General features: G+C 37.3%; 4 protein-coding genes and 2 pseudogenes across 5 annotated transcripts in view; 4 read left to right on the top strand and 2 right to left on the bottom strand.

The window, feature by feature from the left end:
* Nucleotides 1-3,713, top strand: part of LOC143565284 (coatomer subunit beta'-2-like) — a 10,686-nt pseudogene extending 6,973 nt beyond the window's left edge. The window contains exons 10-24 of the transcript XR_013141034.1: nucleotides 1-14; nucleotides 133-198; nucleotides 322-510; nucleotides 715-855; nucleotides 948-1,022; nucleotides 1,113-1,289; nucleotides 1,378-1,469; nucleotides 1,551-1,667; nucleotides 1,809-1,923; nucleotides 2,388-2,459; nucleotides 2,585-2,781; nucleotides 2,851-2,944; nucleotides 3,032-3,138; nucleotides 3,242-3,374; nucleotides 3,449-3,713. The exon at nucleotides 1-14 is cut by the window's left edge and continues 137 nt beyond it. The product of XR_013141034.1 is annotated as a coatomer subunit beta'-2-like (transcript). The remainder of the gene's footprint in view (nucleotides 15-132; nucleotides 199-321; nucleotides 511-714; nucleotides 856-947; nucleotides 1,023-1,112; nucleotides 1,290-1,377; nucleotides 1,470-1,550; nucleotides 1,668-1,808; nucleotides 1,924-2,387; nucleotides 2,460-2,584; nucleotides 2,782-2,850; nucleotides 2,945-3,031; nucleotides 3,139-3,241; nucleotides 3,375-3,448) is intronic.
* A 4,546-nt stretch (nucleotides 3,714-8,259) lies between these two features.
* LOC143565282 (uncharacterized) lies at nucleotides 8,260-12,252 on the top strand. Its single transcript, XM_077052296.1, has 5 exons — nucleotides 8,260-8,449; nucleotides 9,408-10,528; nucleotides 10,634-11,322; nucleotides 11,754-11,810; nucleotides 11,909-12,252. The coding sequence occupies exons 2-5, from the start codon at nucleotides 9,574-9,576 to the stop codon at nucleotides 12,152-12,154; spliced, it is 1,947 nt and encodes a 648-aa protein (XP_076908411.1). The 5' UTR covers nucleotides 8,260-8,449; nucleotides 9,408-9,573; the 3' UTR covers nucleotides 12,155-12,252.
* Nucleotides 12,253-12,273: 21 nt separating this feature from the next.
* Nucleotides 12,274-13,443, bottom strand: LOC143565283 (F-box/kelch-repeat protein At1g80440 pseudogene; annotated as a pseudogene).
* Nucleotides 13,444-47,546: 34,103 nt separating this feature from the next.
* On the top strand, nucleotides 47,547-50,479 carry LOC143565269 (auxin-induced protein 22C-like). Its single transcript, XM_077052285.1, has 3 exons — nucleotides 47,547-47,845; nucleotides 48,797-48,893; nucleotides 50,319-50,479. Exons 1-3 carry the CDS (start codon nucleotides 47,563-47,565, stop codon nucleotides 50,401-50,403), a joined length of 465 nt encoding a protein of 154 aa, XP_076908400.1. The 5' UTR covers nucleotides 47,547-47,562; the 3' UTR covers nucleotides 50,404-50,479.
* Nucleotides 50,480-55,450: 4,971 nt separating this feature from the next.
* Nucleotides 55,451-57,261, top strand: LOC143565267 (auxin-responsive protein IAA1-like). Its single transcript, XM_077052284.1, has 5 exons — nucleotides 55,451-55,674; nucleotides 56,276-56,460; nucleotides 56,600-56,711; nucleotides 56,810-56,874; nucleotides 56,966-57,261. The coding sequence occupies exons 1-5, from the start codon at nucleotides 55,451-55,453 to the stop codon at nucleotides 56,983-56,985; spliced, it is 606 nt and encodes a 201-aa protein (XP_076908399.1). The 3' UTR covers nucleotides 56,986-57,261.
* Nucleotides 57,262-58,258: 997 nt separating this feature from the next.
* LOC143565266 (cyclin-A2-1-like) lies at nucleotides 58,259-60,557 on the bottom strand. The gene is made up of 9 exons (XM_077052283.1): nucleotides 60,009-60,557; nucleotides 59,826-59,918; nucleotides 59,610-59,743; nucleotides 59,464-59,539; nucleotides 59,307-59,383; nucleotides 59,185-59,218; nucleotides 58,950-59,099; nucleotides 58,577-58,711; nucleotides 58,259-58,465 (listed from the first exon to the last, which is right to left on the bottom strand). Exons 1-9 carry the CDS (start codon nucleotides 60,555-60,557, stop codon nucleotides 58,412-58,414), a joined length of 1,302 nt encoding a protein of 433 aa, XP_076908398.1. The 3' UTR covers nucleotides 58,259-58,411.
* Nucleotides 60,558-72,089: the final 11,532 nt, after the last annotated feature.

Raw genomic sequence — 72,089 nt, 5'->3', positions numbered from 1 at the left:
GAGCTGATTATGAGGTTTGGGCCCACACGCACCTTGCCTTGTTGAAGATAAATAAAATAAAATCGTCGTTTCTTCCTTTCCCCTGTTTCTGCCAGGTGGACATTACATATCTTTTATCCCTTTGTTTTTCAGGTTTCTGATGGAGAGAGGCTGCCTTTAGCAGTTAAAGAGCTGGGAACATGTGATCTCTACCCCCAAGTGAGTAGTGCTAGATTTTGGAAACTTTGAAAGCCCAAACACTTGACACTTAGTTTTGAACATTTTCAGTTGAATTGCACTAGTTTACACAAATTGTTTTCTTGCTTGTGATCTTTTGTGCAGAGCTTAAAGCACAATCCAAATGGGAGGTTTGTGGTTGTATGTGGTGATGGTGAATACATTATATATACTGCTTTAGCATGGAGAAATAGATCATTTGGCTCTGGTTTAGAGATTGTTTGGTCATCTGATGGTGAATATGCTGTTAGGGAAAGTACATCTAAGATTAAAATTTTCAACAAATCTTTTCAGGTACATATAACATCTCATTACTAGACCAACAATTTAATGTTTTTCTTACATTTTTGCATATGTTTTTCAGAATATACCAAATAAATTAGTACAACCTTCACTCCAAAATTATTGCTTACATTTCTGATGCATGATGTGGCTGGACAGTGTAACTGTTAGTTACTAATCTTGATCACAATTTATGTTTTTGATGTATTTAATCAGGAAAAGAAAAGTATCCGGCCAACATTCTCAGCTGAACGAATATTTGGAGGTTCTTTGCTAGCTATGTGCTCAAATGATTTTATATGCTTCTATGACTGGGCTGAGTGTAGATTGATTCAACGGATTGATGTCAATGTTAAAGTAAACAATACTTATCTTCATCTTCGTCAATCATAACATACCATACTAGCTTCAGTTAATAATCCACTTCATGATTTTCATCCCCTTTTCAGAATCTTTACTGGGCTGATAGTGGTGACCTGGTAACAATTGCCAGTGATTCATCATTCTACATACTAAAGTACAATGTAAGATAAAAGCAGCTTATTTTGTGTACTTTTTACTCAGGTATTTTTGAAAAGTTGTGACTAATGTAATATATTAAAATTGTTTTGCAGCGTGATGTAGTGGCTGCTCATCTAGATAGCGGAAAAGGTGTTGATGAGCAAGGTATCGAGGATTCGTTTGAACCTCTCTATGATGTTAGCGAAAGAGTTAGAACTGGATTATGGGTTGGTGACTGTTTTATTTACAATAATTCTTCATGGAGGCTTAATTATTGTGTGGGTGGCGAGGTAATGGTCCATTATTACTTGTCACAGTAATCTTATTTACTCATGTTTGTTTAATTTATTAAATCATCAAATGGATTGATTTTTTCAGGTAACTACAATGTTTCATCTGGATAGACCAATGTATCTTCTAGGATATTTAGCTAATCAGAGCAGAGTTTATCTCATTGACAAAGAGTTTAAGTGAGTGTTATCTTAGCAGATACAATAACTTAAGCACCGTTAGCTCATTATTGACCCTGTTTATCTTTATTCACATTTTAGTGTCATTGGATACACCTTGCTTCTCACCTTGATCGAGTACAAGACACTTGTGATGCGCGGAGAACTTGAACGAGCAAGTGCACTTTTGCCATCAATTCCAAAGGAACATCATAATAGGTAGAGTTCAAATATTTTGTTCTTTTAATATTCTTTTTTTTCGTTTGTACATTTGTCTATTTGCAAACTCTGAACATAGAATCATCAATGTTCTTTTATAGTATAGTTGGAACTTGATAAAATGTATGGCTTCTATTACAGTGTTGCTCGTTTTCTGGAATCACGAGGGATGACTGAAGAGGCATTGGAAGTTTCTACAGATCCTGACTATAGATTTGAGCTGGCCATTCAGCTTGGTAAACTAGAGATCGCAAAGGTGATTTAGCTCACTTTCTGCTAACTAGAAATGCTATATTTAGTAGGGGTGTCAGTTGGGCCGTGGGTTAACACGCTGAAACATTTAAACCGAACATGGTCCTTATATATATTCGTGTAAAAGCATCAACCCTAACCCTACACACTTAAAATCGTGTAACCCGAACACGACCCGTTTAACCCATGGTTAGCATGCCAAATGGGTTGGCGGGTAGTAATCAAGTTGTAAATGGGTTATAAACAGGCTAGTGGGCGGGACCTGCTTAATTTGTTTAGCTATACAGGTTAAACATATCAACCTGAACACGACCAGTTTTTAAACACATTATATACACCAACCCAAACCCGGATTCTTTTCATGTAGTTTTGTGGTTGTGTCTCACACCTAAAATTTAGACTGGTTAGAGAAAAAGAATCTTGGTTAATTTGTGATCTTGAGATGAACTTTTGTTCTATTTTATACAGGATATCGCGCTGGTAGCTCAAAGCGAGTCAAAATGGAAGCAGTTGGGTGAACTGGCTATGTCTAGTGGAATGGTATACTTTTTTTTTTGTTTTAATGGAATATTAATTATTCTCATCATGAAGAGGCCATATAAATTGGTTCACAACTTAATGTTTATCCTATCTGACTATTGATGACAATAACTATCATATTGCAGTTGGACATGGCTGAGGAGTGTTTGAAACACGCAAATGATTTGAGTGGTTTGCTACTCCTTTATTCTTCATTAGGAGACGCTGAAGAACTTTCAAAACTTGCATCTCTTGCAAAAGAGAACGGAAAGAATAATGTTGCATTCGCTTGTTTATTCATGTTGGGTAAATTAGAAGACTGCCTACAGTTATTGGTTGACAGGTTAGTCCGTCCTTATATTTCTTACACATATAATAAAAATACCATCTCTGAAGTTACTCTCGACTACAGCAATAGGATTCCCGAAGCTGCTTTGATGGCTCGTTCTTATCTTCCAAGCAAAGTTTCAGAAATAGTCGCCCTTTGGAGAAAAGACCTTAACAAGGTTAGTTTCAATTTTTAATTTTTCTTTATTATTCCCACTATTTATTTGCCAGTTCTGCATATATAAAGTTACATGATTTAACTACAGGTTAACCAGAAGGCTGCAGAATCTCTAGCAGATCCTGACGAGTACCCGAACATGTTTGAGGATTGGCAACTTGCAGTTGAAGTTGAAGCACATGCTGCAGAAACAAGGTTGCATTTGATTATTGAATATTTCTTTTAGGTTTCTCATGTAATATTTAATTAATAATTAATTAATGAAATGGCTTTTGACATTAATAATTTTTTTGTGTAGGGGCCATTATCCTCCAGCATCAGAATATGTGAACCATGTTAATAGACCACATATCACCTTAGTCGAAACTTTCAAAAACATGCAGCTGGATCTCGAGGAAGAACCACATGAAAACGGAGAATTGGATCACGAGGTGCGGTTTCTCATTTATTGACGACTTCTCACTTTTGTGTTTTCTAACCGCAACAATTTCATCTAATGACACAGGATGTAGAACAGAGTGATAAGGAAGGCGAATTCGTTGACGGTGAAGAAGAGGCGGGTCAAACAGCAGTCAAAGAGGTAGACGATGCTGCTAAAGATAATGATTCTTCAGATGGTGCTGTACTTGTTAATGGTCACGAGGCCGATGAAGAGTGGGCCCCGGATAACACCGAAAAACCTTCCGCCTAAACGCATTTGTTTGGTAAATCATTGAATCTTCTTAATTGGTTTTTTTCATTAATATTGTTTTTTAAAATATCATGAACATACAAAAAATAAAAAAAGTGAACAAATTGGTTTTGGGCCGACCCGAGTCACCCGACTCGAGTTGCGGCTCATTTTTGGGGTAAAAATGTATAAATAAAGAGTTTTTATTTTTTATTTTTTTTAATTGTAGATAGGTGTGGATGGAAAACGTAGAAGGGGGTGAACATCTAATTTGAAGGTGGTGTAATTGAGGGACATAAAAATATAAAGTTGAGCTTGAGTTTATTAGTGTTGAGTTTTTAGTAGTTACCTTGTAGCGATGTTTTTACCGATATTCGTTTTGTTTTCGTCTTTTAAGTTTAATTGTTACTGTGATTGTAGAAATATCTTATATTGGTTATAGGCTCTTGTTTGGCATGTTTTCAAAGTTTCAGTTTTATCATACATGAATCCTAACACTCTGGTACCATGAGGTCCTTTGATTGCAATTGCAAATATTAATCTAATAATAATCTAATGCTATGAATGAGCTGAAATCACAATATTAAGTAAAGCATAGAATCAACATCAAGTGAAATGAATCCACATACATTCGTATTTAGGCGTAACTGAGAGCAGATGCATACCTGCAAGGATTTACTCTCAAACACGAACCCTGGTTTTGACGGTGATTTGGAGCCCAAATTTACCGTATGAGCTTGAAAAACCGATCGATTGATAGAATAGTCATATCTAATCTCTAGATTAATGAATGTTGAAATAGTGATCGATAGGTGGTGTTGGAATCGGAATGGAATAGGCTACTTAAAAAAGGAACTGGGTAGGCAGCTATATTCATTGAATAATAGAAGACATGTGATAAAATACTTGAATAGAATACTTAGTCAAACGGGTTATTCGGGTTTACCCGAAACCTATTAAAAAGTAATCGATACTCGACTTGTATTAGTTGGGGTTGTATTCGGGCTCGGGTTTCATGAGTAGGGGTACTTTCGAGTTCAGGTCAATACTTATTATTCAGGTCGGGTTTCGGATTCGGTTAAAAATGACATACCCCCACCCCCAGGCCCAAGCCCATCCCCACCCCCACCCCCAGGCCCAGCCTGCCCTTTGACCATCCCCATGACCATCATCATGATCATTGCCTATCATCGCCATCATCTTCTTGAAAGTTTTGTGTTTGTTTAAACTCTCTTTCTATGTATTATATAGAGAAGAAGTATAATTTCTTGATAATAAGAATAGTTATGTGGTTTGGGCTGGGTCCCACTTATTAATAAAAGAGTCAAATGTAGCATATTACACATTAAATTGATTGAGTACAAAATATGATGTTATCATGTTATGGATGGTGGATGTACATATACGCAATCAGATGATTTTCATTGACAGCTAGATTTTATTGGAAAACTTGATATGGGTAAAAACTGGCATATTATCGGCATAATCGGCACTTTGTGAACACTAATGGATATTACTAAAGATCAATGGGAGGTATCAACGGAAAAATTCCCACAGACATTAAAAAAAAGTATATAGTAGTTGTTGCAATAAATTTGAAAAAAAAATTCTTAAAAATAAGTTATTGAAAAAGTAGGAGGAAATTTATAAAATACTTATTAATGGTAACTCTTGTATTATTCCTTTTATTAATAAATATTTTGTTGATCTTCAAAGAAAAAAATATGAGAAAAATATTATTATTCTAATTAACTTGGTTTTATTGTTTTTGATACAATTCAATGTATTTAGCACCACATTAAATGTAGGTACAAATATATAAAGAAATTCAATAGAAATTTTTACAATTATAGATATAATTAAACTAATAGGTTGGATTGTTGACTTGTTGGCTAACATCAACCATTAATGTTCTTGATTTTTGTAATAAGAGAAATGTAAAATGGAATTGTTATGAGATCGCATATAGCATTTGGAAGTAGCTCATACCCACAAAACTTGTATTCTTATAATTATATTATGTAATTAATAAATGTTTTTTAACATTGAAAGACTTGTGATGTTAGACAATACATACATGAAAATTACTACTAGATGAGGGACGATGTCTACTAGTTTCGTTTGGGGAACTACGAGTATAAACATTGGGTTTACTCCAACTCCAGTGTATCGAGCCTAAACACCGCTAATTATGGTATCATGTGTGTATTTAAACGAAGAATGGTATGGGGTGACCTTTCCCTACTAAGTGATTATTCCGAAATGGGCTTCACTTGAATTTCCTACTTACATAGTTGGGTTAATATGCACTTAATACATTGTTGTGTCAATTGTTTTACTTTACGGGCTTAACAGCTTATCGCAGATGATTTACTTTACCTTTCAAGATGTTCCATGGAGTGATAAGCCTAGTAAATGATGACTAAATATCCAGTAGCGGAGTTAGGAATGATTGTCACAAGCATAGACACGTGTAACCGTGAAGGAAGATGCCTTGGTGCACTTTTATGAATTGAAAACAATGTTATTTAATTAATAATGGTTTAGACAATATGTATTTTGATTAAATTAGACAAGTAACTCGATCAACACGGTGCCACATTGCCACGCTTCACGCCCCCATGCTCCTTTCGCGTCCTATTTGTCAATGTGTTCCACATAGTGCGTGCCCTTGGATGCGTATGTAGCAGGGTGTCGTGCCTATTTCACACTGACCACAAGGATGACCATATTTTGACGTTCATAGAATTATTATTTTTTGAACAAACTCAGCAACCATAGATTTTTTTGGAACGGCATTAGCATCCATAATATACATTATATTTCGTAATGATAAATACTTATGATAAAATGTTGGGTGGAAGACAGAAATGGGTAAAATTCAAACTTCGGATGCCTTACAAAGACGTGGGGTATTAAAAACAACAAATTTATGCCCGTTATGTGAAGACAGATTAGAGTCGGCGGAACATATTCTAATATCTTGTTACACGGCTTCGGTCGTTTGGCAATTTATTAGTAGTTGGTGTCATATTCCACCGATATATGCTTTCGAGGTACGTGACCTTCTCAAAGAACACGAGAGAGTTGACAAAGGAAAAAAGAAGGTACTACAAACAATAATATTCACAACGTGTTGGTGTTTGTGGAAAGCGAGAAATGAATCATTCTTCAAGAAGACGAGAGTATCGGCAAATAGTATAATAGAAGACATTAAACGTCTCTCTTTCCTGTGGGTCAAGAATAGAGGTAAAATGGATAGTTTGGATTGGAAGACTTGGTATGCATTCTTGTTTTAAGGTTACATAATTATGTGTTTATGTAGTTTGGTGTGCTTTTTTCCTTTCGTTTTGGTGTATGTAATTCGGGGATAGCTACTTGCTACTCTCTTTATGTTAATGAAATTTAGCCGTTAAAAAAAAACTATCAACAAAATATTAATCACAGAAGTAGTGGTAAATAAAATAAACACAGCATTAATAACATATTTGACTTCCTTTACTATATTCACATTATAAATTTACAACACAGAGATACTTAGTTAAAACTAAGGTACCACTTTCGAGATTGTTATGTTGGCATCATACGTGTCTCTCAACTTTCACTTTTGGTCCCTAAATTCTTTATTTTGATTTAAACATCTTTAATATGAAAACAAACTATCAATAGTTTTACATAATAGATTGTTGGGTTGTTAACGGTTAACTTTTCTTAAAATGAAATCTCGACTAGCAAGAAACTAGACAGAAAACTACAAAGGAAATGCATGGCGCCCAAAACAAATGAGATGACCCTGAACCACGAGCCTAAGAAGAGAATTTGACCCCACATAACAACAAATGTAAAACCGACTAACCTCACATAAAGACACTTTTGAAACACACGAAAGAAATACAACATGTAGGGGGTGCAAACGATTCAAGCTGCTCGAGCTTGAATCGATAAAAAGCTCAAAACGAGTCGAGATTTTATCGAGCACGAGCCTCAAATAAAGGTCGTTCAGTTATTGAACTCGAGCCTTAACGAGCCTTGTAGAATTTTTAAGTTTAACCTATATTGGACTTCTATGTATTAATTATTAATTTTTACATTGCATAGCAAGCTCGAGCCAAACGTTGTCTCGCTTAAGGTACACAAGACCGTTTAAAACTTTCTCAGATTATATAAAAAGAGCTCGAAACAAGCCGAGACCACCGACTCTCATATGTCAAAACGAACCATGCTCGAGCCTCTTTGAGCTCAGGCTCTGGTCGTTTACACCTCTAACCACATGAGATAAGTGAGGAAAACTAAGCAACTATTTCCCATAAAACGACGAGAAAACTTAGTACACTATACCGAAAACACAAAATGATCTAATCATCATACAGAACCTAACCATGATTTCCCAAATACCAAATTGTTATACTAGGACGCTCTGTCATGATACTGTTAAACCTATAACCAAACCAAAACTAACCGCATTCACCCTTAACCAAACATACAAGGACTATACATACTAATCTGATAAACTTATGGTATTTGAATGAAAACAAATTATTGCTTCAATTTCTTTCATCATCATCTTCTTCTTCTTCTTTCCGTCAGTCAACACGCGTGCCTGGCACGTGCGAGACTTCTTCTCTGATCTGACTGCTCATTCTCACACGAGTGCCATAACAGACTCACACACACACTTATTATAATAGCTTATAGCTGTTTTCACTTTCTTATACTTCTCAAATTCAGCAGCCAGGCGATTGTATTATTATTCATCGATTGATCCGCTGCAACAGTAAAATAATTCAAATTACACAGAATCATCCGTCGGATCTACTTGCTCAACTTCATTCATCGGTCCATTTAATCTAATTTAACTTTCTCTTTACTCTATTGAAAAATATTATTAAGTTTGTTACAACTTATAACTGAATATGATTTAGTTAGGTATCAGTTAGTTTGAATGTGTTCAATTTGCTTGCTACTTGTTTCACTGTTATTTATTTTCAAACTATTTCAAATTTGAGATGAGATGAGATGAGATGCTGCAGCTATTGATTTATAAGCAGTGTTGTGAAAATCGGATTAGGCAGCCGAGTATTAGTACTCGATAGGGTGCCAGAGGCAATTTTCTTCGACTCGGACAATTCGGTTAAGTTGGATTTTCCTTGTTTTTCACCTTGGAAGACGAGATATGTCTATAATAATTATTAAAGAATGAATATCAATTTTTGAAATACTTTTGTATTTGTAAGTGTTGTAAAAATCGCGATTAGTCACTGATTAATTGTCGATCAAGCGCTAATTGGTGTGCTATCGGTTCGATTGCACCTAATCGGACTAACTAATTGGTAGTCGGTCAAAGACGGTCCAAATTGGCCTAAATCATTCAAAGTCGGTCAAAATTAGTCAAAAACTTTGAAGTATTAGAAATTTTATACTTATTAACTCAATCCGATTAATAAGTTTGACAAGTTATTTTTGAAATTTTGAAAAATTACTTATAAAATTCCAATTTGATTAATATTAATCGCTAGTCGGCACTCCACCGTCTTGCTAGCACCTAGTGAGTTTTACGACACTTGTATTTGAACCTGTATCCTTTTGATTTTTATTGATGTGTTTTGTTATAAATTTTGTAAAGTTGTGATATTTGGCACATGTATATAATTTTCCGAAAATTAATTTCTCTGTAATTTAGTCAGAGTACTCCCCGCCTAGGCTGAGTACTCGCAGCTTCTGCGACATTGTGTATAAGTTGTATTTTCAAAACATCTGAATCTGCAAGCTAATTAATGTGTATTCCACTGTGCAGGATGCAACTTTAGGATCTGTGTAAGAGTGTTTTCTAGAAGCTTTTGAATTATGCTCAATCTCTAATATTAAATTATCATTGGTGTTGGATGTGCATTCTCATAATCTAAGGATTGGTGTGCTATGATCTCTTGTTGCTTGAAATCAATTGAAAGAGAATACCTAATATGGATGAATACAGTAGAAGAAACACAGGGAGACAATCATCGCGTCCGGTTTTGAAATCCATATTATCTGGTAAATCAACAACACCTAGAGGCTCCCCTTCATTTAGAAGATTAAACTCGAGTCGAACCCCTAGAAGAGATGGCAGAATCAATGGATTCAATACTAATTGTTTCAGAAGCAACAGGATAGTACTTTGGTTGCTTTTGATTACTCTTTGGGCGTATGCTGGATTCTATATCCAGTCAAGGTGGGCCCATGGTGATAACAAGGAAGGTATATTTGGAGGAAGTGATGAAATAGAATCAACAGATAATAATAATAATAATGAAAGTGATGAGTTGAGTGTGAGTAATGATGAGTTGGCAGATGAGGTTAAGATCAGTGTCAATCAGTCTGATGTGAAGAAGATGGATATTGTCATGAAAGGTAATGACACTCGTGGCGTGTCACATAGAATATTATCAGTGAAAAAAACGAGCAAAAGCTCAAGACGAAGGTCAAAACGTAAGAAGAAGGTTATGGTAACTGAAAAAAGTAATGAAGTTGAAGTTCAAGAAGAAGAAATCCCGCAAACGAATTCCACTTACGGGATGTTAGTGGGCCCGTTTGGGTCAATTGAAGACCGCGTTTTGGAATGGAGTCCTATGAAGAGATCAGGAACGTGTGATCGGAAAAGTCAATTTGCTCGGCTTGTTTGGTCAAGAAAATTTGTGTTGATATTTCATGAGCTTTCGATGACCGGAGCTCCACTTTCGATGATGGAGTTAGCTTCTGAGCTTTTGAGTTGTGGTGCCACGGTGTCGGTAGTTGCTCTTAGCAGAAGGGGTGGATTGCTTCCCGAACTTTCTAGAAAGAAGATTAAAGTTCTTGAAGATAAAGATAAACTCAGTTTCAAAGCTGCCATGAAAGCTGATGTTGTTATAGCCGGTTCAGCTGTTTGTGCATCATGGATCGGTGATATCTTGTTTTCATGTTGCATTCGTATATTAAGCTTTCAAATTTATTCTAAATGAAAATAAAGTTTGATGATGATTTGTTAAATTGTTAAAATGATTACAGAACAATATCTTGATCATTCAGTGGCGGGAACACGACAACTCGTTTGGTGGATCATGGAAAACAGGCGGGAATATTTTGATCGATCGAAGCTCGTTCTGAATCGTGTAAAAACGTTAGTATTCCTATCCGAATCACAATCTAAACAATGGTTAGATTGGTGTGCAGAGGAAAATATTAAATTTAAATCAGCACCCTCGATAGTACCTCTTTCCGTGAACGATGAACTAGCTTTCGTAGCTGGAATTTCATGTTCCCTAAATACCCCTGCATTCACAACCGAAAAAATGATGGAAAAAAGGCTTTTATTAAGAAAATCAGTCAGAGAAGAAATGGGATTAAAAGATAGTGATATGCTTGTTATATCATTAAGCAGTATAAACCCTGGAAAGGGCCATCTATTGCTTCTTGAATCGGTACATGCGGCGACTAATAAAATGCCAGGTGGCATGGTTGAGGGTCGTAAAAGTTTAAAGAAAATGTTGAGGGGGAGTGCGAAAAAGAAGGTGAAAGATATGAAGCTTATAATCGGGTCAGTTGGGTCCAAGAGTAATAAGGTTATTTATGTCAAATCACTTCTTGGTTTCGTTTCAAATCATTCGGGCTTGAATAATTCAGTGATGTGGACTCCTGCTACAACGCGTGTTGCTTCACTTTATTCTGCAGCAGATGTTTATGTTATAAATTCCCAGGTATTATATATATTTCTTTTAACTCTTCCTTAGTACAACTTATGCTCGCTTAAATATTATTATTTGTGTTTATCGCATCATTAGTTTATTAATGAAATACGATCAAATTTTACAAATCTTAATCAAGAAATATAGCTAAAAAGAGACTGTGCCAAATGTGTTTATAGTTTACATATAATATATTTATTACTAATCATAATAACACATTAATATGTATACAAAAGTTTTAAGAATTGACATAAAAATGTTTCGGGTCAACCAGCCCGCCCTGTTTTGACCAGGTTCTTATGACCAATAATCAGTTTATTATTAACAACTTATTTCACTCCAAGGGTAAACTTGTAATTTTGAATTTAACACACGCATCTGCTTCGCATGAAACGGACACATTGTTTAGAAACAGAAAATTTTGACCGACTAGATATGTACAGGGGATTGGAGAAACATTTGGAAGAGTAACAATTGAAGCAATGGCATTTGGTATCCCGGTACGATAAATTCCTTAACTTTCCAATCAACTATAAAATTAAATCTGATTCGACGTTTTCTAAATTCCCATTATACCCTTCTGTATGTCGTTGGTCAGGTGCTTGGAACAGACGCGGGAGGTACGAAAGAGATCGTTGAACACAATGTGAGTGGTCTTGTGCATCCCGTTGGACACCCCGGAACAACTGTTCTTTCCAAACACCTTCAGTATTTACTTAAATACCCTTCGGAACGACAATGTTTGGGACTCGAAGGCAGAGAAAGAGTTAAGAAAATGTACTTGAAAAAACACATGTACATGATGTTATGGCAGGTTCTTTATAACACCATGAAAGTTGGTTAATTAAATTTGTTACTGTTTTTCATGATTTTTGTAAACTTTTTGTTATATTTGTAATTTATAAACCAATTATAATTCATAAGTCTTTTATTTATATTCTATGTTTAGAACATAATTATTGTAATTAATAATTAAATCAACTAATCATAAGTTATATTGCAACAAAAAACTATTTCATTGTTATATACAAATACATTCATATTCATACTTCTAAACAGCAACCAGACTGAACATGACCCGAATACTCCTCCGGCACGTCCGCCTTAGCCCACGTGGTGCTCTTCACATCTAACACGTACACCCCATGGGTCCCACCAAATCCGACAGATCCCACAGCTAACAATTTTCCTCCCGATTCAATCATACAAGGCACGCTATCAATATCGCTTGGTATCTTCGTTCTAGACGAATGATCAAGTGCGACAACCGCACCATCTTGATACATATACATCACATCGTTACCACCGTCTACACACGTCCGTGGACACATGTCACCTCCTAAGAAGTCATCTTTAGCTGTATCCCACTGCCACGTAGACAGATCAAACGCCTCAGCGCTTTTACCAAACTGCCCTTGCATTAAAGTATTGTACCCACCAATTACATAAAACTTGCCAAGGTGGAACGCGCCTTTATACTCGTCTCTCTCATCCGCCATGTCAGGAAGTATCATCCAGTTATTATCCGTCACGTCATACATCATTACAGAACGAAGCGCATTCTTCTCATTATCATGCCCACCTGCAATAACCACCCACCTATCATTATCTGACGCGCACCCAAAAAAAGATCTTGTACACCCTGGCATATCGGGCCCACGCCGCCACGTGGCGGACACAAAATTATACACAAATACAAAATTAGACGCCTCCCAATTCTCCGGGTTTAACCCGCCCATAACCACGAGGTTAAACCCGATGGGGCTATCTGACAAAAAAACGGCAACCCCCGTCGGGTATCCCGGGTATGGGTGGTAAGCGGCTCCAGTTTCCAGTATCGGGCTCGTAAGCCGTGAGCTGGTAAACTGGAGATGCGGAATATTTCCGCAAGCCGTGCTTGCGGGAATGATCAACTTGGGACTGCACCATTACGATGATGCGTCGGGTGAGTCCCGAGGACTTTCGGTGTTTTCGGAACATCGGGTTTTCGATTTCGGACTTCCAACTCTGGCAAACGGAGGTGGCTGAGGAGAAGTGGTGGTGTGGGACCCGGATTAAACATTCTAGTCCGACATCATGTGGAAGACCAGGTATAAGTTCCATAGACAAAGATTTGTAACAATTTGTAGAAGTGAATATTATTATAAGTTGAGAAATATTGATGAGAGGTGACAATGAGGTATTGAGGTTATATATAGGGAAGCAAAAGATATAAAATTAATGGATAATACAAAATTTTGAAAAGATAATATTTTTTTTATGTTTTGTATTTTTGTGTGAGAAGAATTCTTTTGTTGTTTAGTCCTATACATACATATCCAAACAAATAAATTAATAAACAACTTATATAAATAATTATGTAACATGTATTTATAACTATGTAATGTGTAATTAATTACGTACGTTATAACCACAACACATCTTAATTTTTCAAAAAGATTATTGTTTTAAATATTTGTATATATTTATTTATATAAATTAATTTATACTGAATTTAATGCTCAAACTTATGATTTTGGGCGATATCCAAGAAGACCCCCCCCCCCCCGGTGGGATAAGAGGGGCGACAGGGGGGTTTTGTTTTTGTGGCCAACGATGTTTAGAGATTATTATTATTATATTCTTTTGTGTGTCGCATATATAATTATATATACACCACTACACCATTAAAACAAAAAATTTTATTTGTTGACTGGACGCAATATGTCAAAAAGTCAATAACTGTGGCATTTTCCTTTTACCTGCTCAATTTGTACAAATTATACTAATTAAACGGCTTTAACGGACAAAATGGATAAAATCCATAATGACATTAATATTTTTATTATTTTTTTACAAAATTTATATCACAAAATCGAGAATTTATTTGCTTTTAATTTAAAAAACAGTTTTGGAAAAACATCAATGTACTATACAATAATATGGGTAATTACACTGTGTTTAATTAAATTTATATGTTGTATAATTATTATATACGTTATACGATTCTTTATATACTTGCATAATATAGTGTGTAACCATTTTTATATATGTTTTAACATAACTATGTGCATAATTAGTTGTGTATAAAGTTTAAACGTTAGAATCATATATTTTATAAGCTAAAAAGTAGTACAACAACACATCCATATAAAAGGAGGTTATAAATCCAAAAATTATGTGAAAGAAGTCTATGGCTGGGTGTTGATGGAATCTTTAAACGGTAGACACCATTAGGCTGAGGGGTGTGGGGCTTCAACGGGGGCGCTAGAGCCCCTCCGCTCGCGCCCCAGGCGCTAACACCACACCACCGGGGCGCTAGCGGGGGCGTTAACGGGGCGCTAGCGCGAAAAAACATGCAGGCGTGAGCCTGTTAGCGGGAGAAGAGAGAGTAAAGTGGTCTTGGTTTTATACAAAGAGCCGTTGGGCTCTTATTAAATTAAAAAAAAAATTACCTGCTGGAGCCCCTCCACACCAGGGCCAGGGGCTCCAACGGGGGCTCCAACACCCCCCTTATCCAGTTTCTCTCTCTGCCACACGTCATAATATTATTGGTTGGAGCCCCATTAAAGCCCCCCACACCCCTCAGCCTTAGTGGAATAAAAAATATTAAAGAGCATTAATGTAAATTATTATTATTTTAACATGTGTTTTTAGTACAAACAATTTATATATACACATTAATATAAAAAGTGTTAAATCTAAAAAGCTGCACAAGAATTAAAGAATTGTATTGCAGGATCTTGATGGGATCTTTAACAGGTAGACATCACTAGATCATGTCATGCTAAGTACGGATGGTTAGATTAGTGCTATATCGAAATCGAAACAACACGAGTGAAAATATAAACAGAGTATCGTATCGATTTTGTCAGTTCATTACAAGTCGATACCATATACCCTTGAAAACATCAAATAATATCAAAACTGAAAACATGAAAAACTAACACTGTTGTCTAGTCGGTGTAGTTTGATATATATGATGACAACACCCGGCACAAAATTGTCTCTCTCTAATGTTAAGTGATAGTAAAATTAAAACTTATGTTGCGTAGCGCCACCTAGATGGAGGAGCAGTGACGGATCCAGGAATTTTTTTTAGGTGGTTCCCTCTTAATTTATAAGGTGGTTCCTACGCGTCTTCTATATATCCGTACACTATTATTTCGAAACTCGGGTGGTTCCGGGGAACCACCCGTTTGTATGCTGGATCCGCCAATGTGGAGGAGCTTTCATTATCGCTATCACAAAGATATGTTATGGTTATAGCAATAGTGTGATCATTTAACTAATTTAAATGATATTTATTTATAATGCTTATATATTTAGAAAAAACATGATAAAATATTCATTAAAGATTTGTGTTTTTAAACACTAAATGATTATAAAAATTAATGATAACTTCAAAATGAAAAAAAATATCAGTAAAATTAGTTATCGTATTGTAAATTAATATTTCAAATATGCTATGAACTAATATTATAAAATCACAAAAGCATACATAAAGTTCTAATTTATTTTTTTCTCAAGTCCTGTCGGATAACGTATAATATACCATCGTTGCTCCAAGACACTAAATGATTGTTTGTTAGTCTTTCTCGATAAGTCTTAACATTATCTGATTTATTTTTATCGTTTCTATGCACGAGAATGATTTAACAAATGTGCATATTCAATTATCATCGATAAGATAACGCTCTTGCTTCTACTCGCTCCATTAACGGGAAGCGAAAACAAAATGAACTCCATCTATGACGTCTTCAAAGATCGTGACTAACATGGAACATTTATATCTCATTGTATGAACCAACACTACCAAAGAATGTTTGTCGATCCAAAGATCATATGACATCACGACTTCAATCATCCTGGGCAGTGTGACTGGTTACTTAATTTGTGTTGACTTCTCCATGTAGTAGGACAAATTGCACATTGGGTGACGAAGACAATGACGATGGTGTGATGAACTCATTTAAAAAAAACACGAGAATTTATAAGGTGATCAATATGAGAATAACCTGGAAAGTGAGAGGCGTGTTAAAGAGTAAACGGGTTTATGTATTTATAACATTTTAAATTAATTCCGTTTGTATAAACTAGTTGATGAACGACATTATTTATCAAAACCATGCCAAAAACCTTTTCACACTCTGAGTAAATCCAAATCGGTCCAACCCACAACTATACCACACACCTCCTGCGTGACTATCGTGGTCATGAAGTCTAGCGCTTCTCACGGTCACGGTCGCACACAACATATGGTCTTAATGAAATTAAATATTAAAGATCACTAATGTAAACTAGTTTTTTAACATGTTAGGACAAATCTAAATATATAAAAATGTTATAAAATGTTTCAAATCCAAAAAAGTGTGAAAGAATTATATATTGATGGAATCTTTAAACATGGACACTATTAGTGGAATAAAAATATCAAAGATCACTAATGTAAATTCAAGTTTTTTTTAAGATATGTTGTTAAGAGAAACCTTATATTATATTATACTTTGTTAATATATAAAGTTATAAATCCAAAACAATATTTTTTTATTGAAATAAAAAAATATCAAAGATCACTAATGTTAATTAATGTTTTTTTAACATGTCTTGTTTTGGACAAACCTTTTAATACATTTATTATTAATTTGTTTTGTAACTAATAAAGTTAAATTGTTTCTAGAAGGCTTGAAATGAGTCATGATTCATGAGTGTGAGGGAGAGTAATATTAGGGGGGGGGGGGGGGGGGGGTGATAAGACGAAAAGAACGTTTTAAGAGAAAGTGGTTAGACCGGTGGGGCCCACTGGAATCATGTATTATACATGGGCTGTATTTTGTTTGGTTTCTTCCTGTTAATGGTTTTATATTTTCTATATTATTATTATTATTATTATTATTATTATATGTAACTATCTTGTTGTGAGGATAATCATAAAGTATGGTATAAACTATAAATATAGGGAAAATTCCTATAATAGCCCATTTAAAGAATGTGTTTTCAAGATTATCTCTACTAATTCAAGTTTCCAACTTTATCCATTTGGTATCTCGTCGCCAACGACATGATAGTGAACACCGACGATGCGTTACTAAAACAAATAGGATAACAACACGTGGCCGAAATCTGTGTTGCGATGCGTTATGTTGCTAACGTAGGGTAGCGGCGATGCGTTATGTTGCTAACGTAGGGTAGCGGCGATGCGTTAGTTGATAACGCATCGCTGCTACCCTATGTTAGCAACATAAACACATCGTCAACCCTATGTTATGTTAACACATCGTCGGTGTTCGCTAACATGTCGCCAGCGACGAGATACGTTTATGTTGCTAACATAGGGTAGCAGCGATGCGTTATCAGCTAACGCATCGTGTAACCCTTGCTTTAAACATTAACGCATCGCTGCTACCCTATGTTAGCAACATAACGCATTGTCAACCATATGTTATGTTAACACATCGTCGGTTTTCGCTAACATGTCGCCGGCGACGAGATGCCAAAGGAACAAAGTTGGAAACTTGAATTTAAGGGGACAAACTTAAAACCACATTCTATAAATGAGCTATTTTGAGAATTTTTCTCATAAATATAGCATTTGGTTTAGCTCACCAATGGTTTTAGAATGTGCATATAAAGTTCAACCATTATAGTTTTATTCTTTTAATAATTAATTTATATTATATGTATCAACTATCAAGCATATTATTGGTTTTCTCCTTTTTATATTGTATTCTTATTTTTAATTTTATATATATGTAACTATGTTGTTGTGATAATAACTATTAAAGTATAGATATAACATTTGGTTTCACATACCAATGGTTTTACTGTTTTAGAATGTGTACATACAAAGTTCAACCATTATACTTTAATTCTTGTAATAATTAATTTACATTATATGGTATCAAACATAATCAATTTAAAACAAGTCACTTTAAAACGCATTAGGGAGGAAAAGCGGCTATAACTCGGTCGGTATGTTAAATAACAAACAATATGTGTAACTTATCTAGGTTAACATTTAAATAATACTATAACTAAAACTTCGAATTTTTTAAAATAATATAGTTAATTAATAAAATGTGTCAGAAGAAACAAAAATGCCTTGAATTTAATTTATTACTTAATAAACCGGCATAGCCTAATAGACAATTTAAAAGAAGAGTAAAACAAACTCCAAACATAATCGTCTTCAATCAAGCACGATTTGTTTGTTCGATTACGGTTGCTATTAATCATAAACGGAACATATAAATTAACAATAAACAATCAATCAATCTATAATGGGTGGAATAACAATAGTCGATCAGGGTCAGAATCTAATAACTTTAATGGCTAAAACTTTACCTATTATATCTAGATATATATTTGGTTTTAAAACTAAAAGTTATCAGATTTTTCAGGTTGATCCGAAATTATAAATCAGACCCAAGAACCAACCCGAATAACTTCAGTTTAGGTTCAGGTTTTCGGGTAAAAGTGTATAGCCCTAACAAATATACAATTAGTGGATATATATAGATAACAAACGTCCTAATCATATAATTAAGAAAGGTTGAACAGACCACACTCCAACTGATGTTGTTTTGTCATCTATGTACGTCTTTTTTATATTTTAGGTAACATGTTCTTAACAACTTAAAAATGTCTTTTGACGTGACAAGAAATAAAAATACATTTAAGTTGCACTTGCTCTTGCTTTCTAACGTATAGTGTCATGATTGTGTCGTATTGATATTTACAGCAACAAGTGCCATTTAAATCATATATAGTGGGTTTGCCCACCTTCTAGAACATCTACATAATAATACAACAATATTATTAATTAAAAAAACTATCAAATATAGCTTTTATGTTTAAAAGAAAATCGAATGTAGCTTTTAAGGTTAGCTTTAGCGACTAAAAACTAAATTTTGAATAAAAAACTAATATTTGTCACTCAAGCTATTGTTACCATTCAATTTGCAATTGTCAACTGTATTTTATAAAGTTAAATTCATTGGCTATTAAATATTAGCTATAAGTATAAAATTATAATTTGGTTGTTAATAACAACTCATATTTTGCTTTTAAAAATTACTTTGCAAATTAGTTGGCATACATTTATACATTGTTATACATAGAAAATCATGACACGTAAGCGATAAGATGGTAAAAAGACTTTTCATATTAAAAAAGCGTATGTTATGATAGAATTAAATGTGATTGTTTGTTTAGATGAAATGAAATAATTGATATAATAATTATATGATAATAAAAATGGGCAACGCCCGTGACTAGTTTGGCGGGCACGTGGACAGCGGCCTTTCACGATGGATCGTTTGTAAGTGAGCTAGATTTGTGTGTTTTAAAACATCTACAATTATACTCGAAATAGTTTCACATACGTGACATGTCATTATTATGCATGTGTAAACTCGTTTCATATGTTAACGGATGTAAAAGTTTGCCAAAACCTATGTTCATGATTTTCTTTAAATTAAAATCAATTAGAAAAAAAACAATCATAGCTAGTAAAATCTTATTCATATAAAATATTAACAGGATATAGGAAGAGTCAGCCAATCAGATACGGCTAAATGATACCTTTGATCCATAATATATATAGAAGATGTTAAAAATGATCCAAAATATGTTTTGTTATCCAAGGACTCTTGACGTAGTGATACCAAGATATTGAATAAGGTTTTATGTTTTGTTACCCAAGGACTCTTGAGGTAGTGATACCAAGGTATTGGATAAGGTTTTGGCTTTACAAGAGGTGAAGTTCTGACTTCCGAGTCCCGTACGTGATCAAAAATAGGTGTAACTTTGGAGTAGATTTTTAGAGCGTGTAAGTTACCGTTTAAAAAAAAACTTATATTTTTAGTTATCTGTGACCCCTAAATTACTTTACTTATAGAGTAAAGTACCATTTTTGTCCTTGTGGTTTGGCAAATAATGCGCATTTAGTTCAAAAAGTTTATTTTTTGCATATGGACCCTCCACGTTTCCCAGTTCTTGCCAATTACATCCAAATCACTAACACCGTTAAATTTAATCGTTAAGTTAGGGGTAGACATGTCTTTTCACTATTTCTTTATTATAATACTTATTTTAGTGAAATGCGATTTTCGTCCTTGTGGTTTGTCCAAATATGCGGTTTTAGTCAAATAGTTTCAAGTTTACAATTTCCGTACTTGTAGTTTCATTTCACTTGCAATCAAAACCGAATTTATTAACCTCGTTAATTTTGGTCGTAATCCATTTGTGTGCCCCTCACGTGACGACCAGTTTTATCGTTTCTCTCCCTAAATAAACTTCAGTCATAATTTGCAAGCCACCTCACGTGAGGGGCTGGTTGTATTTGGGAAAAAAAGGAACAAAACGGCCCTCACGTGAAGGGTACTGATGTGTTTAACGACCAAACTTAACGATATTAGGGAATTCGGGTTTAATTTCAAGTGAAATGAAACCATAGGGAAGAAAATTGCAAATTTAAAACTACTGGACTAAAACTGAAAATTTGGACAAATTAGAGGGACGAAAATCGTAGGTCACTAAAATAAGTATTATAATAAAGAAATGGTGAAAAGACATGTCTACCCCTGACTTAACAATTAAATTTAACGGGGTTAGTAATTTGGATGTAATTCGCAAGAACTGAGAAACGTGGAGGGTCCATATGCAAAAAGTAAACTTTTTGAACTAAATTCACATTATTTGACAAACCACAAGGACTAAAATGACACTTTACTCTTACTTATATGTTATTTAATATATTAATAATAATGCATAAAGAAGCCACAAACATTGATTATGTCGGTTTACAAACAGATATACTTTTAATGTTTTTGGGGCAATTTTGGGGTAAAAAAATAAAGGCATACGATGATGATGATCTGAAGTCATTAAGAAGCCCGACCGAACCATGCATTGCCGTGCCCCTAAAGCCCAACTTAACTCCATGCCATCCAACCCATCATCATTGCATCTATCAACCATGTTTATCCATCAAAACATGTTTCAAACAATTAGATTGTTTTTCTTCTTTTAAGTTTATTATTATTATTATTTTTATTTTGTAAAAGGCTATACACACTCATATACCCTACTTCTAAACCTAAACTACTTTAGAAATAATCTGCTCTCATGCTGAGCTTTGAACCTTGGTTTTCGTTCACAAATGCAAGAGCCTTTACCACCCAACTAAGGTTTTAACGGTTACACGCACTCATCTATCTATACTTCTACTCTTGAACCATTCCACGAGTTAATTTAATCCCATGATAGGTTTGGAATCATCGTCTTCACTCCTAGATATAAGAGCTTTTACCACCAAGCCCTTGTAGATTGTTGTACACATCTAAATTATTAATCAACCATACTTTTTAGTTTTATTTATTTTGGCAAACTAGAAATAAATAATCACACCTTTTGTGTATCAGTTGATGGTACAATCTTTCGACGGTACAACATTTCGATTATTTTTCTCTCAATGAATCTCCGTTAAAAACACTTAACGTCGTTAAGTGTTTTTTCCGAATTTCAAACCGATGTTTAAGGATTTTGATCGGAAGAATTATATGACTCGACTAATGTAAAACTTATCTTGAAACAGTGATTCAAATGACTTGATTTTTGTTAATTGAAAATTCAAACACCCGAATTAAAACATTGTTTAGTCGTTTTGATTAATGTTTCGATATAAGTTACATCAATTGACTCGTATCATTATTCCGATCAAAAACCCTAAAACATCGGTTTAGAATTCGGAAAAACTTAACGGCGTTAAATGTTTTTAACGGAGTTCCATTGAGATAAAAATAATCGAAATGTTGGGCCGTTGACATGGATTTTTAAAGGTGAAATTATTATCGGCAAATACATAAAATGTGAGATTGTTTATTTGCAATTTACCGTTTTTTTATAAATCAATATCAGCTCTATACGTGGATCATATTCGGTAAAAAAAACTTATAGCTATTTGCTGTGAAAGTTAAAATAGTTGCTCATACAAAGGCTGTTTAGATATTAGTGTTTGATGTACGGTTTATTGTCGGTGCCCCGCTACTCTATATAAAGTTTTAAAGTCGTTCAAAACGTTTTTTGTCAACTTAAAATAAAAGGCACGTTTTTTTAAACATTATTAATAATCATGCTTTATTAATAGAATTCTAGCAATAAGCTACAAGACCATAAGTAGTGACAAAAATTTAGGAGGCGTTTTTGTTGAAAACGCCGGGGAACACCGCCCGCCCCAGGCCGTTTTGGAGGCTAGCATTTTGTACAAAACGCTGGTGAAGGGGATTATTATCCAATCAAGTTTTTTTCTCCTTTTAATATACATATTTATTTATATTAAAAAAATAAAAACGTAATAATTTTATAGTGATTGAAAGAGGATTATGGGACATTTTACTGCTACACCACTTTTTGTAAAACTCTCGATTGCTTACTCGGATATAACATGTAGCAACATGCCTATAAAGAGTTTCGACTGCACATGGTCTAACAAAGATTACTTTCATACAACTTAAGAAAACAAATTGCTAACCTTAAAAGTACATCATTTTTCTCATTTTAAAACTGTGAACTTTAGCTTCTTTTCCATCCACATGTACGAAGACACCTTAATATCCTCAATAATCATGTAGATTAGTGATCTTTTGTTCTTAAACATCATGTCCAAAGAAAAGAATTGTTGGAAGTTTTAACTGTGTGAATGAAGGAAGTGGTAAATGTTTGTCCCACATCGGAATGGGAACAAATTAATGAATAGTTTATAAGGTAGAGCCCTTAAACCCATTTGAATTCCTTGGGACATTTTTTACCACAAGTCCCACGCGTGCGCAGGGGGGGGGGGTGCAAATTTGGGTTTATGGACTAGAAATTCATTGAACTCATGCGTGCCCGCACGTCCAGCGGACACGAATGCAACTCCAAAAACGTGAGACGAGTCGTTTTCGTTATCGAGTCCGGCAGAGCACCGATTCTGTTTCGAACCGGAGTACCCTGGTAACAGACGCGAATCTGTTTAAGGGATCGATTTGGTATGGTTTTATCATCGTGTCAGCAGTTTAGTTAAGCACCAAATGACCATTAAGGAGCAAAATAAAATTTGTCCCACTTACTAGGGACAAGCGCATCTAACCATCTCATGCGACGAACCACTCCCACAAAATAGCTGAGAAGCCATTGGTGAAGAAAGTGTGATTTACATCCTTGTCATACCGATCACATAAATGACATCATATGTGGAACTTCCACACCTATTATTTGAAGATTAACATAGACGAAATCTTGTTTGTATCATATGCCACGCAAAGCGGTTAATCTTTGTTGAAATCCAATTGACCCACTTAAATAAGGTAGGGTGAACTCTATGATTTCTATCTAATATATTCGTTCTTAACAAGTGAACAAAGAATGACATTTTTAACAAGTTCCAAGAGTCCGGCGAACGAGAGAAGATTACACTTCAATGTCTTCGCACAAACTAAGAAACTCCTTCGTTTTGAAGCCCCTTCGCTACTCCCGCTTTGAATCCCAGAAAAGAAGCATTCTCAATTCCTCATGAAAAGTCCCGTAATCAAGTGAATTAAGTTAAACTTCAATACAAATTTGTTACACACATTTGTGGCAACAACATGTACATTGGAACTAACCGATTTAGTTTACGTTGAATGTCTTAAACCGTTTTCAACAGTGTATGACACATATATATACTACATGTTAAGCGATGTGAAGATGAGACAGACAGACTAGAAACTTTTAATGAACTTTTTATGTATGATATATAAGTAAGGGATCAAACCTAAATTGTTTAAACGCTTAAGAAAAATACATAAATTTTAGATTATTTCATGTTGCTTAAAATGTTTCATTTCTCACCAATGGTATTATTATTATTATTATTATTATTATTATTATTATTATACAATCCTGTTCAGTAGATTCCAAGTTAGAATTATTTTGGGGGTGGGCACCTTTCAGTATATATTATTATGTCGGTTCTTTTAAAAAAAGGTATAATTGACAAGAAATTGCTAATAGTGGAATCTTGTGGAATATGGTTAAGACATTTCGAAATAACGTTCCGTATCAAATGATTGGCTTGGTTTACTAAACTAGTATTCGAAACTCCAATATATGCAATTTGCTTTATGTTAGAAATGTTAAAAGTAATGGTAAATGTAACACATAATTTTGAATGCTTATTTTAACAGCTATTGATATTTATCTAGTCATGACTCAACTGGTATTTGTGTCACGTCGTTGTCATATAGGCATGTGGACTTTATGTCTAATGTGTGTAATGGTTTTATATAGAAAAAAAAAGTAAAGAAAAAAATGAACAAAAAATAACGTAAGTGAGATCGATGAAAGGATTTCATTGGCCAATATAAATAAATAATCGGTGCCTTAAGTCCGTATTTTGCCTAACTAGGGCGTTCTTTTCACGCCTTTAAAACTCTCACATGTAATGGTGTGTGGGGTGCGGTTCGTTGATCGGGCGACATACATCAACTATGGGTGCTCAAATGAAATTAACCTAAAAACTAGAAACTACTTAAGATGTCATTCGTACAATCTTCATCGTGTATGGTTCTAATCATATTGAATAGTATTAGTTCTGTTTCGTTGGGTTATTCCTAATCCGAAATCCCAAATCTAACATATTTTTTTCCATTGCTTCTAATTTAAATATTTAAGTTCGGTCACTTTAACGTCAAAATATAATAAAATAAATCTTTTATTATTGGGTCACCCCTACGGAGTACTTAAGCAATTATGTTTGTTGGTCTTTCAAAAACAAAGTTCGGTCACTTTAACGTTAAAATAAAATAAATTAAAATAAATTTCTCAACTACACAAGGTGGAATGACATTATTCTGTAATCCACAGTATACATTCTTCCAAATGAACGACACAACAAATAATATTATTAATAATAATCTTAAATCCTTGGCTGCCTCGGATTCATCTGAGAGGCGGCTGCCCTCGAAGTGTGTTCCAAAACCTCGTCACAAAACCAACGATCTTCTTAACCGCTGATGTTTCTTTTTAACTCCGAAGTGGACTAAACTATAAGCCCAAAGCAAGTCCAAACTCAACTTGGGCCCATTTCAACATTCAAACAAATGTTTCTAAATCCAACACTTTTGAGTCTTTTCTTCAGTTCCTCAAGGCTAAAACTTATGGCTTTTGAAAGTTAATACATGTCATTTAACCCTTGACAAATTTTATAATTACTTTTAAAACCCGGTTTCATACCCAAACCTATACCCGGTTTTTGATCTCCGTGACCATACCCGAAATTGGTTTAGAAAAATACTGGTTTTGTGCGCCTATATATTGCACAATAATGGACAAAACCAAAATTTTATAATGTACATCATTTAATAAATATACGATATGCATAATGTATATAAAATCACGGTAGTGTTTAACATATATAACAAGTTTAGTGAGAGTTTGTGTGACCAAATCCACAAACTTCCTAAGTTCTTTTTAAATTGCGTTAAACTTAAGGTATTACGATGAATCGTAATTTATACTTTATAGTGATCAAATTGAGCTATTTGCTATAGATTTCCCAACACATTCTTGTATCTATAAGGTCAGGTTCACGGTATCTTCCTCGTAGCTCAAACGTTATTTCCTAACTTTGTAATTTAGAAAATTATATGGCCGTATAACGACTTGGTTTACTTATGAGGTTTAGTCGGGTAAATATAGTTAAGAAATGTACACGTCACTCAAAGACAGTTAGCTTAGTGGTATCAAAGTGTTAGAAAAATGTGTCTGCTAATTGGTGACTGTTTAAATCTCATAGAAGATAAAAATATATAGATTTTAGAAGTAAGAATAGAAAATATGTAAGTTAGTCGTTACTATATATATATATATATAATCAGAATCATGAGAGAACTTTTTTGAAATTGAAAACTATGAGAACCATTTTAAAACACAAAAAAAATATTAAAAAAATCATAAAATAAAAAAAACACAAAAATAAAAAAAGTAAAAAAAAACCAAAATTCTTATTTTATCATCCCGGTTTCATATATAAAAAAAATCGGTTTAGCTAAATTATATACACATACGTATAATATATACACATATGTACATTTACATGTTTTTTTGTACGCATATGTATAATTTAAGATAAATGATACCGTACATATGTGTATATTACGTAACTAAAGTTTAAATAAAATACGACGTTTTTATTTATTTATTTTATTTTATTTTTTTAATGAAACAGGAATGAAATATAAGAATTTTGGTTTTTTTACTTTTTTAAATTTTTTATTATTTTTTGTTTTATGATTTTTTTAAATATTTTTTTAAAAGTGTTTTTAGATGTACAAAATGATTCTCAACATTCTCAATTTGCAAAGAGTTCTCTTAGGATCCTTACCGGCTTACCCTATATCTATATATACTTAATTATTTAGATAAAATATTTTTGATACAAAATACGTTTCAAGCCTAGAGCAGCAGTAACGGGCCGGTCCACCTCTAGGCCCAGCCCAAAGTCCTCGGTTGTAAAATGTAAACGGTTAAATTATCAATCACCCATTCACCCCTTTAGCTCAGTCGTTCTAGCCAGTTAATGTACAAAAATAACTTGTAAGAATTTTATTTTTTATTATTTTCTTTTAAACGATCGATCAGCTAAAACTTTTATATATATACTTCAAAAAAAATAAAAAAATCCAGCGTTTTTTATAACATGTAGTTAATGATGCTTTGAAGAAGCTAGTATATATATAAGTGTATGATATATTTTTTTCAAGGTTCGAATTTTTGTTTAAATTGTTTGGATTTGATTTTAGTTTCAATTTTGATTCAGTTTCTTGTATTTCCGTAGATGGAAATATCAGTGTTTGTATGTGTATGCATGAGAATTTCGTGTTTTGTGTTTCATTTCAACTTTATCTTTGAGATGCTAGCCTCGTGGAGAAAACGTCTATTACATTATTTACTTAAGTTGATGTTTTGTTTTTGAATCAATAACTGATATGTTAAAGAATTGATGGAGGCTCAAGTATTGAAGAACGTGTTATGTTTTACTTCCAAAGGTGACCTATGAAAATGGGCATAACTTGGCCCACGAAGCTCCGTTTCAAGCCCATTATCAGTCAAATCGAAGCTTGAGACGAGGAGCACATTGCGGCAAACAGCCCAAGGCAGTTTGGCCCCTGTCCGACGCCCAAAACCGCCTCCTAAATAAAGTTATGGGTCTTTTTATGTTTTTTGTCGGTTTTTATCTTTTTATTTTTGGGTATGTGTTTGGCCCATGGCCTTTTTTGGGCCCATTTCGGATTAGAAGGTCAGTTTATATGTTTCTTATGTAATTGAAAAAGGCAGACTTGAATTTCAGTAATAAATTATTTTCTCTTCGTTTTCTTTGACCTTTGGGTGAGATTTTGGGAGTTTTGGAAGTTCATCACAGGTATTCATAGAATCAACGTGATTCGATCTTCGTTATCGTCATACACTGCATCAAGAATGGAAGCTCAAAGACTGAAGAACTCCACTACTTGACTCGCGCTTCAAACAAAAATTTTACAGAAACGTGCCTCGAAAATGGTTCAGATGAACTCATTTCATCAAATGGAAAATAGAAAAGGTATAATTTAAATGTTAAAGTTTGTACAAATGGACATTTCAACATTATTTGTGTAAAAATATGTTGGGACTTCACATGTATCGATATTGTGCGTTTTTGTACTAAATCAACATTTTTGTACTAAATCAACAGTGATGTTTAGCTATCTTTAAATCAATTACACATTAAAATTTAACTTGAAATATAACAGTTATTGCTTTAGTATTAACTTTCACTTTCACCACCGAGAGTTCTAACTTTCACTTTCATTGCTAATGGCAATTACAGTATCATAATAATAAGAAATTTACACCCGATCAATATTTGGTTTATTAAATAATAATAACAATAACCTTAGTTGTAGTATTTCTTAAAATACTTTCAAAAAGAATACAAACAAAAAGAATAATAGTAGTTGTATTTATTTAAATACTTCAAAACAAAAACAAGAATAAACACAAACGGTCGGTCACATATATGATACGTGTAACAAAATATACATATTTGTTACATTTTGGTATTCATCAAAACTTCTACTTATAGATTTATTTACATTAAAACAAAAATAAAAATACTAAGATTTATGTGAATTATTGTAGAGTAAAGGCCCAAATCTACATGGCATCTATTTTATCCATGTATTTAATATCTGTATCCATGGACTCATGTATGCACACGTTCTTGAGACACTGTCCATACACTAACCATGGGCCCACTTAATTAATCACAAACATAGTTTTGAGGCCCATGTCATTGTAGACGCAGCATTGACTTGGTTTTACTGCATACGTATCTTCGTAGGCCCACTATGGGTCCATGGACCACCACTGTCTCCAGTATACACATGTTCAAATAGAGTTGCACGCGGATTTAGATAAAACCGGACCGGGCCCGAACTAATTCGGTTTCAATGTACTGTATTACTTTTCTCAAACTGGGATGAACATACACTTGAACCGATTTCAAACAGCTGGATCAGATCATATCCGGACGACTTTCACCTAGGGCCGGTGGGGGGCCAGCCATGCCTTAGTGGGCCCCCAATTTTTTTAAAATTAAATATATTTTAAATAATATATTTACTACATACATTCATTTATTATACATAAAAAGGTTTGTTAAGTTCACACCTCAGCACCCGACAATGGTGTTTTTTAGTTGTTACGTTTTCATTTTTTCACTTCCTTTCTTTTTTCTCCTGTATAAAGGTTGTTGCGCATTGCCGGTGTAAGTAAATATAAACTTTCACATCAAGCCAAGATGACATTGGCTCAGTTTGTAAATTAGCTGAGCTCGAGCTCGAGCTCTAACTTTTAGCTAGGTTAGAGTTCAATATGGCTAGGGGCAATTTAGGGGCTCATTTTTCACTCGCGCCAGAACTCTTAGGAATTCTTGGGTGGCCTTGGTTTCACCCAAACATTCTGGATCGGTTACGGATTGTGATGTTGTTTGGATCGGTTAGAAGATGTGTCACTAAGATTAACTTCACGGGTTATGTGTAGAGTTGATAACAAAATAGATACAATATACAACTTTGTATATAATATTTATATTTATTTATATTTAAAGTTTAAATAACACGTGAACGAAGAGGAATAGAAATTTCATGAACAGAATAGAACAATTTCAAATAGTATTAAAATGATAGCTTAGACTATGACATGAATGTATAGACTATAGAAAAGTTAAATTTTGTGTGAAGAAAAATAACACCTTATAAAGTATACAAGAAACCAACTGTGCATAAATAGTGTTTATGCTAATTTTCATGTCTTTATTCACCTTTTTATTTTGATTTTTTTTAGTTTTTTGTTTTTACATCCCTTAATAATCCAAATTTGAGTTCTCCTTCAAATAAGTTTGTTTGTTTTGGGTCTAGTTCGTGGTTGATAGGGTTGTTCAAAAAGTTAAAAACTTGCGGCTCGGAGCTCACTTGAAGCTCGGAAAAAGTTCGCTCCATATGACTAGGTTTGAAACTCGGGTAGAAAGCGAGCTACTATCTTATTTCACAAACATCTAAACCCTCAAACCCTCATTCCAGAATCCCGATTGACTTTCTGTCTCCCTCTTTTAGCATTGTGACACCACCGACCCAACACCACCGCCGCAGTTTAAACCGACATGGTCTCCCTCTTTTAGCATTATGACGCTGAAGAAACACTAACCAGACCCCGGACAGGTTACTGGTAACCTGGGGGTTAGATAGGTGTTTCCCACGAGGGGTTAGACCCTGAGAAGATAGTTCTTCTGATAACCTGCAAAACAGACACCGTGAGCTTGTCACTGAGAAGGGGGGGTTCCTCCTTGTGACCACCCTCCGGCGTGAGAATCAGACTAGATTGCTCTTTAAATATAAATATATATTAAGAGATTGCTAGAGCAGATATCAGGTATATTATGATGATATGAGATAAGATATGATGAGATAAGATGGTCATACCATTTGTGGTATTTATAGCCGAATGTAGGTTTCCAAGGAGGTATGGCCGGCTGCAACAGTGTTCCTGTTCCACCAACAGTAGCCTACGCACGTGCCCTGCTGGTAGTTGGTGGGTAGGTAGCGGCTGATAGCGACCAGGCAGAGGTTTTTAAGGAACTTTGCTCTAATCAAATGAAATTCAATTAAATTAAGGAAATAAAAACTAAGGATAGGATAGTGATTTCTATATCATTTTGGATATCTTTTCTATACTATGTTTTTTTATTTCCTTATTTTTTTTTTCTTGCTCTACTTATTTTCTTGCTATCTTCGTATCTATTTATCATTGCTTTTATAGAATCTTTTTCTAAGTAAACCTTATTTGGTGGATCCTTACAAATATAGAAAATTCTGACATTACCTGCAGTTTTCATTCGAACTCTAATACCAATTGGTACTTCGAACTTGGAACGAGCATGAAGAAATTAACGATAATTCTTTATCTTTTGAGTTGTTCTGCCGGATCGGTCACTCAAGATCTTTGGTCTCTACCCGGACCCGATGAAAAAAATGGGATCACTCCTTATGGACTCGTTGAGAATGATTCTGGTCTAGTTCGTGGCCTATTAGAAGTGGAAGGCGCTCTGGTGGGATCCTCACGGACATGCAGTCAGTTTGATAAGGATCGAGTGACATTGCTTCTTCGACCCGAACCAAAGAATTGGGAGGCTCATTACTTCAATTAGTCCCCGTGTTCCTCGAATGGATCTCTTAGTTGTTGAGAAGGTTGCCCAAAAGCGGTATATAAGGCGTACCCAGTAAAACTTACAAGTAAACCAGATATAAAGATGGCGACTAGGGTTGCTGTTTCCATTATTATATAATTTCAAGACCACAATGGATCTATGATAAGATCGTTTATTTACAATGGGATGGTATACAAAGTCAACATATTTCAATGAATAAAATAGGATTTATGGCTACACAAACTGTTGAGAACGATTCTAAATCTGGTCCAAGACGAAGCTGTATACTATTCCTTTTCCACCAACTGCCGGCTACGCACGTGGTATGACAAGAGTTGGTGAGTAGGCAGCGGCTAATAGTGACATACAGTGTAGGAGCATGCTGCTCGCCATACTATTGTCCATAAGCTGTCGTATCTTTAGTCAGATCTTTTTCCCATACCTCGTCAGGTACAGTACAGAAGATCTTCCCGTATCGTACGGACTGGCCTATTTGGGCGGGAGTATTCCCCCTCCCGCCCTTGTGCGGGATTGTTCCCGGCTTCGCTCATTCCTTCAGGTGACACTGAATGATTGAGAGCTAAGTGCCTTGTGCGTGTAGCCTTGCTGCGCGGGTGGCCTTCCCTAATGGCTTGTATCCGAGGCTACGGGGACAGGCGGAGTCCTTCACCATTGGGAGGCATTTCCTGCGGGACCAGCTTGCGTACTGCGCGTAAGGACGTCACGTCTCTGAGCATGGTTGGTCCTGCGGATCCAGTTGGTTTCTGCGCAGACGTCCCTGTTTAAGGTGAGTCTTGCGGGTCCAACTGGGCTCTGCTGGGACCTACCTCTTCAAGTCCCCCCAGTCCAATGTTCTTCTCATGCGTGTTTAATAAAGTGAGGTGAACTTTTGGACTTAAGCACAGGGTTTTGAAAAGGGTTTTTTAAGGTTTTCCATGGGGATTCTTCCCGCGGAAGTCCTTGTCACTTGCAGAAATTCCCGAGTTTCCTGCTTGGTCTTTGGGTATGATGCGGGTAGGTCTGTAACCTCCTCGCAAGTCAGGAGCGTTGAATCCCACTTGTGTGGATTCTCCATGAGGTTTTGGTAGTTTTGAACATAGTGATCAATTATGTTAAAACCACCAATTCCATCCTGGAGCTTCAAACAACGTAGTTCCCGACGTTCCCGCTATGCGTGGATGTTATTTCCGTTTCCGCAAGCATTGCCCAGAAGATCCTTCTTGGTTTCAATTCCCAGCGGAGCGCTAGGTATGTGAAGGGTTTTGCCTTAACACTGTACCAGCGCTCGTCTTACGGTTACTTTACTTCCAAGGTATTCCTGGCGTCAATTCCCTGCGGGTGCTAGGTATGTTAAGGGTTTTGCCTTTACACTGTACCCGCATCCGTCTTACGGTTACTTGTTCGCCAAGGTTTACTTGGCTTCAATTCCCTGCGGGTGCTAGGTATGTGAAGGGTTTTGCCTTTACACTGTACCCGCATACGTCTTACGGTTACTTGTTCGCCAAGGTTTTACTTGGCTTCAATTCCCTGCGGGTGCTAGGTATGTGAAGGATTTTGCCTTTACACTGTACCCGCATCCGTCTTACGGTTACTTGTTTGCCAAGGTAAGGGGTATTTTCCCGCTTACTTTTTAATATTTTTAAATTTTGAATTTTGAAATTCGAAAGGTTGGTGGAAAGATAGGAACAGTCCAAACCTCTGAAACGTCGTGCGACGGTTTCTTCTGACTGTGTCAGGACGTGCAGGAAGTTATGGTGACGTGACATTATATGGTCATTCCAGACGCTTTTTACGGCGCGTGGGCGCGATTTTTCGGGCGCGTGGCCGCGAAATTAATGGCACTCGTCCTGTCAACAGCTGTTGCCAGCTTGCCCGGTGCCACATGTCACGGTTTCATTGCACCTTCAATTTCTCTCTCCTTCGCATTAAATTCACCGCATTAATTGCGATCACTATATAAAGGGGAAGAGGGTCCTTTGTAATTCACACCTTTACTTCTTCTCTTCATCTCTAAAGCGATTTCTGGTGAATACTCCCTTATTCAGTTGAGCATTCCTCCGAAATCGTTTCTTCTTCCTCTGCAATATGTCTTCCCATGATGCTGAAGCTGTAGCCGACGATAGGAGTACTGCTGGCGAGTGCCAGTGTGCTCTACCTGTCGATCAGTACCAGTACGTCGTCAGGAAATTCATGCTTGAGTCTCTTGAGCCTGAGTTTCCTGAACCCCACCAGACTGTGTACGATGCCCCCAGCGGCAAGATCGGGGTATATGCTGCATTCTTTGTTTATGGGAACCTTAGGTTCCCATTGACAAAGTTTGTGTACCGTGTCTTGGAGAGGCACGGTGTGCACCTGACCGAGGTGCATCCGATGGCGATTGCCAAGATCCGGCACTTCGAGTGGGTGTGCCGGATTCTGGGTATTGAGCCCTATGTGGACCGCCTGATGACCTTCTATACTTGGAGGTGCATCCAGGGGTGGTACACCCTGACAACCCGTATTAAGGGTTTGAAGATTTGCGTGACCGAGCGCAGTCTCCGATCGTGGAAGCGGGAGTTCTTCTACATTTCTGCCCGCGCCATCCCCATTGCCATGAAGTTTAAGAAGGGGCAAGCGCTTCCGAGCCTTCACGCTTCCAACTACCAGGAGGCGGAATGGTTCGCGAAGATATCCCGGGTCCAATCTCCGGTTTACCGGTTTGCGGAGTCCGGGATGGTGATGCTGGGGATGAGCCGGGTATGGAAAGAGGCGTCTCGGTTTCCCATCCTTCTCGAATACGGTTTGAACTCTATTCCTTATGGTATGTCTTGTCTTTATTGCTGATATGAGTTTGTCTTCTAACTGTTTCTTTTCTTTCAGAGGGGAACGATTTGGAGTCGCTCCTGTACCCGCGGGAAGCTGACGGTCCCGTGCGGGTGGGCACTCGTGCTCTAGACGAGAACGAGTTGCCCATCCTGGAACAAACGGCGGATCGGTTTGTGGAGGTCTATCCGCTGGGCCACGAGATCCTGAGCCACCGGCGGCCAGGTAAGGCGATACTCTATCCTCAACCCCTCAATGCTGTACCCGCTGCTGGAATTCCTGTCATCCTGTCTTCTTCTGAGGAATCCGCAGATGGTCCTCCGCTGGTGCGGAAGAAGAAGGCTGCCGGCGGGAAAGGGAAGGAGAAGGTGGCCTCCACAGCTGATCCGGTGCTTCTATCTGACACCGAGTCAGATAGTGAAGAGGTGGCGGGGAACCCCGGTGGTGAGAAGACCACTGCTCCGGAGGCTACGACTGTTACCTACGGAGAACCAACGACGACGACGGTGACCGGCATCAAGAGACCGGCTCCATCGGGCTCGTCCCCGCCCGTCCGTACGTTCAGGCTCAAGAAAACCCGTAAGTACAAACATCCTTATTTTTGTAGATTTGTCACTTTATAAATTTATTGAAACACTTATCTTCTTGTGCAGGCGTGGATGTTGACGCATTCCAGGGTGGAGCGCAGAGGAGTACCCCTCCGCCGATGACGGTAGGCTCGGTCAGCCTACCTGAGGCGACGACCCAGGCGCCTGCGCCTGCTTCCGCTGGATCAGTTGCTCACTCCCTTGAGCCGACTGTTCCAGCCGAGATGATGTCACCGCCGGTGGTAAGTGCGATTTTTACAGCATCTTTCACCGAGCCGGCGGTTACGATTGCTGCGGCGGCGACCACGGCGGCCGCTACTATGCCTACGCCACCGGCAACGACGGCCGGCCCATCAGGTACGCGCGGGGCTTCTCGCCAATCTTTGTCACTTTCCCATCTGCCTGACCTTTTGGATGGATTTCCCTTAGGTTCAGGTGATGGGTTCGGTGGCTATCAGCCTGTGATCGACCCTACAGGTGCGTAGGGTTCTTTTGGCCTTTATATTTTTCTTCATCTTTTCCTGACTGCTTTGTTTCTTTTGCAGTGTCGGATTCCAATGAAGTGTATGTTCCGCGATGGAACATCCGCCGAGGAACAACCCTTCGTACCCCTGTGGAGTGCGTGGAATGGGCTCGCCACGCTGCTCCCCACGGTGCGTTGGGGGAAGCCATGGCTAGCTACCAGGAGGGTAGGCTAACCAATGAGCTTCGGGTTCTCCAGGCCCGGATGCAGCCGCGCGTCGAGCTGCTTTGTCGTGAAAACGACAAGTTGAAAGCAGCTCGCGCCAAGGAAGTATCTCAAGCGCGGGCTCTTCGGGAGGAGAACCAACAGTTGGCCGCAGCTGCCGCGGAGAAGGAGAAAGCCTTCAAGGCCCTTGAGGTTGAGGTTCAAGCGCGACTCGAGGCCCGCTCCAAGGCTGCCCAAGCTGTTAACGAACAGCTTCGGCTGGCTAAGGAGACTGCGAGGAACGCAACCGAGAGGGCCACCAAGGCTGAAGCCGTTGCTGAGCCTTTACGCGTGGAGAACGAGGAGCTCAAGGCCAAATTAGAGGCTCTCCAACGTGCTCATGATGCCTTGGCGATGGAAGATGCCAAGAAGCTCCAAGAGATCCTGGACCAGAGGGGCGTGCTTGACCACACCAAGCGGAAGCTTAAGGGCGTTGAAGAGGCTGCTGCAAAGGAAGTGCTACTTGCCAACCTTAACAAAAGCGAAGCCGAACGCGCCCGCACCCAAGCTCAAGCCGCCCTCCAAGAAGCTCTGGTTGCCAAGGAATGGCTTCTTCGAGAAGCGTTGTCTCAGGTATGTTTAGCTTTACGTCTTCACGCTTTCCTTTTGTACATAGAAAAGGTGTTTGACACTTGTATTTTCTTTGTAGGTTGTGCATCGGGTCTTCTCAGAGACTACTTACGATGATGCCATGAGCGCAGCCCTCAACGCTTCTCATGAGGATGGGGGAAAGGCCGGCTTCCTGCTTGGTCTAGGGTTCGTTGAGAAAGGCGTCCCGCCTTCCAACTTCCCTTTGTTCGATGTGGACACCGAAGCTGCATATGACCAAGCGGTGAACCAATATGCCGCCTTCCCGCATCCGGTGGTGGAGAAGGTGAAGGAAGTCGCTGCTGCTGATGATGGGCTAGCTATCCTCAAAGCTTTCCTTGAACTGCCACGCTCTACTGATGGGGCTGGTCCAAGTGGAAGTGGCCCTGAAGCCTGATCCTGAAGATCCCTTCCCACTGCTAGGATAGTTTTAGCTTGTATAGATTTATTTTCTTGTAGGCGGGTAGTTACCCGGCCATTCTTGTAACGAATATTTATGAAATATAAATCTTTTGTGCGGATAAGACCGTTTCTTTTATTGGATTCCTTGCTTTATAAACGTTATGACTTGCATACTTTAGTTAAAATTAGCAATTTTCCAAGTGTTTAGAATAAGTTAACCTTTGAACGTGGTAGATAATGGGTGTGAAGTTTTGCTTCCTCCTTAGTGATTGTGCGGGTAGGACCGTCACTTGCACTTAGTAGGATGGCTAAACTTTACTCATATCTGACCTGCGTGTAGGTTTTCCTCATCTTTTGAGGATAAGTTAACCTTTGAACGTGGTTGATAATAGGTGTGAAGTTTTGCTTCCTCCTTAGTGATTGTGCGGGTAGGACCGTCACTTGCACTTAGTAGGATGGCTAAACTTTACCCATATCTGACCTGCGTGTAGGTTTTCCTCATCTTTTGAGGATAAGTTAACCTTTGAACGTGGTTGATAATAGGTGTGAAGTTTTGCTTCCTCCTTAGTGATTGTGCGGGTAGGACCGTCACTTGCACTTAGTAGGATGGCTAAACTTTACCCATATATGACCTGCGTGTAGGTTTTCCTCATCCTTTTAAGAATTTTGTTTTGAACCGTTCGACGCGCGGTTGTCAATAGGTTAGTGTTCAGTTTCCTTTCATGATTCATGCGGGTAGACCGGCACTTTCATTTGATGGGATAACTGAACTTTTCCCCTTCAACTGACCTGCGTGAAGGTTTGTCGTTTTTTGGGTTTATGCGGGTTAGGCCGCCTTCCCCATGCAACGACTTTTCACGTAATTATGCGGTAAAAACCGGCATATTAGTGTTGATAAAATTAACCGTTCGACGCTTGGTTGTTGATAGGTTAGTGTTCAGTTTCCTCTCATGATTCATGCGGTTAGACCGGCACTTTCATTTAGTGGGATAACTGAACTTTTTCCCTTCAACTGACCTGCGTGAAGGTTTGTCGTTTTTTTGGGTTTATGCGGGTTATGCCGCCTTCCCCATGCAACGACTTTTCACGTAATTATGCGGTAAAAACCGGCATATTAGTGTTGATAAAGTTAACCGTTCGACGCTTGGTTGTTGATAGGTTAGTGTTCAGTTTCCTCTCATGATTCATGCGGTTAGACCGGCACTTTCATTTAGTGGGATAACTGAACTTTTCCCCTTCAACTGACCTGCGTGAAGGTTTGTCGTTTTTTGGGTTTATGCGGGTTATGCCGCCTTCCCCATGCAACGACTTTTCACGTAATTATGCGGTAAAAACCGGCATATTCGTGTTGATAAAGTTAACCGTTCGACGCTTGGTTGTTGATAGGTTAGTGTTCAGTTTCCTCTCATGATTCATGCGGTTAGACCGGCACTTTCATTTAGTGGGATAACTGAACTTTTTCCCTTCAACTGACCTGCGTGAAGGTTTGTCGTTTTTTTGGGTTTATGCGGGTTATGCCGCCTTCCCCATGCAACGACTTTTCACGTAATTATGCGGTAAAAACCGGCATATTAGTGTTGATAAAGTTAACCGTTCGACGCTTGGTTGTTGATAGGTTAGTGTTCAGTTTCCTCTCATGATTCATGCGGTTAGACCGGCACTTTCATTTAGTGGGATAACTGAACTTTTCCCCTTCAACTGACCTGCGTGAAGGTTTGTCGTTTTTTGGGTTTATGCGGGTTATGCCGCCTTCCCCATGCAACGACTTTTCACGTAATTATGCGGTAAAAACCGGCATATTCGTGTTGATAAAGTTAACCGTTCGACGCTTGGTTGTTGATAGGTTAGTGTTCAGTTTCCTCTCATGATTCATGCGGTTAGACCGGCATTTTCATTTAGTGGGATAACTGAACTTTTCCCCTTCAACTGACCTGCGTGAAGGTTTGTCGTTTTTTGGGTTTATGCGGGTTATGCCGCCTTCCCCATGCAACGACTTTTCACGTAATTATGCTGTAAAAACCGGCATATTCGTGTTGATAGTTTACAAAGTATAAATGTAAAATTATCAGCATCAATGTTTTAAGGAGAATCATTTCCATTAGGAGTGGCTCTTGGCCTTTTCTTTACAAATTTGGAATTGATTTACATGCAAACTGTGTAAATGAGCTCCCTTCCATGTTGTTGGGATGGGAATGCCATCGAGCCGATACGCACCTGGTTCGGGATCTCGTTCTTTACGCAGCATGTAGTCTCCACCTTGAAGCTGGAATTTTATTCGTGTTTCCCCCAGCTGGGGTTCTACACGCATCAGCCTGCTCAGCGTTTATTGCGCCACGAGGTGCGCAAGCGTCCCATCTCTGACGAATGCTTCGACCATGTCCTTCACGTCTATGCATTCTTCGGTGGTGTGGCCTTTTGTCCTGTGAAAGTCACAGTACTTGCTCCGATCAGCATTGTGACGATGTCGGATTATTTGAGGCTTCGGCCATGGGAGCTCCTCGGTGGCGAATATCTCGGTGACGCTTTTGGTGAACGGCGTCCATCTGGAGTTCTTGGACTGTACGTTATCCCTTCCGCCTAACCGATGCTGCAAGCCGGATGAGGTGTCAAAGTTTACCCTTGACTGCCAAATGCCTAGCTTCCGCTTTTTGTTTAATCGGGCGGTGAGAACGTTGTCCTCTCTTGTTTTCTGGGTGTAGAGGTTTGTGCTCTGTGGGAGATCTCTACCCAGTTGTTTCTCCGTTTCCGCAAAGCGCTTAGCTGCTGTCATGATGGCATCCCATGTGGATGGCATGCCATCTTTACCTGTTAAGGTGCGGATGAGCTCTGGGTCGTTCGCGCCCTGTATGAAAACAGCGCGAACAAGATCTTCGCTAATGTTACCCAGACTAAGCTTCTTCGAGTTGAAGCGAGTGATGAAGTCCAGCAAAGATTCATCTGTCTCTCGAACGCATTTGAGGATTGTCCATTGCTCCTCGGTATATTTTCTTTGCTGGCTGAAGTGCTGGCTAAACTTCTGTTGGAAGTCTGCCCAGTCGTAGATGTGGTTGACCGGTAGAGGATCGAACCACGCTCTAGCAGCCCCGACCAATGTCATTTGGAACATGTAACACCATGTAGGCTCCGTCCAACTACTGACGGTTGCCCCCGCTATGAATCTGTTCAAATGATCATCGGGGTCAGATATACCATCATATGTGCCAATGCTTGACATTTGTTTGGCACTTTTTGGGGCGATTGCTTCCGCAATGTCCCTTGCAAATTTGGACGTTCCCGCATTTGCAACGTTTGGTCTGAACGTTTTGGAGAAGTCTCGTGGACTTCCACCTGTGCTTTTTGGTTTGAAGGCTTGTCCAAAATGCCTTTTCGGTTGGGATTCCGTTTCCTTACGCTTCCCTTTTGCCCTATGGCGAGGGTTCGCGTCGGAGTCGGATTCCTCCGAGTCATCCTCCCAGTATTCGAATTCGTCGGCCTGTTGTACGGAACGCAAGCGTTCGTCCAACTCAGCCTGGAATTCCTTTTGTCGTGCCTCCGCCCATGCCTTAACTTCATCGAGAGTTTGGCGGGGGAATCTTCGTTTCTCAAACTAGGTATCAGTGGATCCCAGTAGGCGATCATTTACTGCACTTGCCCCAGCATGAGTAACTGGGGTAGTGTTCGTAAAATTTACTTCACTTGCCCCGGCTTGGGTAACCGGGGTAGTGTTTGTAAAAACTGTGTTGCCGGTATTCCTCCCAGTAGCTGGGGTTGTGGTTACCGGAATTTCTCTAACCATCTTTGTAGAAGTTTGAAAAAACTGGAGAAAAATGTAGTTCTAGCTTTATGCACGGATGGCGCCAATGAAGAAACACTAACCAGACCCCGGACAGGTTACTGGTAACCTGGGGGTTAGATAGGTGTTTCCCACGAGGGGTTAGACCCTGAGAAGATGGTTCTTCTAATAACCTGCAAAACAAACACCGTGAGCTTGTCACTGAGAAGGGGGGGGGGGGTTCCTCCTTGTGACCACCCTCCGGCGTGAGAATCAGACTAGATTGCTCTTTAAATATAAATATATATTAAGAGATTGCTAGAGCAGATATCAGGTATATTATGATGATATGAGATAAGATATGATGAGATAAGATGGTCATACCATTTGTGGTATTTATAGCCGAAGGTAGGTTTCCAAGGAGGTATGGCCGGCTGCAACAGTGTTCCTGTTCCACCAACAGTAGCCTACGCACGTGCCCTGCTGGTAGTTGGTGGGTAGGTAGCGGCTGATAGCGACCAGGCCTGCTGTATACTATTCCTTTTCCACCAACTGCCGGCTACGCACGTGGTATGACAAGAGTTGGTGAGTAGGCAGCGGCTAATAGTGACATACAGTGTAGGAGCATGCTGCTCGCCATACTATTGTCCATAAGCTGTCGTATCTTTAGTCAGATCTTTTTCCCATACCTCGTCAGGTACAGTACAGAAGATCTTCCCGTATCGTACGGACTGGCTTATTTGGGCGGGAGTATTCCCCCTCCCGCCCTTGTGCGGGATTGTTCCCGGCTTCGCTCATTCCTTCAGGTGACACTGAATGATTGAGAGCTAAGTGCCTTGTGCGTGTAGCCTTGCTGCGCGGGTGGCCTTCCCTAATGGCTTGTATCCGAGGCTGCGGGGACAGGCGGAGTCCTTCACCATTGGGAGGCATTTCCTGCGGGACCAGCTTGCGTACTGCGCGTAAGGACGTCACGTCTCTGAGCATGGTTGGTCCTGCGGATCCAGTTGGTTTCTGCGCAGACGTCCCTGTTTAAGGTGAGTCTTGCGGGTCCAACTGGGCTCTGCTGGGACCTACCTCTTCAGACGCCACCGACCCAACACCACCGCCGCGGTTCAAACCGACATCGTCTTTACTGTAACTTAATTTGTATTTAGTTCAACTCATTATAACTTACTTTGTATTTTGTATCAAGTTTTCAGCTTGGTTTCAAAACCGAGCGAGCCGAGCCAACTCGTTTTAAAACCAAGCTGAGCCCGAGCTTGCCTTAGCTTGACTCAACTCGACTCATAAACTGGTCTTTTCACTTTTAATAAAATATTTTTGTTGATAGTTAAAAATAAGTTTCTCACATCTATGAGTTTTGAAAAAATAATATAAGACAAAGCTAAGAGCATTCCCTGCTGCTTCTTTATCTTTATAATTACAATAAAAACACTATACATTTTTCTCTCTTATATACAATTAAATAATGTTTTTTTAATATATTTTTATCATTATTTTCCTCCTTCCCTCACAACCACTTTCAAATATATTAACAAATAGATAGAAAACGAACAATGTTCCTTTAAATTTATTAATCTATTTAAAATTTTCTTTCTTTATTCATAACCACTTAACATCCTCTAAAAAATTAAAAATCTCTCTCATATAATTATAGATGAGCTATTAAGAATACTCTAAGTCATATTGAACTTGCATTGAAACTTTGAAAGAAATATAGACCATCAAAATATATAAAAATAAAAGACAAATTTGGTTATGAAATTGTATCATGCATTTAGGAGCAAAAGTTAACGAATACCAACCTCATATTTGGAAAATAGAAACCAAATCCAAAATTATCATAAAAGTGAACAGTCAAGCAAAAAGGTGAACAGTAGTTGGGCTTGGTTCATCTAATTTGGGCCTACAGTAGAGGGTCCACGTGACGTGGCTGAGCCCAGGTTTATGGTCCTACGTTTCATGACACAAAACCACTTAGTCAGGTGGCAATAGGAAATGACAGTTTTACCCCCATGAGTTGGACCGACACATAATTTGCCAATTTGGTTTGACTCGTTTAAAGTATACAAAAATGTACATCAAAATGGCTACATGTAAATCATGCTCATAGTGGTGTCACTTTTTTTTAAATGAATAATCTTTTTTTTGTTATTCGAGTATTGTTTTTATCGGTATTATGTGACACCGGTTGAGGTATGCAAAAATTTGATTAGCCGAATCGAAATCGAAAATCTGACACAAACTAATAACTAATGTTTTGGTTTGGTTTTCTTTGAAAACCGAAAATTACGGCTTGGTTTAAGTTACATCAACTCAACCATATGAAACTTATTTGATTGTATATCAAATTTTCTGATTCGGGCATTCAACAGTTCGATTTATGATTTATCAATCATGGACGATGGATGTATAGCTCAAATTTATTAAGAGAAATTTCATATATACCCTTAAAAACTTGAAAAATTTCATATGTACTTACGGCGAAACTAAATATATTATATATACCCTTACAAATAAGTTAAAAAAAAACAATTTAGTAAATAACTATTTTAATCACCCTTATTTTTTCTAAAACTTCAAAATCTCATACATGCTCGCCTTTAACTTCAAACTTTTCAATCTACATATTTTAACTTTCTTTTTACCATAAACAATAGTTGTCTTAAAATATTAAATTACTTATCATTTGATTATCATGTGATTAAAAATAGTTTTTTTTCCAAAATATCAGATTATTTAGTTATCTTTCAATTATGATGTAGTTATATCCGGTCTATTATCCGATTCAAACATAAAGGTTACATATTTGATTGTTTGGTTCGTTTGCTTATCGTCATCGTCGATCAAAATCCAAATAGTAAGGTTTAAGCAAATATGATTGAAAAGGATAAGGATGTTCATTAAGTATAAGTTCATTAAAGCTGGGTATATATGATATATATTTAGTTTTGATCGGGTATATGAAAACTTCAAAATTTTAAGGATACAAATGAAACTAATATGTCGAGCGAAAAGCTTAAGAAATTTTAGACCATTAAATTTATGCAAAAACTTATTTTATTGTGCCAAATTTTCCACGTCCAAATTTTTACGGTCACAAACTTTTACGGTTTAAATCTAGAACCAACCAAACCAAACACATACGAACAAACTGAAAACCGAAAAACAAAAACCGACAAACCAAAACACCCCTAAACACTTATACGAACTACGTAGGTCTGCCTAGTGTGGTGATTCATGAATGCCATATACTTTTCATCCTCCATTTTGTTCTTGACAAGTTGTGGAATTGAATTGAACACATCTTAAGCTACAAAACAAAAAAAGTGAAAAACATAAGTGTTGAGTCGTACGTAAATGACAGCTTCATCTGTCTTTGTTTTTGTAAGGTCCCGTTACCGGTAGCCCTACTTTCGTGTTGGATTTACTCATAAACGCAGTTTTAAATATCAGAGTTAATTAAAAACATTCGCGGAATATAAAAACTTTAATAAAACATTTCATAACAATTCGAAACTTGTCTTAATCAACCAACTTGTCTTTCGAAAACTAAGTAATTAAAACATAACACGCCCTGAGCCTTCCGATGCCAGTCTCTTATTCAACGCCACGTGTCTCCTCAAGCGAGCTGCCTCATCCTACTCACCTGCGTGCATACTAAAAGTCAGCTACGCTGAGTGAGTTATAGTTAATCATACATTATACAATACACACAAACTTATATTCTTTCATTCATACTTTCATACTTTCTTTTGTACTAACTTGCTTTCATATCTTACGTTATAAAGAGCATTACGCCCTACATTCCTCGAGTATTATTAGGGCTCGGTACCCTCTTTCCTCGAATATTAGTAGGGTTCGGTTCCCTAGTTCTCGAATATTAGTAGGGTTTGATTCCCTCTTCGTTACCATACAACCATACATCATACCTCGAGTATTATTAGGGCTCGGTACCCTTTTCATAACCATACAACCATACAATCATCCTTTCCTTCTTTTATTAACTTTATCACGTTCATACACATAAGCATACATATCATACTTACCTTATATATAGCGTTACAACCTGACAGTACGTGCAATATCCGAAGATCGTTCACGTACCATCAAGCAATCATTCATACATTTCACATTATTCACATAAGGCATACACTTATCTCTTAGGATATCCTAAGAGTATTAACAAACATATTGAGTATGCACACAGCCCCGAAAACATAACACATAAATGGGGCTAGAAACTCACCTGGATCCTGTTACGCTCTCCGTTAATCGTTATTCCCTTCTTGAGCTGTGCACGGCTAACTTAATATTTACTTGTATCAATTAACTATCACTACTCATATCATCTTTCTAGTCTTAGCTACTACCCACAACGAACGGGGGTCCGGGGCAGCGCCCCTGGCAGCGGGGTCTAGGGGCGGCAGCCCCTAGCAGGGTCCAAGGGGCAAAGCCCCTGGCTGGGGTCGAGCTGCCAGGTCAGCTTGGAAAAATTTTATTTCCATTAACTGTCTTAACACATTTTCCAGTAGCATTTTGAATCATTGAATAATATGTTACTTAAAAGTTCAAGGGCTTATTTGTAATTAAATCATTCTTTTCTAAGTCCAGGGACCATTATGTCATTATGTTAAACTTCTAATTCGTCCCAGTCCTTTAACGAATGGGGTTCATAACGAATGAACCCATTCGTTACCTTATAACGAATCAGGCCTTATGTTTGATCTGGTTAGCGAATTGAACCCTATGACGAATTGAACTCTTAGCGAATCAGTCCACATAACGAATTAGTCCACATAACGAATTAGTCCATCTAATTCGTTCTCTCTTCTAACGAACTGGCTAAAACGAATCAAGGGTGATTCGTCATCCCTTTCCCTTAACGAATTGAACACGAACTGTAATCGGTTCGCTATGTTCCCATGGACGAACTAGCTAGCGAATCACCTTTAATTCGCTATATTCCTGTAGCGAACTAGGGTTAGGTCAGGAATGTCAGAACATTCCCTGACATTCCCCCTTTAACCTCGTACCACTTTCCGGCGCCGTCATTGCCGGAAAGCCGCCGGAAAAACGCGATTTCGCCGGAAAAACGGGTTTTAGCTCGTTTTTCACCGATTTTCGTCCCGTTCGATCCAGATCTGAGCTAGGGTGACCCCTAAGCTCATCATAGGTTCGGTTTATACCCGATTCCATCCGGATCTCGTGACTTAAACGGTTTAACGGTGTCGGCTCGTCGTTTCGTGACTATATCTAACGGGTTTAAGCTAATAAAACATCATACTAGTATTACCTCGGGTCGGTGCTCGGTTTCCTTCTTGGTTTCGGTGTAGATAGGGAAGAACTAGAGAGAAAACTTAAGTGTGTGTTTTGGGTGGTGTATGGAATGTGTGAGAATGAATTAAATGAGGGATTAATGGTTTATATAATTATGGATCATGGGCTTAAGCCCATGGTCCTTTCCTCTTTCTTTCATAATCCAAGTCCATAATCCATATCCATTTAACCCAACACTAGCCCAACTCGTATTCTATTTCTCTAAACCGATAACGACCCACTATAAAATAGACGATATTTATTCTATTAATAAAACCGAAATTAGGATGTTACAGTTTTCTTCTGATGAATCATTGTGTTTTGTTTGTGTTTTAAACTTCGACGTTTCAATTAATAAAAGAACCAGAATGTTTGTATTGTAACTTGATGAAATATGTTAAGATATTATATTATTTAATTATTTAATATGTTCTATAGTTATATTTCTATCATAAGCGATCAAATATATACAAATTAGGGTTATTGGATTTAAATAACACAAAGTATCACTTGTTAGGCCGGAAACAATCTCAACCAACGAAATATGTTTATCACCGCTTTAAAATTTCAACTTATTTTCTTTTTTCACTCATAAACTAATTGGACTTTAACTTCGTCAGTTTTATTGCTAATGTGACCCTTTTTTTTCAAATGACAGCCATTTTAGAAAGAATTAAAGAACTAAACAAATAAAACTACATGGTGGTCCCACCATCAACTTCGTCTTCATTTTCACTCATAAAACCCTGACCTTCATTACCACCACCATGTAACCACCACCCACCTGCAATCATCGACCACCGTCTTCAACCACCCACACCATCTTCAATATAGCAAATTGATCCACCTTTTTTAATAAAAATAAAAGGTGTAACGCGAGTCACGTCTTTGCACTCTATATACCAACTTTTATAAAACAAAAAGATTGTTTAATTAATAAAATACCGCATTATATTAATCAAAAGTAATATATTTTGATTGGTAATTGCATTTAATCACCATTTCTTACAAGAACTTTGTTTTATTAACAGGAAAAATACATTATTCTAAACAATCAAAATAAAATAAATTCTCAAGTATTTCTAATGATGAAAAGGATAGTAGGATACGTTACACACACAAACACAACCTTACAAACAGAAAACTATTCTCTTGCAGAATATGCCATCATTTACTACCAAACACGTCAACATAAATGTTCCAGAAACAATGATGATAAAAAAATGACAATAAAAATAAATAAATAATTGGTAATTGATAGTTTGATACTACTACAATAGTTATGACCAAAATAAGTTACATCCGTGGATGTTAAACGTGGCTTGTGTTTACATGTTGAAAACGATATTAACTAAATTAACTAAATTATGCGAGACACGTAAACCCAAAGGTATGCAAGATATACGGACACAAACCTTACTCGTGTACTCGTTATTATACACTATTTTTATGAGTAACAAATATTTACATCATACCACTAGACCACTAGATTACGAGTAATCATGGTTATAAGGACAATTGGACACTACTTGTGTAATCTATTTATTTATTTATATTTACTTATTGCCACTAACAATTATGAATTTACATTGAAAAATATGTGTATAAAGAAATTGTGTTTTAAACTAAATACAACAAAGTTTCATTTGTCTTTAAAAAAATGTGTATAATAATTAAAGCAGTTATGCTTATACTTTATAAACATAATGGTTTGTATCGCTAAACGAGTATTTTTGACTCGTTACTGGCGTGGGGTAAACTGAAACATATACCTCATGTCATGTCTGAAATTCACACCACAAACCAACTAACTCATTACTCGTACCAAAAATAACCGGAGCAATTTAACCTGATGACGTACCTATAATACAAGACAACTGCTACAAGCCAATAATTTGTAGAAGTGTATATCATATTCACTCTCTTGGTGTTCTTATAAAAAAAACTTATAACTTTATACAATTATTAATTAATTCAAGTATGAATTAATTTGGTCAAGAAAATCAACAAGAAGCCCTACTCATGATCTTGCCTAATATCCTACACATATATATTTTTAAATATTTGCCGGCTTTTAATAAATGTTAATATGTTGTTGGTTGCAAATGTGGTATAAGTGCACCCCCACACTCACCTTCACCTTCACCTTCACCTTCACCTTCATGTGACCGACCACTAACATATGATTGACCCTCTTTGCTCTTTCCATGTCTTTAATGTGTGTATGTATATATATCTTTATATATACATAACCACCACCCACAGACAAGAATAAATCATCCATCTAGCTATCTTCTAGTTATTATTTCAAAATAATAATAATTAAAAAAAAGTTATGGGACCTCAAGGTCTAGGACTTGAGATTACTGAACTTAGACTTGGGCTACCTGGCGCTGGTGGTGGTGGTGGCGATGAGAGAAGCGAGAAGAAGAGAAACGTGAACACGGTTGTAGGGTGGCCACCGGTGTGTTTGTATAGGCAGAAAGTTGAGAGGAAAGTGTATGTGAAAGTTAGCATGGATGGTGCACCTATTCTTAGGAAGGTTGATTTAAGTTGTTGTAAAGGGTATTTGGAACTTGGCATGGCTCTTGAGAAGCTCTTTGGGTGTTATGGAATTGGTATGTTATTGTTAACTTCTCTTTAGTTAGGTGTAGAATTGTATCCAAAAGATCAACACATGCATAGAAGTAAATTAAGAAAATGGCATGCTATTTTATGTAAAATGTTAGCTAACCTAAGTGTCATGTTAATTAAGAGTCATTTCTTGTTAGATATATTATTTTAAATTAGTTAATGATTGATAGTTATTTTTCTTAAATAGTTCTTAGAAATAGCTATTAGGGTTGCTATAAGAGTTTACAACATGCATATTGTACAAGTGACAAATGAGTGTAGTTGGTGATATGTCTGTGATCCGTAAGTGATTTGTTGGTGAATCTGTCTTCAACCTTTATTGGTGCCTGTGATATCTATTGTAGCTTCAAGTTTGTATGATCTCTATTCATAGTCTATAATTTGCACAAACATAAAAAACGAAATGGCAAGTCATGATTCTTTAGTATGTAACTTTATATACGTTCATGATTTTAATGTTATCAAATCCTTTATTGTAATAGGACTTTGAACACATGAGAATTTAAAACAAACATTGATATGAGTTAGAAAGTGTGAAGCACACACTCGTTCAGCAGTAAGTTTCTATTATGCACTGGCAAATTAGTCATGAGTGGGAAGTTACCACTGAGCATGGTAACAATGTTGAGTGGTAACTAAGAGTAGTACTAACTGAGAGTAACTAGTAATAGATTTTTAATAAAGTTTCTAGTTAGATTTTCCACTTAATCAAGCACAAATGTTGTATCATTTCATGAAGAGTTGCAATGATCGATAATTCACCTAATTTTCATAGAGAATTCAATTCTCATTCTTAAAATAACTTTATTTTTTTTTACCAGATTACATATTACTGATTTCATACACACAAAATACTTTAATATGATAACGAAACATCCACAAGCAAGTAAATATATTTCGTATAATTATTTAGCAAGAATCAATGAATGATGTAGGTGACGCAATGAATGAAGAAAGTGAGAGTTGTGAATACATAGCAATATATGAAGACAAGGATGGAGACTGGATGCTTGTAGGGGACGTCCCTTGGGTGTAAGTTTCAATTCCTATTCATACTTTTATTTTATTCTCTTCAAATTAATATCAAAATAATCATTGTCATTTTGTTCTCATCCTTTTCATTGTATAATAAAATAATGGTCCCAATCCCACGTTTACAAACATTCCAGCCGTTAAAATACTTGACAAATAAATTCAGTACGTGTTTAGATATGTTACTTTCACATTCTTTTATAAATATACGGCACTACCTAGGATAAGAATATATATGTTATGACAAAATAATTTAAAACTAATTAAAATGGTTTTATTTCAACTATGCAATCAAGAATTTAATTGATGATATAAATCAGATGATAAACATACACACATGTATATTCAATATTATTATCAATGAAACCTTAACTCGGTGACATATATTAATCATGCTAACACAACTTTGCTAAAAGAAATCTAATAACCGTAACATGATCATTAATAAATCCACCCCCCCCCCCCCACCACACACACACACAAAAAAAAAACAAACAATAAGCCCACAAGTAACTTGTTGAAAGTAGTTGGGATTTCCACCCCAAAACTCTCGAGTTGGATCGTTTTCTTGAGCCAAACAATAATTAAGCCAGCATGCAGCTGCATGATAAATTCTAGTTTTTATTCTAACACGTGATATATTAACCCTCTGGTCATCAGAATTCATCGGATTTTTATCTTAATACGATTGAAGTGTTTTCTAAGAACATTGTTGATTCATCTTGTAGCCGGTAAAAATTATTTTGTTGTAAATTTGATCGACCAATAAGTTATGGTTTGTCACTGAACCAAACCTATGATAAAATGGTTTGTTTTCTATCAAAATTATCAATGTTTTTAGAGTACGTTTTCTTTATTTTTAATCAGTTATGAAGTAAGTTGGGATCGGTATAATAAACCTGTTAAACACCTTAAATACCCCTTAAGCCCACAACAAACTTATGAAGTAAGTTGGGACCGATCGTTATAACTTCTTGAACACTCATATATATTGGTAGGAAAATCGGTTCAATGCTTGATTTAGTTATCAAAACATTTAAGAGTATTGATAGGTGTCTTTTATTGATTTATGCCAATTCACCTTCCTTATTGCTTTCAAGTATTTAAGAACAATTCTTTTTGCACCAATTTATGGAGAAATCTAGATGAGTGTTATGAAAATGACCAATTCGTCCTGATGTTGGTTGTTCTCAAATGACCATGCATTTCACCTTACGGACTTTTCTTGGTTACATAAGTTTACAGTCCGGTAACATGTTCTCTTGATAAAAAGAAATGCATAAATGAAGTTTCTCATCTTGAAATGTGTAGTAGAGAGATCATCAACATGATGATATTATAACTATTAATATGTTACTATACGCAATCTTCATTGTCCGGATGATGTAAATATAATCTAATGGTGAAAGTAATAAATGATGGCAGGATGTTTACGGAAACATGCAAGAGACTAAGGATTAAGAGAAGATCATATTCTAATGGAATTGGACTGCATGGAACCAACAATTAATTAATGGATTTAATTAAATTTATAGATCGTGTTCTGGATGTCATCTTTGTTCTAAAAAAAGATAATTAGCATGCTTAATGATTTTATGGTTTAAGTTGATTGGTACTGATGATGAACCATAGCCATCAGGTAATATATATATAGTCCACCTGTTACATTGTTACTATTTCTTGTTAGAAAACTTGATTACTATTGTAAGAAAATAAGTTGTAGAAATCGCTTCTAGCTTCTTTTGTCGATATTCGATTACAAGATGTAGTAAACTACTAGCCTTGAAATTTAAAAAGTTATCTATATTTGAAGCAAGCTGATAAATCAAAAGTGCAAGAGATGAACCTATACAAGTTGGAGGTTGTTATTAATTTTTTCACACGCATCATATTTAAATTGCTGAAACTTGAAAGTTGTAAAGAAAAGTTTGGCAAGCATTTTACTTAATAATTTAAATCCTCAGTTTACATTTAACACAGAAAACTAGCATGTATTATGTTGGTTCCACTTATAGTTTAAAAGAAATAACTACCAAGATACATCAAGTAAAGCAAATATTAAGTATTTATCAAAAGAGCTTTTAGTCTAATGATATTAAGGTGTATAGTATAAGTGTTGTTCACAAGTGGTTGAATGTTCTAGTCTAATGGTGAGTTGGTGACAGTTAGTGTAGAATTAGAAGTAGGTTTAAATGGTCTATGAATTGGTTGTTCTGAAAAAATAATTAAGTGTTTAGTTAGTAGTTAATACAAAAGTCTTGTTTGTTGAATTTTGTTGGTTGTAAATTATCGGGTAGATGATTTGCTCCCGTTTTGTTAGTAACTTGCTATACCGTTTTAGTGATTAATGAAAATTTTTTTGATCGTTAAAAAAAACAATCTCATAGACCACGTGCATTGTGACTTACAAAATCGAAAAATATTATGTGTAATACCTCGTCAAACTTGGTTAAATGTTAACTTGAGACGACTCTAAATAAAATGTTGCCTGTGTTTAGTGATACATTGTAAATTATGATAGACCTATAAACACTAGATCATACTACTTCATATTATACCTTTTTTACCGCGCGTCACTTGACCATTCGTTACACGAAGGTGGTGAAACATCTTGAAATTATTTTGTTTGAAAAAATATATTAAAAAGTAACAATGTGATTATCGTGTCGTTGCTACAAATGACATAATTATAAAGTAATGTCTAAAATTTCAATAAACGTAATGTTACATTTTAATCATTATTTTTTTGGTTAATAAACATGAGTTGGTAATGGTTCAGATTAAAAAAATACATACTATGAAAACCCTCCTTATAAACCGACAAACAAACAAGACCACATGATGGTCTCTTTGGGTCCCATAATATAGTTATAGAAATCAAGGTAAAACTGTTTAGTTTTAAAATATACTGATGACGGGTGTCGGTTCCGGATATCTAGACATACAAGTTTCGAACAACCATATGCCTAGATATCTGATGACGGACTTAATTTGTATCCGGATGAATGTACAATAATGAATGACAGCTTCAAATACACCAACACATATATGCACAACTAAGATAAGTATACAGTCGCATGTGTCCTGGCACGGTGACACAAACCCTTATATAACATTACTAAAATCATGCAGGCTTATGCGTTATATAGAATGTAAGCACGCTTTATACTAACTTAGTAAGTTGCGAACAGTTAAATACATTGAATGCATAAACCAACCATTCCATGTGTATAAATATCAACTAATCATTCAGATTTATTCTTTCATTCACTCAATCACACTCATTTACTACTCTCAACACACTATACTTTCTTTTTTGCAACAGAATACGTATTGAACATGTTGCAGTTACGTTTTCTATGTTTTCTCTTTCGTCTGTTAGACTACTCCCATTCATGATCTATGATTGCAATCCTAACAATTAAGAAAGAAAAAAAATGGCAGTAAAGGGGCAAACCGATCGGTCCACCAATTGGGATTGCAATCCATTCTTTTTCTCAATAATGGCCACGTGTTAGCATGTAATTGGATGTGCTTTTATTTTATTTTATTTTTTCTTTTTAATTCATAACAATTATTTATATATATATATTTTGGTTTTTGTATTATAACTTATTATATTTGACTTTTTAAAAAAATCTAAAAACACAGTCTTACTTAGTTTTTTTTTGTGAGCATTCCGGTATAAATTTCGTTAAAAATGGAGTTTGTTTAAAAAATCGTATTTTTTATACAAAATTTTAGTTTTAACCATTATTGAATTATCTTATTTGAACCACTAGTTTTCTATTGGTTAGTCAGATTTTATCTATTTTATAAAATGTGTTTGATTAATATATATATTTAAAGTTTTTTATATTTAAAAAAAATATAATTACTTAATTATATTTATATAGTTAATCAAAACTAATTATAAATTGAATTTATTTAATAAAAAAAGATGAGATTGGGTTGTTAATGTGAGTAAAAGATTATAGTGGGTTAAATTTTGTAGATTGAAGAGAGAGAAATTAATTTTATAATGTGAGATTGAGATTGTGAGATTGTTGATGGGAATAGTCTTACAGCAAATGCATCGAAATTGACCGAGTTCTCTCCCACCGTACCACGTGTTCTCATCCCACTAGTTACTTTTAATCAATGTAAATAGAACCGCAACTCTTTAAATATAGTTGAGATTTTGAGTTATGAGGTGTTGATTATTCCAGGGCCGGCTCCGAGAAGTCGAATTATTTTTTGTATCAAAGACGAAATTTTTTTTGGCTTCAAGTAAAAGAAACATTTTATTGGGTTTAAACAATTTAATTTTAAGTGGTCTTACTTGGTTATGATTTGAGTTGTACAAAAAAGTTTTGTATATAAATAAAACTTAAAAATGTCTCAAACATGATTATAACCCACAACCTTTTGGTTAGAGGTCATACTTCTTTGCCACTAGACCAAGCTAGTGATTATGTAATTATATTGAAACATTGATTATATTTTTTTTTTCATAAAAATACATATAAATCTATAAAAAAAATCCGGGCCTAGCGGGTGTCGGGCTTATGACCGTCGACTACCCTACCTCACCCTTAGGCCGGCCCTGGATGATTCATTAGCAAATAGTTTATAATTATAATTTATTACACTTTATGGAGAATGTTTATACTATTTTAATTTTAATTAATATATAAGTAAAACGCTTAGCACTTTATGTGTGTTATGTAACATGTGGCAAGAAACTAAGATTAATAATTTAATAGTATAATATATAATTAAACACGTATATGAAAAGATAATATCAAACAATTTGCTTATCTTCACCCATGCACCATAAGCGACTAAGAAAACCCGACACGTGGGTCCTAATTTTTTTTTCCAATTTTTTAACTTTAAAGTTGATCAACCTCTCTATTAACATGTGAACTTTTTTAATATTAAGTTATAAAAGCAGGAAACTTTTATAATAACTTTATCTTTTTTTAATAACATTTGGAACCACATTCAATAACTGGGTAAGTCTTTATAAGAAGGGATGTCAACCGTCCACGCTGCGTTCTAGGCCTAACTCACCCAAGAACACCAACCAGCCACTATGGAGAAACCTTTTGAGTCAGGTTTTGAATTGAAAGTTTAAGATCTCAAGCTTAATTTACCATCATTCTCGTGTCATTAGACCAGAAAACCGACTGCATGTCATATCAATAGTTAACTCCCATTTAAAGTTAAGTTATTAAACAGTAGTAAGTTTTCATGAGGTGGAACATATAAATGTTGATATTTTAGAGGCTAGAGGTATTTACCTCCATTTATATAAACATGTGTATATAAATTATGAAACAACCAAACTTTTCAAATAAGCTTGTAAGTTTGTAAGGTGTTGATCATCATCTCATGCCTTATTGATTACTAACAAGTGTTACATCATTAACATATATGGAGAATGTCGTGCTTAAATAAATAAATATCATGCTTAAAACTTTATGAGTGCTATATAACATGTGTCAAGAATCAAGAGTGTGATAAAAATACATTTATTTAAACACGTATTAGAAAAAGATAACATCAATGAATGTGTTTATTTATCTTCATTCATGCACCATAATAATTGGCATAAACAACTAAGAAGACCCGACATGTGGGTCCCATTCGTTTTTCGAATGTTAACCTTAAAGTTAAACTCTTTCTTGTTTCACCAAATACGATATGCCGTGTGGTATTAATAATTTAGTATGCATTTTTTTTATTTTTAAACTATTTTGTAAATAGAATAGAAAGGTATATTTATATATTTTATGTTCATGGGGTCGTTGTTAAGGTGGGGGGTTGCAATATAAACCGAGAACCCGCTCAAGTTTTGATCAAACTCAGTCGAATCTTTTCGTTTTATAAGCACCCTAGATTTAGAGTATTTGTGTCCATTTATACACGCAAGTTTGTAGCAACCACGTCATCATTGTGTAAAAGAGATAAATGCCCCATCTAATGCTTAATCAGACGTCCAAAACCCATGATAAATCTTAACACCCATTTGTACTGTGTAAACTTGAATGACACATATCCGCATTGACCAAACGGAATAAACACATAACATAAATAATCAAATGCTCTATTTTTCACACACTGTATCATCCAAAAAAAAACATCATTCTATAAGTGTGTATCATAGTATCAGACTATCAGTATTACGCTCTGTCACTCATATTAACGATAACAAGTTCTCGATCTTACAGTATAATATCTCTTTAATATTAAAAAAATAACATAAAAAGCAATATATTAAAAAAACTAAAAATAATATTTTAATCTTTAAAATCTTTATATTTTATGTGGAAGATATTTTTGGTAAGATCCTTATAAACATGTACACAAAGGCCAGTGAGACACAACCTTTTATGATACACCCACATGTAACATGGAGGAATCTTAACCACTACTAAACATTACACATGTCAACTTTTTAATGGTTTCATTTTCTTTATATAACTTCACAAAAACACATAAGACATCAATTATATTTCATACCTCTTCCCTCTAAAAAGTAAAACAACTTTTTAAAACATTGTTACACAACAATGTCATCCGAGACATCCAACATAACTATGGAGAAACCTACCACTGCGGTAGTCGCCACGGGTAGTCTTAATTTTATCGATACGGAGCTTAGTTTGCGATTGCTGGGTCAATCTCCGAAATCCGGAGATAAGCGAAGGTTTGATGATATGACTAATTTGAAGTTGGGTGGAAATGATCAGTCTGGCTCGGAATGCTCTATTGTCACAAAATCTCTTCCGTCAAAGTAAGTTGGAGCGTATACTGGGTGGCAAGGGTCGGTTTTGAGCTAAAACTGAACAAAAACCGACACTTTAGTTTTTGAGATTTTAAAAACAGTTCGATTCTTATTTTATTTTATTATATTTTATTGGCAAATTTTGTTATTTTAGCTTTAAAGTTTTGGGTTGAAAAAACAAATTAGCCCAAAATAATGAATTTGGGTAAATTATTTTGTTAATTAATAAGTAGTAAGTACTTGATTATTATAAATTCAGGTTAAAAGTTTTTGTTACATATTTTTTAAATTGTTATAAATTACTTAAAAAGGAATAGAAAGAAACGAAATCTATAAATTTGGTTAGGTATCTTAGTTTTTATTACATACAAAACTAAAAGTGAACCATATGTTTGTTTTATATAAAAAGATAAAACCAAACCGCAGTTTTTTTGTTTCAATTCGGTTTTCCAGTTTGGTTTTTACGGTTTCAACTTACTTTTTTCAGGTTTCATGCACACCCCTAGTGTATATTAATTTAGTAACATTGAGCTTAGTTTAGTGGTTGTAAATCATCGCTTGAATCGATCGATGAACTAACGAAATCTAACAAATATACGAAATTTTACAGGGAACAAGTGGTAGGATGGCCGCCGATTAGATCTAATCGAAAAAACTTGAAGAAGAACAATTGCAAATACGTAAAGGTGGCCGTAGACGGAGCACCGTATTTGAGAAAACTAGATCTTGAATTGTACTCATGCTATGAACAACTTTTGTGCACTTTTGAAGATTTGTTCCCTTGTATCTCCACTAGTAAGTACATAGTCTGATGACACCGTAGTTATATTATAAAAAACTATCTAGTAAGAAAGTAGACTGAACGATACATTAATTGTATAATGTGACAATTAATTCATTCAACGTTATTTGACGTGTTGAATAACTGTTATAGGAACAATATTAAACGAGATGAAGTTGATGGATCCCGTGAATGGTATGGAGTACGTTCTAACGTATGAGGATAAAGACGGAGATTGGATGTTAGTTGGTGATGTTCCATGGAAGTGAGTCTTGTTTTCGTTATTAATTCGATTTGTACAAGATTGTTTTCATGTGAAAGTTAATTAACAAACAACAAACAATTTTGTCTATGATCTTGTAGGATGTTTGTTGAATCGTGCAAACGAATAAGATTAATGAAGAACTCAGAAGCCGTTAATGGATCAGGTATAAATCGCTAAGCAACTTTTAAATATAACGATGTTTACAGTAATATCTGATATCTTTTTCTCATTGATTCATTTTCCTAACGTTGCAGAGTTGTTGAAGAAGTGTTGAGATTCTAATGAAGAGTATGAAAGTACTAATTTTGGAGAAAGTTGGTGTAGTTAAGAGAGGATTTATATGTTATTTTTTATTTCTACAATCAAGGAAAATAGTTAGAACTTTGGGATATTATGAAAGTAAATAAAATAATAATTTGCTTACAAATGTTTGTTGAGGGAGTGTGCCCTATAACATTGTATATTAGAGTATTAAACATGTCACATGTGAGATAAATGTTGCTACAATATTTAGCCTGATGATGCTTCTTTACTAGTTATAAATATTATGTATAATAGTCATCCTGTATAGTGTATAAACAAATGTATGAAACTAATCGGGTCAGGCCTAATGGGCTTGACTTGTTTGGGCCCAAGTCTAGTTTGTGGGTTATAAATAGGGCTGTTCACGAGCCGAGCCGAACCGAGCGAAGGTTTGCTCGTTGCTTGGCTCATTACAAATCGAATCGAGCCAAAATCGAACCAGGTATTTTTCGAGCGAGTTTGGAGCATTACTTTTTTTTTTCTTCTTTTGTTCCCTTTAAATTATAAAGTTATAAGAAACAAGTTTGAAGTTGAATATGATGTGCATGAAAATAAATTAGTACTTTTTAGAATAACTAGTAGTAGCTTGTAATTTTTGATAAAATTGAAATTTGAAGTTGGATATAATGTAATAAAAGAACTAATAATTAAAAAATAATTATTTATATAAATATATATGCACAAATATATAACTTATTTTTATAATTATCTTTAATATTGAAATATTGAAAACTAAATATAATTATTTGTTTATAATTAAAGTACTAGAAAATATTCAATAATTAAAAGATATTATATTTAATATTAAGATTTTTTAATATTTATATATAATTATTAAAACAAAATATATGAGTATAAAAATATATATATATATATATATAATAAATTAAAAATATTCGAGCCGAACCGGACCGAGCGGACCTTTGCTCGTTGCTTGGCTCGTTTATAAACCGAACCGAGCAGATCGGCTCGTTTACAATCGAACGAAAAAACGAGCGAGCATTTTTCGAGCAAATTCCGAATGAGCTGCGAGCGTGCGAGTTCGAGCGACGAGCGGTTTGAACAGCCCTAAACTTATAAGATACATATTGAACACAAATCACAGCATATAACTTTGCATCATCAAACATAACAGAAATATAAGCAATGGATATGAGGTAAGCTTTAAAAATAGCCTCCTAGAGTTCAATTTACATCAGCCTTACAACCTTAACCGTTTCTCGCCAACTTACAAACGCCGAAAACGGCTATAACCTTCGAAAATCTCACAAAATATAACCATTACCAAAAGGTTTCCAACTTTAGTTTCAAAATATTAATCACAATTCTCGGAACAACAAGAGATTGACCAAAACAAACATGTCTTCAAAAAGACGATAATAGTCTTCCAAAGTGCCTTAGAATAGTGTTTCGGGAAGTTCACGAGAGGGAAAACTTGCAACACTGCTAAACTGCAAACACAAAAAAGAAAAAAAAAACAATAAAAAGTTTGTAACTTTTAAGATTAGTGGTTAAACTGTTACAAGTATAGTTATAAAGAAAAACAGTTAGTTGTTAACTACCTTATCTTGCTTATACTTTGATCGGATTACAGTCAAAGGCGAATTAGTATCACTCAAATGTAAACCATGTAGTGCACAAATCGTGTTCTTTAGATCCATCGGCTTGTAGTTTGTGTAGTGCTCCAATGTATAGTTCTGCCATAAAATTCGAAAACTTAAATTCCATCGGCTTTGAAACTCGCTAAAAGTGTAATTATTCATAATAACATATCATTATTGATTTATTGTAATATATGTTTTGTTATTATCTTTAACAAACAAACCAGTTACAAAATAACTGTTTTTGGGTCAATCTGGCCCGGCCCGGACCGTTTTGACCCATGACCCGACGTGTCTACTTTGTCATTTTTATTAAGAAGTTAAAGAAAACTACCCAAGGGTGTGACGACTGATCCAGCATCCATCTGGCAAGGAACACAGCCGCTGCAGCGATATTTGACGGGACAAATACCAAGAAATTATAGTCAATCAAAGTCAACTCAGCTAGATAAGTTGCCAAACACTCCAATTCACGACTCGGGCTCTAATAACATATAAAAAATAATAATTAAAACCGTGAACAAAAGATAAAATTTAACCAAAAATACAAGCAAAGATATGACATTTACCTGGTGTGAAGCTTGTGCAGCTCTTATAAATCTCCTGTAAACAATAAAGATTAAAGATTCATAAAGGTGCAATCTTTACAAGAAATATAAACAAAGTATAACTTTTTTTTTAATATATATACCTAAGAAATTTTTGTGTTGTTGGTGCTGAAAGGTGAAAATTTATATCATTCAGAACTTGACTTTCCATTTTAATAACCTGCAAAACTTATTTAGTTATTTAACTAATTACTCTGATGACGAGCCATAAAATGTGCCATATAATTACATAAATCACACCTCTGATTTTGTGTAAGTATTGTCTGTGATGAAACAAAACTCATCAACACATGGTGCAATGGTTTCTTCATATTTCCTTAAAAACAATATATATCAGTACATACACATACTTTAATGTTATAACGAAAAGGTTGGTTGGAGCTTACGAAGCGATTAGCATACACGTGATGCCTAACAGTTGAAGTTTTTGTCGTTCGATATAGTTTTTAGAAAGAAACATGTCAATGAGATGCACGGTGAGATATAGTGTCTCCGGCTCCAGTTTATATTCCACACTCACCTAAAAATTATAATAAAAAAACACATGAAAAACGAGTATTTATAACTTATAAGTAAGCGTGTCAAAACTAAGAAAAACTAACCTCTACGAGCCAATCAACTAAAACTCCCCTCATACTCTGAGTCACATCTTTTTGTACCGTCTCCATGAAGTCAAAACGCGGACGATGAATAAGCTACATTACCAAACGGAAAAATAATATTAATATTTAACTTTAGGTAACATACAAGAATCATGTTTTGGTCATGATACTATTAATACATACCTCTGCTACGCGTAAATTGCTATATATTTCACATACATATAGACTGCATTTTTGAGGATCCGCTTTATCAGAATCTATATCGATATAAACTTGATTCTTCTCTTCCCTTTCAGTATCATCACATTTCATTGAGTTAGAATTAACCGAAACTTGTTGACTTTTGACCGGATTCTTTTTAGTCAACATGCTATTCTTTCTAAAATAAAAATCAACAAAAAAGTGGAAACAAAATGGAATCAAGTCACAATATATAAAGTTAATATAAGTTATCCGAAAAGTAATATATTGTTTACGAACCAGTATTTTAGTAGGAACGATGCAGTTTTTATAAGAGTTATCGCAACATATGTTTGTGACATCTTTAAGTACTGCTCTCCTCTTTTTTTGAACACCACTTGTTGCAGTGGCACTGATTTTATTCTCATCCTGCACGGATCTTTTAGCGTTGTTATGCGGTTTTGAAGGTTCTGAACTTGATGACTGGCTAGCAGCAGCTCGAGCCCGTGTCACACGAACAGTAGGCTCTCTACTTGTAACTGCTTTCTTCATTTGATAAAGTTTCAGTTTGAACTAATTTCACTCTATCTGCAAATGAGTTCAGTATGCAAATGAGTTTGAACTTTGAAATACTATTGAGTAAACTGTGTTACTAGAGTGTGGCTTGGGCTCGTTTATTATTAATAATTAGTTTTTTATATAATTTATATTATTTTTATATATTTTGGGAAATATCTTTAACAAGCCTAAGATAGGCTCGAGCTCGTGTGCAATACCTTAAACGGGCCAAAACTCAACTCGAGCTCGTTATGGAGTTAAAAACATAGTTAAAACATAAAAATACGTTAGGCCCGTTAAGGCTCTACAACCCTAACCGATCTTCTCATACAAAACTCGAACCCGGGCTCGATACCTAAACAAGCTTTTTATCGATCTAATCTCGAGTAACCGGCGAACAGCTCGACTCGTTTTTTAAAACTTAATTAGTGATCAATCATTTCAAATTTCAAAACCCCCTAAAAACTTTTCGAAATTCAAACAAAGAAATAAAAAAACAAAATTTTCATTTTAATCAATTCCCCGTTCGTCGATTCCGAAATCTTGAAAACTCAAAAATAAAGAACAAAAATCAATAATTTGTTCAACTTTCTTGCATAAAGACTCAAGATTTCACAATATACACATAATATAACATTCATGAATCCAAATCAAGAAAATGTGGGTTCTTTAATCTTTATTACAAAACCCTAATCTTTTTCATCAATGAACTTCACATTAATATACAAAACTCAAACAATTTGATCCATTTTCTTGCATAAAAACTCAAGATTAAACAATATACACATAATATTATTATATAACATCCATAACAGCAAAAATCAAGAAAATGATGGATCTTTAATCTGTATTACAAAATGAGCAAAACCCATAAACCAAAAACCCTAATTGATCTGAAAAACAAAGAAGTATAAAATCAACAAAATGTGATTGAATAATAATAATAATAATAATATGATCTAGAGAGAAAGAATTATTACTGAGAGAGATGAAATTAGATGAAATGAAACATAATAAGATGGACAGCTGGATGATGGATGGATGAATAATAATCAAAAAAGAGTGAGCGGGATGAACGTAGAGTTTAAACTAAAATAAAAGGTGATTTATTATTTTTATTATTATTATTTTGTAAAGTATTTATTTAAGGATAAACAAATGTTGGTATGGTTATTAAATACTGGTTTTTTTGGAGTTTACTAAGATACCCTTTAACTGATTTGACTGAATACTTTTTCTTCAATACTTTATACTTGTACTTGGGATGGCGGTGATACTTTAACTCGATGGAAAAACTCGAAACCGACATAACTGGGATGGGTAATACCTGACCCATTAGGGTTTGAGAGGGATGAGTTTTGGATTTTTTTTTCATGGATTTGGATTTGTAATATATTCGATTATCCGATAACATTAAGTCATTTACCCGATTATACACACGTTGTACTCGACATAACTTTCTTTTCTTTTTAGTGACTCTAGCCCGGCCACCAGGGTACAGTCATTAGTAATATGCACACTATTGATAAAAACATGGCTTGTACATGACATTTTGTCACAAACAAAACTCGAACCGGGGCAATCGACGACCTTTCTTAAAGAAAGTCCCCATGGTACCGCTAGAGTATCGCTCATTTGGTACTTTTACTCTATTTTTATTTTTTATTTATTTTTAAAGTTATATTGTAATTTTTGTTACAGATGCGCATTTCTTGTACTTCATGTACTTGAACTTAGGATCTTTTAGTGTTTAAGAGACTGTCTTCATTATTTGGTCACCGGCCACTAATCATAGGACTTGTATTATATATCACTTTATGAGTGAAACAATTATACTTTTTAATTATTAGATAATCTCCAACGAGTAGCTCGTGTGTATCAGGGTGGAGAACCCGTGTGTAAGGACATCCTAGTGAGTTCTCTGATAACGGAAGGAGAGAGTGCAGATAGACGGCCTAGCTGGTCGATATAAAGTCACGTCAAGGGGGCGAACATTTTTGATGTTGTAGAAGGTTTAAGGGTGTTTATTTCTTATGAAAGTTATTATTGTTAAAATAACTTAAATATATATAACAAAAATGATTGTGGCCCTTGGTTATGTAAATCAGTTTTCTTGATGTATAAAACTATAAATAGTGTTTAAAGTATTACATGAAGAGCATTTATTATAAAAGGTTTTAAAACCACTTTGAAATCTTTAAATGAATTCAAAATGGAAACTTAATATTGTCATTTATAAAAAGTCATGCTTATATGACATGGACATGTCGATATCAGATTATCAGTAGAGTTGTTATTTTATTTTTTGAAATATTGGATTCAAAATTTTGGGTGAAAAAGTAGTTTTTCATGTTGTTATTGAAATATTAAATTATATTATCTTGTAGTTGATTTCATTAAGTAGTGTTTAATTGTATTTATTTTATTGAAATTGTTTTTTATTTACTTAATTAGTAATATATTCTTTATGATTTACTAATTGTAGTATAATCCAATCGTTTTAGTTAATTGATATTATTTACTCCAAATTGAAGAAATATTTGGCTAAACATTCATGTGACTTAGGAGATGTGAGTTTGCATTCGTTCTCGACACGTCAAATGATATACATGGTTGATGGAAAGTTACATCTACATCTCACTTAGGCTATGTGTAGTGGAGGGGCTACAAACTAGGGCGTTTTGCGCCGTGTGGCGCCCAGTCAGCAAGGGATGAAAATTTGTTTTTGGGATGTAATGGTATAGAGGCTACAATAGTAATATAATAATATATACATATATATATATATGTATATATATCACCCACACACATTAGAATATAATAATAATAATAATAATAAAAAGAAAGGAAGAACAGGCGACAAATACATCTCGCCACCGCCCATTTTCGCCCCAAATTCGCCCAGGGGCGATGTGCTCCACCAAAATCGCCCAAATTCGCCCTCTGAAGAAACGTGGATCTACTCACTGGTAGCAGATCTGCTTTCCTCGGGTATGATTAAACTGTTTCACCGATGGTTCCTTTGAATCCGTGTTCTTCCACCTACAAAATGAACAGCGCCGTTACTTACCCCTCAGAAAGGGACAGAGGGGTCCTCTTTGGGGTAACCCTCCGGCGTGAGAATCAGTATCTTTGTGGAGAAAATAATAAAGTGTGAGTCAGTGAAATCTCAAGAGTCTTGCTGAATCGCTGAATACTCTTGATTATGTGACTGTGTGTTTTCTGTAACTGACTGTGAGTGAATACAATTCAATATGATTGAATGTGATATCACTGCTTGTAACTGTCAATGATTGAGTGTGAATGAATGTCTCATCAAAGTGGAGTTGATGCTGTATTTATAGTGCTAGGGTTTCCACTGGCTGGGCTCAGCCTCGTTGGCCTCCTCCAATCGCACTGCGCCACGTGTCCTCTGGGACACCTGGCGCTTTCTCGTTGGTTGAAATCATGTGGTAGCACATGTGTCATGCTGAGTTGTCGACCTTTCATTTGGCAGCTGTCAACATCAGCATATTCTTACTCCTTAAAAAGATGCCTTCTAGAAGAGTGTCTGACGTGCACAATCAAGGTTGCCCTGATCCTGATTTGGATAAGGACGAGGTTGATTATGTGTACGTGTGATATGCGCCCATCCTGAGAATGCGCGAAGTCTTCTTTTTATTCTCACGCGCAGATACTTCATGCGCAGGTGTGATATGCACGAGCGTGTGATATGCGCCGCGCGCTGGTGCGCCACGCGCATATGTGACGCGCGAGCATATGTGATGTGCAAGAGCATGCGATATGCGCCGCGCGCATATGTGATGCGCGAGCATATGATGCCTGAGCATGTTTTGTATGCGCGATGCGCCTGGGTTTTGGCTTTGTGCCTTCATAATGTCTTTATCTTGTGGGTTGACCCGCCTTGCTTGGTGTTGAGGCGGGTACATACCTCTTCAAGCCCCCCCAGTCTAATGTGTGTCTTATCTTGCGCGAGCGTGGTAAGATAGATATTAGACTCACTGAATTGTCCTTTTATAGGGGGTTTTGTCGTTTTCTTGGTTGTTTCCATCGTCGCGCGAAGTTCTATCCATTTGGTTGAAAACGAAAGGTCCAAACACGTGGTTGGTTGGTGATGACGTGCGCCGTAAACGTGTCAGACGTTTCGTGTGCTCGAGGTGCTACAGTTGCCTTTCACGTCCCCTCACACAGCTGTCTTGAACACGTGTCGCCCTCGCATTGGTTAGTACCTGCGAGTGGGGGCGCGTCTCTGTTCCGTGGCAGGTCGGTTACATCTTTTTGTCCCCTCACACAGCTGTTAGGGACACGTGTCGCGCCTTCGTTGGGTTGCCCCTGCGAGTGGGGGCGCGTGAAACCCGATCAGCTGCCACATTTCTCTCTCCTGGGCCTATAAAAGCAGGCCCTTAGGAAATTTTTATCTTCATCTTCATTGTTGCTAAAATTCAAATTTCTGCTTTCACATTCTGATTTGAGTGTTTACACCGATTCGAATCCTCGATTATCGGCTATTACAGTTGTATGTCTGATAGTTCATACTCGTCTAGCCCTTCAATCACCTCCGTTGCCTCTCGAAGACGCCGTGTGAAATCTGTGGTGATGTCGACATTGAAGCAAAAGGGGAAGGGGAAGAAGGTTGTTGAGAGCACATCGGAGGAAGTAGGGAGGACCAAGGCCACCAAAAGGTGGAATGAAATCCCCTGCAAATTGAAGCAGGCAGATCTCGACAACCTGATCACCTCTCAGGGCTTTCCCACCCTGTTTGGCTGCATGTTGCCTAGGTCCGGGCAAACGGCGGCGGACCCGCCTGCCGGCTATATATCCCTATATAGCCACTTTTTCACCCACTGCAACCTTCGTCTCCCGATGACAAGGTTTGTGGGTGCACTGTTGAAGTTCTATGGGATTCACATATCCCAAGTCCATCCGTTTGGACTCGTGCGCGTGACTCACTTTGAGTTCATGTGCAAATCCCAGCGCGAGGAACCCACTCCTCGGCGCTTTCAATATTTTTATAAGGCCAAGATCCAAGACAATTGGATCTCTTTTATTCCTCGCAGTCCGAAAGTGAAGTGCTCCACTGTTTCATTCAAGAGCCTTCATGACTGGACTGAGAGGTTTTTTTACATTAAGGCCGGTGTGATCCCCATCCGTATGACCATGCGCTCTATCACTTTTGCGCCTGCGGATGAGGGTGTCCTCAAGAACCCAACTGGCGCATGGGTTAAGAAACTGACCGCCGAACCATCCCCTGCGAAGAAAATTTGCGAGGAGGCGCTGGTTGGGGTCGGCATGAGCAGGCTCTGGGCCGACAGCGCGCTTGAGCCCGTTATCCAAGTCGACGGGTTGTGTAAGTTTTTTTTTTTTTTTTTTTTTTAATATTTGCGCGAACATCGTTCTTTTGCTGATATCATTTAACTTGGCTTTGCGCAGTCACCAAGGATTACATCCTTGCCGCTTATGATGAACATGTGGAGGGCGGCTCCGTCGAACTTGGCGCTGGGGAGGTTGGTTTCCCGGATCGCTTCGATGACCTGTTCATCCCAGTAGATCTGGATTTTGACTTTGACGGTGACGCGCCTGGTAAGCCTTCGCACTGCTGCTCATTCCTTTAGAATACCCAAGTTTATTAACATTTCTGTCGCTTGTTTTTGTAGATTCGCTTGAAAACTACGAGCTAGAGCTCGCGGAAGAGGAGGAGGAGGAAGAGGAGGCGCCTCTACTAAAGCGCAAAGCTAAGGGGAAATCTGGCGCAGGGGCTAGTAAGAAACAGAAGAAAGAGGACACCCCTGTCGCTCATCCCCATGCTCAAACGAAGGGACCTAAGGAAACCCAGGTGTTTACCACAAAGGTTTCTTTAGCTTCTCTGCCTGTGAGAGTGGGCAGACCTCCTGTCCACTTGAGGTATGGTGGCGTCGCCTCCTCCTTCCGCGCGGCTGAAGAGAGAAGCAGTGCCGCGCCTGCAACAGGTATACTTTATTTATCTTCATCTGGCTGAATTGTTATTAAACCTTTGCTCCTTTAAATGTTTGCAGAGGCAGCGACGGTAACAGATCAGCCGCAGGCGCCACAAGGTGCCACGGCTGCGCCGGGGACTCCATCGAAGTCCCCTGTTCTACCCTCTGAAAAGGGTAGAATGGATTTTATGGCGATGTTCGATGCGCGAACAGAATTGCGCCAAGGTAAGTTTTGCACATATGTCTTCTAAATTTTTTCCTTTGGAGTCAGTCATAAACAATTTTTCCTTGTTTATTTGTTCATAGGAGTTGTAGCTGGCGCAACAGTTGCTGGTGATACTCCTGGCGGCACTTCCGGCGCCGCTGGTTCTGGTCCTGCTCCTGCTAGTGCTGAATCTCCCCTTATTGGGATTACCAAGGAGCAGGAAACCGTATTGCGCGCCGAACTGGCGGCGTCGAGACCTCCCTCGCCTCCTCCTGCACGCAGCCCTCCCCGCGAGGCTGGTTTGGAGCCTTCCAGGTCGCAGGAGAAGAGGCCTGTTGAAGAAGACGAGGAGGACGAGGGGGTTCAAGTTGAAGACTCCTTGGGAGACCGCGCCAGCCCTGCGATGCCGCAAGTGTTCGCAGCGCAGACCTCTGGTGGGGCTGGCGCTGACTTTCCTGCTTCATCCCCGCAGGTATGTATTGATTTGTTGGTCCGCTGCGCGTATCTCCATATAAGTATGTTTTATGACTTAGAACTTTTCTTGTGTTTTGCAGGAAGGTGTCCCCGTTTACCGCCCGAGATGGAATATTAATGAAGAGAGTTCCTTTCAATCCATGGGCGTATGCGAGGACTTTTGGGCTCATGCCGTGCCTCCTACTGAAAGGAGGTATCAGGAGGAGCGCACCCGCGCGGACTTGCTGAACGACCATGTTTTCGCTGGGTCGGCTTTCTTCGCTGCTTCCCAAGAGCTTCGTCGTGATTATGTTAAAGTACGCGACGCTCTTGTGGAAGCCCAGCGAGAGGCTAAGGTGGCCGCCTGGAACCTGTCTGATGCTCGCGCGCGAGCTGAGAAACTCCAGGCGGAGCTCAGTGAAAACAGAGCAAGTGCCAACACCGCATACATCAAGCGCGGGCATGAGCTCCAAGCTGCGCGGGAGAAGCAGCAGTTAGCGGAGGCCGAAGTTGCCAAGTACGCGCGCAGAGTGCGTGTCTTGGAACAGCAGGCCGAGGCGCGTGACCAAGCTATCGTCCAGAGTATCACTGAGAAATCATCACTGGAGAGCGAGGTTGCGCGCCTGAAAAGGGATTTGGCGGCCGCGCAGGCCGATAGAGATGAGGCCTTAGCGACGGCGGCGTCTAGCCAGGAAGCACTTGGTGCTGCGCAGGCGGAGAAAGAAAAAATTTTGGCGGCAGCAGCGTCTGATAAGGAGGAACTAAAAAAGACTAAGGAAACTGTTGAGTTATTAAACTCTCAGGTTCCTGCCCTCGAGACGTCTGTTGCTGGCCTCGCGCAGGATCGCCAATGGCTGGTGTCACAGGGCATGGCTCGCTGCGCTTTGGCGATGAAATATTCCGCCGAGTTTCAAGCCCTTGTGATGGACTGCAATGCCGCCGCGCGTTTGGTGGGCCGAGCTGAAGGGTTTACGGATGGGTATGAATATGGCATGTTGAGGAAGAACCCATCCGAGTACCCTTACAAGAGCGATGCGGCCTGCGCGGACATGGCCGCGGTGGGGGAAAAGTATATGAATACTCCCATCCCCATCCTTATGGAGGTACCTTGATCATAATGAGTTTTTCTTGACTAACTTTTCTAAGTGTTTTGTACTCATTACTTTTCTAATGATTTACAGATAGCTGCGCTTGCTGACCAGCCCGACCTCGGCGCGCTAAAGAAGTTGCTTGATGATTGCGAGAGGGCTGGTGGCGATGATGGTGGCGCGGGGGATGTTGCCCCTGCCAGCGGCTCTGGCGCGGCGAAAGAATCTGCTTGTGACACCGTTGTGATCGAAGACTCCAATGAGGAGGAAGAACTTGACTATGGTCAGTTCGGGGATGAGGAGCAGACCGCGCCAGATGCTGCGGGAGATGATGAGGGTGATGAAGCGGCTGACGTCGACGTGGAGACTTGAGAAGCCCTTCATCAAATTTTGTATATTTATTTTTTATACTTGTAATTTGTAACTCATCATACTTGTAAATTTCGATCCAATGGAATGAAACTTGTTCTCTCGTTTTCATATCTTGCGCATTTCCATTCATCTCTTCATGTTTGGTTGTATAGATATAAGATATGCTTGCACGTTAAAATAAGAACAAGGTTGTATGGAAATTATTCACTTAACCTCTGTTCTATTTTGTTTGTGGTTCTCGCAGTATCTTGCTCATGCTGACATGCGCGCTAACTTTTCGTTATTTTCTTTTTCGCGCGTCGTTGTCGCGCGGTATGGAAGTATGAGTTTAGCCATTACATGTCAGCTTGTGTTACTCAGATATCCACTATGATTCCGCGCGCGGCCTCGACCTGAGACCTTAACATGATATGGCATGTACTTTGCCTTAGTTGTGTTTAAGGATTTTTATGATCAGGCTGCGCGGGATGTAAGATGGATGTTTGTGAATGTTTTGAGCTAAGGCTCTTTGTTTTGGGCTAAGGCCCTGACGTTTTTAGAGTTAAGACTCATTAACGTGTTTGAGCTAAGGCTCGTAAGTTTGGGCTAAGGCCCTGACGTTTTAGAGTTAAGACTCGTTAACGCGTTTGAGCTAAGGCTCGCGCATGTATGTTTTACTTCGCTTTATTTTGTTTTGAAGTCAATATAGTGTTGTCATATTGTTCCAACTTAATAAAGGAAGTGTGAAACATGTATGCAAAGGTAATAGAACAAATATTGAAAGATAGCGCGACAAATATTGAAAGATAGCGCGAATCATCATTCATGATGGCTTAAAAGCCTTGATTACAAATTTGAACTTTTACATGAAGCATTTTCTAAGTTGTGCCGCGTTCCACGAGCGCGGTATCTTTTTTCCATTCAAATCTTTTAAAGCGTACGCGCCTTTCCCCAAATCTTCTGAAATTTGATAAGGTCCCTCCCAATTGGGGGACATTTTTCCTGGGGGTATTGCGCGACTAGCTTCATTGTTTCGAAGGACAAAATCATTTTTCTTGAAGTGGCATTCTTTAACGCGCTGATTATAATATTTTTCCAGCTTTTTCTTGTATCTGGCTTTATTAATGATAGCCGCTTCTCTGCGCCCTTCAAGCAAGTTAAGGTCCAATCTTCTTTCGCGCTCGTTATCAGTTTTGCTCATCATGAGTACCCTATGGGATGGGCATCCAATTTCTGCTGGGATCATAGCCTCTGTCCCATAGGTTAGGCTGAACGGGGATTCGCCATTGCTAGTTTTGCTTAATGTCCTGTGCGCCCACAGGACATTAGGTAACTCTTCGACCCAAGAATGGGATTCTCCCTCCAACCTTTTCTTCAGCCCATTTAGCAAACTTTGATTCGCGCGCTCCACTTGACCATTCCCCTGAGGGTGGTAGACGGATGTGAAGATTTGGTTGATGTGCAATTCTCTGAGCCAGCTTGATATCTTCCTGTCAGTGAATTGTTTGCCATTGTCGCTCACAATTTCCATGGGAAGGCCAAAACGGCAAATGATGTGGCTCCAGATAAATTGCTTCATCGCCTCAGCTGTGATTTTTGCTAGTGGCTTGGCCTCAACCCATTTTGTGAAATAGTCTATCGCCACTACCAAAAATTTCACTCGCCCTTGCGCTTGCGGCAGGGGCCCTACAATATCAATGGCCCATTTGTGGAAAGGCCATGCGGAGGTGACTGGAATCAAGTTGTTCTTTGGACGCATGGTGTTTGGCGCGTAGCTCTGACATGCCTTGCATTTTTGGATTTCTTTTAGCGCATCCAAGTACATGCCTGGCCAATAGTAGCCTGAGCTCATCGCCTTGGCAACCACCATGCGCGGGCCAGCGTGAATTCCACAGATTCCTTCATGAATCTCCCTAATCACATAGGTTGCTTCTTCAGCATCCAGGCACTTCATGAGCGGTCCAAGATAAGAGCGCCGATATAATGTACCATCAAGTAATTCATAGTTCTGTGCCTTGTGTCTTATCTTTCTCGCCTGTGCGCGATCGTCCGGTAACTTCCCCTTCATCAGGAATTCTGTTATTGGAGTTATCCAGGATGAAGGGGTTGTATGAATTACAAGGACCGATTGCGTTTGCACTGACGGGCTGCTCATTACCTCCACCCTGACATCTTTGCCAAAGTGATCAAAATTAGTTGATGCCATTTTACTCAACGCGTCAGCGGACTTGTTTTCGCTGCGCGAGATGTGTATTATTCTGAAGAAGTCAAACTGCTCAACGAGCTTTTTTGCCTGCTCTAGATACAGAGGCATTGTGTTCTCCTTGGCGTCATATAGGCCGTTGACCTGAGCAGCTACCAAGTAAGAATCAACATGCGCCTCTAGTCTTTTAACCCCAAACTTGCGCGCGATGCGCAGACCAGCCAGCAGGGCTTCATACTCAGCCTCATTGTTGGTACTCTTGAAGTCCAACCTGATAGCATAAGTATATTCACGATTATCAGGGTCCATCAGTTTGAGGCCTGCGCCGGACCCTTCGCTGTTGGAGGCTCCATCAGTGAATAGCCTCCAAACATCTTCTTCATCATTTGCTCGCGGAGGATCTACCTCGCGCTGAGCTTCTTCAATCTTTCCGTCTGGGATTTCCGTGATGAAATCCGCCAAAACTTGACCCTTTATCGCTGGACGGGGCTTATAAGTGATCGTGTGTTCACCTAATTCCAGCGCCCACTTTGTCAGCCTTCCGGAGAGCGCGGGGCGTCGCAAAACTTGCTGGATGTTGTAACCAGTCAGAACTTCAATAGGATGACCATTGAAGTATCTATGGAGCTTGCGCGACGCGTGTGTTAGTGACAAAACTAACTTTTCCATTATGGAATAGCGCGTCTCAGGGTCTGTGAGCACCCGACTCACATAGTATATCGGCGTTTGTATCCCCTTGCGATCCACCAATAATACTGCGCCGATCGCGCGGTCTCCAGCTGACAGGTACAATGTAAGGGTCTCGCCAGGAAGTGGAGCTGTGAGCGCTGGCAATTTAATGAGACATTCTTTTATCTCAGTGAAAGCTTGCTCAGCCTCAGGCGTCCACTTGAATTGGCTCTTCTTCAAACAGTTCCTCAAGGTGTTAACGAATGGAGTAGATTTGCTGGCGTGGTTCGCTAGGAACCTGTTGATTGACACCAATCTACCATTCAGCTTCTGAACCTCTTTCATGGTGGATGGTGAAGGCATGTCAAGGATGGCTTCCACCTTTTCAGGGTTCACCTTGAAACCATCCTTAGTGACCATTACACCAAGAAATTTCCCCTCTTCTGCACCGAAAGTACATTTGCTCGGGTTGAGCTTCATGTTAACCTCCGTTAGGCGCTGAAGGGTTTCCTCGATGTCTTTGAGCATTTGTCTCTCCTCCCTGCTCTTGATCACCAAATCATCGACGTAGACTTCTAGATTTCTTCCGATTTGTTCACTGAA

The sequence above is a fragment of the Bidens hawaiensis genome, unplaced genomic scaffold, assembly GCF_021521415.1.
Source record: "Bidens hawaiensis isolate Kalapana, Puna unplaced genomic scaffold, B.hawaiensis_p1.1 tig00022311_1, whole genome shotgun sequence".
In the NCBI taxonomy this organism is placed as follows: domain Eukaryota; kingdom Viridiplantae; phylum Streptophyta; class Magnoliopsida; order Asterales; family Asteraceae; genus Bidens; species Bidens hawaiensis.
This window is presented reverse-complemented; position numbering and strand designations above follow the sequence as displayed.

Coding starts and splice junctions, on each gene's coding strand:
- LOC143565282 (XM_077052296.1), top strand. CDS start 9,574: ATGGATGAATACAGTAGAAGAAACACAGGGAGACAATCATCGCGTCCG. Junction 10,529..10,633: donor TGTTTGTGCATCATGGATCG/GTGATATCTTGT, acceptor AAATGATTACAG/AACAATATCTTGATCATTCA. Junction 11,323..11,753: donor TTTATGTTATAAATTCCCAG/GTATTATATATA, acceptor AGATATGTACAG/GGGATTGGAGAAACATTTGG.
- LOC143565266 (XM_077052283.1), bottom strand. CDS start 60,557: ATGAAGAAAGCAGTTACAAGTAGAGAGCCTACTGTTCGTGTGACACGG. Junction 59,919..60,008: donor GCAATTTACGCGTAGCAGAG/GTATGTATTAAT, acceptor TTGGTAATGTAG/CTTATTCATCGTCCGCGTTT. Junction 59,744..59,825: donor TAGTTGATTGGCTCGTAGAG/GTTAGTTTTTCT, acceptor TATAATTTTTAG/GTGAGTGTGGAATATAAACT.
- LOC143565267 (XM_077052284.1), top strand. CDS start 55,451: ATGTCATCCGAGACATCCAACATAACTATGGAGAAACCTACCACTGCG. Junction 55,675..56,275: donor ACAAAATCTCTTCCGTCAAA/GTAAGTTGGAGC, acceptor GAAATTTTACAG/GGAACAAGTGGTAGGATGGC. Junction 56,712..56,809: donor GTTGGTGATGTTCCATGGAA/GTGAGTCTTGTT, acceptor ATGATCTTGTAG/GATGTTTGTTGAATCGTGCA.
- LOC143565269 (XM_077052285.1), top strand. CDS start 47,563: ATGGGACCTCAAGGTCTAGGACTTGAGATTACTGAACTTAGACTTGGG. Junction 47,846..48,796: donor CTTTGGGTGTTATGGAATTG/GTATGTTATTGT, acceptor TGAATGATGTAG/GTGACGCAATGAATGAAGAA. Junction 48,894..50,318: donor GTAGGGGACGTCCCTTGGGT/GTAAGTTTCAAT, acceptor AAATGATGGCAG/GATGTTTACGGAAACATGCA.